The sequence below is a fragment of the Uloborus diversus genome, chromosome 6, assembly GCF_026930045.1.
Source record: "Uloborus diversus isolate 005 chromosome 6, Udiv.v.3.1, whole genome shotgun sequence".
In the NCBI taxonomy this organism is placed as follows: Eukaryota; Metazoa; Arthropoda; class Arachnida; order Araneae; family Uloboridae; genus Uloborus; species Uloborus diversus.
Genome location: NC_072736.1, coordinates 64,948,340 through 65,005,015, shown reverse-complemented (window position 1 = coordinate 65,005,015; position 56,676 = coordinate 64,948,340). Strand labels below are relative to the sequence as shown.

Below are 56,676 nucleotides of genomic sequence, written 5' to 3'. Positions count from 1 at the left end.
TCTCTCAATTTTGTCCTTATGTTTGTTCATTTGATTTTGATTTAACTCCCGCTTGCTTCAATAAATGTTGTGGCATTAAATGTTGGTTTTGATGCAATCTGTTATTACCGAATGGAAGAATTGAGTTTAGAATTAAACCTTTTATTTCAAAAACCAGTCAAGCGACCACTCTAAAATTTCGAAAAAGCACTTTTTACCTTCGTATTATAATTTTTCTATGATGATCACAATGTTTTAAACTAAAAGGAATACGTAATTTAGGTATATTTATTTCAATAAAAAATGTTGTAATTGTGAGAATGAAGGCTTTTACGGCCGGTGTCAATAATGCAAATACAAATACAAGTACAAAAGTGACGGCCAGCAACAGGCTCTGGGCCCAGCTAGACTGGTCCTAGTCAATTTACAATCCCCAGTGAAGATCAATGGCCCTCTTAAAACTGTCTACTCCTTTGCTCATTACCACCTCTTCCGGTAAGCTGTTCCAAGGTTCCACTACCCTGCTAAAATAATAATTTTTCCTAATATCCATGTCAGCCTGAGATTTAAATAGCTTAAAACAATGACCCCTTGTCCTGTTTTCAGTGCTAAACTTTAGCCCCGTAACATCTTTCGTTTTAATAAATTTAAACAGCTGAATCATGTCCCCTCGGTCTCTTCTTTGCTCAAGACTGTACATTTTTAGCCTTCTAAGCCTGGAATCATAATCTAAGTGGGAAAGTCCACTTATTAGCCTTGTAGCCCGCCTTTGAACCCTTTCCAATACATTGTCTTTCTTAAGATAAGGAGACCAAAACTGAACAGCATACTCCAAATGGGATCTTACCAAACTTCTATATAAGGGCAGAAGAACTTCTTTAGATTTATTTGAAATAGATCTATTGATAAACCCAAGCATCTTATTGGCTTTGTTGCTAGCAATGCTGCACTGTTGGCTAAACTTTAAATCCTGACTTATTAAGACCACCAGATCAGTAACTTTGTCTGCCTGACTAATGACTGAACCTTAAAATAATAACTTGTACACTTATTTCCATGCCCTAAATGTAGCACTTGACATTTCCCAACATTAACAGCGATACCCCATTTATCAGCCCACTCCGTAATATGATCTAAATCCTCTTGCAGCTGATTTGCTTGTTCTTCATTTTCTACAGTCCCCATAACTTTGACATTATCAGCAAAACAATTCATGTTCCCAGAAATATTTTTGTGAATATCGTTCATAAAGACAATGAACAAAACAGGCCCTAACACTGATCCTTGAGGAACCCCGCTTAAGACCTCACTCCAATTAGAATAATGTTGTAAGATTCCGGGCTGTTGTGCTGTGATTGTTGTTACTCCAAATGTTTCAGCCGCATCTGCGTGGCCGAAGCTTCCAGGGAAGCGACTTCCTAACAACTGATGCAGATATCGAAGTGTTGTCACTATTTATGCGGGAAGAGCTAGCTCTTCCTTCGTTCTGGGCCTGGATTGGAAGCTTCGACCACGCTAACACTGAAGATGGCTGCCGCAGATGCGGCCGAAACGTTTAGAGTAACAACATTCAGACCACGGCACAACAGACTGGAATCGTACAACATTAATGTTGTAATTATCATTGAATAATTTAATATGATGATACAGATGTTTTCTTAAAATTATCAATTTTGTCTCTTGACAGGTTTTTGAAATAGACGATTTAATTAAGTTTCCCGACAACAGACAAGTAGGTGTGATTTATTCATTTTTCTAGTCTCTCAAATAGAGCATTTGCTAGAGTTCAACATTCCGATTTTGGACAAATGTTCGGTAGGGCATTCATGCTCAGTTCTTTGGGAAAAGGTAGCCAAAGGCTCTTTACGAGTTTCCTGACCAACGGCTTTCCAGACCTCCCTGGCTGCCTCCCAGACTTTAGCTTTGAAATTAATACATAATTCATCTTCAAGGTCGTATCCAGAAATTTTTTTCGGAAGGGGACCGGATTCTCACATTGCCCTAACACACACATAGTTTTATATAGACACACATACACGCATAAAAATATTTAACATTGGAGATCGCTTTTTGTCTCGTTTTTTAATGCTTGTGTTTTAAACCTTCCACTGTTGTTATTTTTATTATTATTTCTTTCTTTTAACAATATTTTCCCCACCTTGTAGTGGTAAGGATAACAGGCGAGTGGCCCTTTAAGTGGGATGTAGAAAACCCATAATTTCAGGGGGTCCGGGGAAATTTTTTTAAAAATAGGTTCAAAAATCTGTATTTTAAGCCTTATATGAGATAATTGAGACAACAAAAATGTGAAGAAAAATAGCCAAACGAAACATTTTAAAAGTTATGCATTCTTTTGCAAATCAAGATCAATCAAATAAAAATTTATTGCTCGAGAAACCGTTAACATTAATCTACAGACAGGAAAAATGAGAGAGGAGAAACGAGATGCACATTGTCATTTGCTCAGATCGGCTTTTAGTGTAGTTTGTGATCATCTCCCCCCCCCCCCTTCATCAAATGCCCTACAGCAAAAATTGTACAAAATGGTTTAAAATAAATAATGTAGAAATTCAGAAAATAAGAACGAAAGAGTAGTATTCTGGCCATTTGGACAAGTCATACTTTATTTTCTTGATAAGAGTAAAAATTGAAGAACTTTTCAAGGAATTTCAAAAACTTAAATAATTTTCAAAGACTCTAGAACATTTGAAATCATTTAAAGCACTCATTTACCCTTTCCAGAAGTTGATTGCATATTCTTACAAAATGATTATAACTTTGTAAGACGCACCCCTTTTAGTTAAAAATAAATGTAACGAAATATTTCTCAAAACAAACAGTTTTTTTTTTCAATCACAAGAAGTGCAGAAAATGAAATAGAGTAGAGTAAGTGTTATATTTTTTCTCTGCTTAAGATACTAACAGTATGCATGTGAGACGTAAGATAAAAACAAGTAATAACAAAAGAACTTCGAAAATACTGAATTCGGTATTAAATATATGGCAAGACATATCAGTGACAAAAATTGATCTTGAAAAATATGCTACAAAAACGCAAAAATCATGATTTTTGCATTTGTTACGCAAGATGTGTCAAGATCAAGGAGCTGAATTAGGCACATCTTAGTAACCTAGTACTAGCCTAATCGGAAACTAGGGGCCGGCCCTTGGAGAGTCCCTGGCTCGAAATCGGTGCAGCGTAAGTTTTATCAGAGTTTTAGGGGAGGAGGGCAAGGCTACCAAACTGACAAGGGGGGGGGGGGCCTGCCTTGGCCCCTTGGACGGCGCCGAATCGAATTGGGAAAAAGAGAATGGAAGTCCTAATACGGGTTTAAGTTTCAAGTATGCTTTGCAGCTAATGAAAATTAGAATTGCTTTTTCTGTATTTCTTCAAATTTTAACTCGTTTAATTGTTACAAAATTAATAATAAAAAACTTAGTTATTTTCCTTTTCTGACATTCAAAAGTAAAAAAGGCAAAACAAAAATATATCTTTTGTTTTACGGTACAAAAATTTTAGGGTTTCGGGGGGGGGGGTGGCATTCCCCCCCCTCTGGATATGGCCCTGTTCACCTTAATACAATGACACAATCCTGCTCCATGCTAATCTCTTGATGAAGGATGGGATACTGTCTAGGGATCGGTACCTACCCTGAGCAAAGAGGTACGGGGAGATATCCCGTATCTCATGGTGAGCAAGGTTCACATATTAAGGGGTAAACTCGCAGCTGGGCTGACGCCCAGCACGGGGACCTTCCCCGGCGCAATAAGCACCAAGACCGTCCGTAGCCACCAGACGACTATCGACCGTCGCACCCGGAATCTAAGGCTTACAGCTAAGTGGTGGGGTGTGTGCGGAGAAAAGTACCTACCCAGAGAGACATACCTCTCAGGGCAGGTACTGCCCACAATACTTCCATGGAAGTTTACTTTGGTCCCTCTTTGTAGCCAGCATAGGTGGATTTAGGCCGAAATATTTGGGGGTGCAACAATAACAGGGATCTGAGGAGGGGGGGGGGGGGGTATTTCCGGAATAACAAGGCAGTGGCGAAATCAGAAAATAATTTTAGGGCGGGACAGACTTCTAAGTCTAAAAAACGCGATGTAAACCATATTTAGTAAGATTAGGGGATGGACAATTCTTAACATTTCAAACTGCAGAAAAAGTCTTAAACGAAAGTCGATATTAGAAGCATGGGTGAATCTATCTACTGGTTTGGAATGGGATTCACGCGCCAGAAAAAATTTAAAATAGTAGTTTTGAAAACGCAGTTTTAGAGTTCTTGGTGATATTTTAGAGGCAAGAAAGGTACGTATGGCTCCAAGGCTATTTTTAGAATTTTTAGTCTTATAAATATGATTATAGTCCATATTTATAGTTTGGGTTATGAATGAGACTCATAGACTGTCTCCAATCAATTTTTTGAAAAGCAGATAGAAATACGTAACCCCCTCCCCTCCCCCACGATACCTCTTTTACTTTTCATAATTGAAGTTCCAAAAATACTACGGAGGACAATTTTTGATGCTGTTACCGGACGGGGTGTTCTGGAGCTCTCCCCCTGGAAAATTTTCGAAATTGAAGTCCTAAAAATGAAGTTCTTCTGCAATAATCCATGGTATTAAAAAAAAAAAAAAAAAAGATTCCCCCACTTAAATATTTCGAAATAGTAGTTTTTAAAACCAAAATATTTACTCTCTTTGATGATAACAGAGAAAGTGGGGGTCAGAGGCCTTTGTTTGAATATTTTCCAAAATTAAAGTCTTAAAGACATGAGTGTAAGACCATATTTGGTAACGTTAGGGACACTGCAGTTTTTCAAAACTGAAGCTCCAAAAACTCAATTTTAAACGATTTTCGATGTATTTAGGTGATTAGAAGATCTTCCTTGGAAATTTTGCGAAAGTGAAGCCTAAGAAACGAAATTTGAGGTACTCTGTAATCACTTTAACTGGAGAAAGAGCTTTGGAGAAGAAACATTTTGAGGACTAATAGAAAAAATGAAAACGAAATAGAAAAAATCAAAAAAAAAAAAAAAAAAAAAAAAAAAAGGAGGGGGAGATATGAAAGAAAGAGGATTGTGCGAGAAGGCACACAATTCGCCGCCAATAATCTGAAGCTGTTGAAAAATTTATATGTCAATATTTCTTTTTGAAAGAGAAAATAAGATTTTTTCCCAACATTCTTTTTTTTTTCGTAAAATGACTGCGTTTTCCGAAAATGAGATCTTTTCTTCTCTTCAATAATAAAGAATATTTTTTTAAAAACATCTACTCAGCATTTTGTGGGGAGGGTCACCAGTCTTGCGCCCCTTCCCCCTGGATACACAACTGCAGCAAAATGTCCGGAAGTCCTCCTTCAAGAATTTTTGATTATTTACCTTAAAATTGTTGTGGTTTTCGATTGATTTCGGTGTAGATTTTATTGATAAAGTTTCCTGCAATAGCCATGTTTTTTTTTTTGACATTATTAGCCATTGTTGTTTCAAAATAGAGGAATTGGTATTGATATACGAATAAATACCCAATTGCAGAACATGCAATTATTCTATACACTAACACAGCACTGAACAATAAATTGTTTGAGAAGTTTCTTTATTTGAATGAAATTATTTATTAGTTTTTTTTTCCAAATGGATAAAATTACTTTAATTCTTAATATGAGCACAGTTATGTTTTCCTTGCACTAGTGACATGTGGTGATACAATGGATTCAAGTAAATTTACTAGTATAGCAGCGATTAATTTTTTTCCCCCAACTGCGTTTCTGAGTGAAATATACTAAACTAATTTTTTTTCAAAACCCAACCAAAAATTTTGGGGGTGCGGCGCACCCCCTGGCACCCCTGTAAATCCGCCTATGGTAGCCAGTAACTTGGATTTCTCGCTTCCGTCAATACCGACATATGGTGTAATCTATTCGAATACGATATGAATACCATTTACATTGAGGAACTTAATGTCTTGCTTTATAATCTTTAAATGCAGTGGAGCTTCGAATTTACGCTACCCGTTTTCAGGAACTGTTTAATACGTTTTTCTACAAACAGAAGATTTAAAAAAAAAAAAAATCATCTACAAAACACACGCAATCCTTTTGTTCTTAGATTTCTATTTTGTTCAAGACAATTTTCGGGGCAAAATGTCGGGACCTCTTTTCCTCCTTTCATAATTTCCCTCTTTTTTTCTAATTAATTTAAGTAATTAAATGGTTCAAGTTAATGCTTAAGTTACAAGCTGCGCGCAGACGGAATGGAATGAGTCTAGCGCTGCACCTGCCGCGCTAAAAATTGATACACTGTTCATTAATTAATGTACTGATGCAGGCGATGCGTTTTTTGATGCGATGATTATTTTTTCATCTTTTCCTTTGAAAGGAATGTAATTTATGTACCAGAGAAAAAAGTCAATTAAAGCACTTTCGCTAAGCGAAGCCCCGGCGAGGGCTAGGCCGGCGCCTTGGCACCTAGTTGAGTGTACAATAGGCGTACAAGGAAGCAAACAACGGCTCACATCAGATTTTTTTATTTCAGGTTTTATAGTCCAATAATTGTTTAATGAGTTCAATAATAATCCAATAATTCCAATTTTAATAGAGTTTTTTTTTTTTTGTCTTTTTTTTTGTTCCAAGTTTTAGCATTTATTGCCACTTGTTCGATCAAATACATCACGGATCTCTTGTCTGGATAATCTTTTTGATCCAATCGAGGTAATAGCCCACTTTTGTGTAGACTCCGGGGTGAGTCTTGCTTCCACACTCCGCTCCAAAAGATGTAATGCCAATCAAGGTTGAGATGCCATTTTGGTCTCTTTGGAATAACGGACCACCCGAATCACTCTAAGGAAACAGAGCAGCAGAATTATGAACGAGTTCAATGGAATGAAAGTCAATTTTGAAGAAATAGTAATCAATAAAATTTGTTTTAAAAGCCTTATATATTTTACAGTAAATGCGACAAACTGGTGATTGCTTATAATTACCAGTGATTATAAATAACCACCAATAAAAGTGGTAAATGAGATAAATTATTCCATATTTACGAAATTTAACGGTTTAAATATGATCTTCGACTCGTGATGGGGAATGTATTAAATTCGAAACATTATGTGAAGTCACGAGGGTTTAACTAAAAAAAATGAATATTCTCAATACAATATTTGTTAAAAATAACGTTGTAATATTAATAAAACTTATAAAACTATTTCAAAAAAAATTAAAAAAAAAAAGTGGGGTGATACTTTATTTTACTTTCATTGGGTTTCTCAGGACGAACAAACTAGATAACATCATACCGGATGATATCACCGGTTTTGAAATAGGCTCATTTAAGGCTGAGCGCCAACAATCCTGAGTTGCGCTAAATCCTATTTTCTCCCCAATCTGGACAAACATTGGTAACAAATTCCCATTTGGTAATCCTCCCTATCAACCTTCATTGTTGGAATATGCAAAGCTATTATACAGTTCTTTATACGACAACAAAATTGTTTTTTAGTATGTCATAAAACTATAGAATATTTTGAACTCCGACTTTTAATATCCACATATAAACTTTTCTAGTTTGTGTTTTAATTAAAATATAATACGATTTCATATCACGTCTTTTTTTTTTTCAAATTTTAATTTTATAATTCATAAAAAAACCCAAAATGACGTACTTAATTCTGCACTGGCTCAGATTTTGGTATAAAGAAACACTTTTTGTTGAACCCAAGGCAGTTTAGGTATTATATGAAAAAATATCAAAAAAACTCTTTAAGATTACCATACATTTTTACTCAATTACTTATGAAGGAACGCCTGGATCAAATTAAACAAAATTTGGTAAACAAAGTTAAATGACGATGCTGATTTCAAATGTGTGATAAAAAGTGGGGATTGTTGTGGAAAATTTTATAGCTGATGCTCAATTTATTATGAAGACGATCTGTTAACATCAAATAAATAACATAACTCATGTAGGGTACTTTTCTCCTGAAGAATTGACACTTTTATGTGTGCGTAGTGTAAATAGTCATCAAATACGAAAAATAGTATATTTTTCCCCCTTGACTGTGCATTCCTAATGCAACATAAGACAACCTCTTAAAGAGTTTAAAATTTTGTTGAGTTAGGGTGAAAATTTGGATAGAGCGAGAAAGTAATTTATAAACTTGAAAACTTACGAACACTATTTGTAAAACTTATTTTCACTGTATAAAAACATCCGAAACGTCACTGGTTATTTCCGTGGTACGTTTCGGTACTTCATAGCCTTTCATCACTTTCCTGTAAAAATCAAGTATCTTTGTCAAAACGTTACATTTTTTCCTACAAGTTGCACGAAGGCACAGTTCACACTGCAGGAAAAATATTTTAGCTTCCAGTTTAAATAATAACTGCATATTTATTAAGTGTATCGGCTTCAGTTCGATTACAGCTTGACCAGATTGACTACGCTTCCAATGATAGCGATTAAGGTATCCGACTAGGTTCGGAGCAGTTTTTTTTAAAAACACTATTATGAAATAATATTAATGTTTTTTTAGAAGCAGAATGATCTTAAAACATGTTTTTTGCTTAAAAAAAACAATAATATCAATAACTTTTTTTAAATGGGTGATTTTTTTTGGCAAAAATGACTGAAAATTACAAGTTAGGAGAAACACTGTATTTATAAAAATTAACTAGCTATAAATAATTTGCTTAGATTTTTTCACATGTATAAATATTACACATGAAACAGACCGCAGGTTAAGAAATATTTCAAGAATTTTAAGGTTTATGACAAATTACGTGACTTTATCCAGAAATTTCTCAAAAATTTCTCACCTTTTTTCGGTAAAAAAGCTATAAATCAAAAAATATTTCACCATTTACATAATCTGTGGTCTATTCCACTCACAAGTACTTACAAGACAGGCATGCCAAATTTCATGCTTGAATACTGAATAGAATTTGCAAAATCATGTTTTCCGTAGCCAGTATCGAGAAATAATTGCATTCTTCAAAAAACGTTAGTAAAGATTTGACTTAACACGCGTTATACTGCAGACGCTTAGTATTCAAATGCTTATAACGTGAGTTCTAATTCACGTAGATTATAAAACCAAAATGTTTCATAATCTTAAAGAATGGGGCTGTTGAATAAAACTATTTTGAGAAAAAGTGAATTTTGGTCGAAAATCGCCTTTTCAACGTAGGCAAGTGAGATTCTTGGTACTTACTTGCAATTCTGTCTCAGCATCGGCCTTGGATGCAATAATGCTTTTGGAGCTTTCCTGTTGAATCAGGAAGGTGCCAATCAATTATTTAAAACCTATTAAAGTTTTCTCTGAAGGTTCCAGAGACATGACTGGCTTTAACCGGGGAGATTTCTGAATTCATAAGAAAGATTCCAGGAAAATTTCAGGAAGGTTACTGAGTTTTTGCGGAAAGGGTTCCTGTTTTTGCAAGACATTTTACTGGCTTAAAATGTGCTCATTGGCTGCCCATTATTTTCCATTCTGAGTCGTTTTTACACTGTTGGGTGTTGACTTGGATGTTCTTGTTCCAAGGTAAACACATAGTATGTTAAATATTTACTATTCCATTTTCTGGAAGAAATCCCAGTAGCGGACTTTTTCTTTTTAGTCCCGGCTGGTTCGGTTAATCTGGATCAAAATTTCCTGTGTAAAAGAGCTTTTAAGAAAGTGTTAGGCATGAAACTTCATGCGTTTTCTTACCGAACAGGTGTCTTTATTTTCTTCTCCAGCACAAATCATATTTGGCAAAATGGCATCATATGCGTCATAAGGATTTTGGTCGTAGGCGTTGTTGCAGGTTTTCCGATCCACTAAAGGAAGCCTTACATATTTCAAAATGTCAGTCATTTCACCGTCTGTAAAAGTTTCATTAAAATAAATGATATTTATTCATTAACGGTTATACTTACATAGCACAATTAAGATTACTAAGCATGCTTCCTGTTTAAAAGAATGAATAGTCAGTTGTTAAAAGTTTGTAGTAAAGTAAGTTAGATGAACAGGTAGATATAGTCCAGCTGTCTTTAATTGGGCCTTGTCTCCACCTATTTTCAAAAGCGTCCATCTTTATGAAGGGGAAATACGCAGAGGAAAACGGAATTCGCAATGTGGTATTGATTCTAGAGCTTGAAACTTTTCCTTTAATTTGAGAAATGAGCCAAAGAGGTACAACATTTCAATGTTGTAAGGTCAAGACAGATGTCTCATTGAACAGGTCATATTTCAAGTTAGTGGGTGGGTCTTGGTTTTACTTATTTCAGCAGCTATTGGTCAGCGACAACAATGCCTCCTATAATTGATTTCAATTTAAAATTGGCGAGAGTAAGGTTGCAGTAAAGAATGCAAAGCTTGTCATTTTTCCTTTTTCGCTAACTGAATGCAATTATTGCTGCAACTTAAACAATTCAGACCTAAATAATGACGTAACGAAAATATACTAGGAATACAATTTTTTTTCATATCGCCAAAATTTCGTTAAACTCACTTCGTTAAACATTTCTTTCTTTTTTTTTAAAATTATTTTTGCATTGTGTCGACACATACAAATCAGTTGGCTTTAATTTGTTTCTTATTTACTCCGTACTGTTCTACTTATTATTTTTAAATGGCTGGTATTCGTAAAAAACAACAAACATCATTTGAAATTTGATTTTTTTTTCAGTAGAGTAATGGTAAATCGGTTCGAAATATCACTAAATTAGTTAAAAGATACTATTCTATAATGCAGTGCGTGATAAAAGGCTTTAAAGAAAAACACTGAATCGAAAACAAGGTAAGAAATGCTCAACCGGCAAAGTTAAGAAAGCGTGTTCAGAGATTCACAATTAGAAAATTTATGAAAAATCCACGTTTGAGTGCTGTAAAAGTTTCTGTAGAGTTTAATGAAAACTTATGCGTTTTAACTTCACTTGAATCTTCCCTTACGTTCACCTGTTCTCTCTATAACTGTGTTTCACTGTTAAATTTAAAACAGTCAAAATCGGTTATAGCAGGGGTGCCCGCAGGGAGGGATTATGGCGCAAGTTGTGATCAATTTTTTTTTTTGGGGGGGGGGAGATTTTTTAAATTGTTTTGTTTATTTATTTAAATTTGTTCATTGATTTATTTTTAATTTAAGTTATTTTATTTTATTCTGTTTATATTTTATTTCATTTATTTATTTACTTTGTGTGTGTGTATGTGTGTCATTGGCGTAGGACAAAGTTTTTCTAATAAAATAATAATAATAATGATAATAATAATTAAAAATAAATAAACAAATAAATAAAAAATATTTGAAAAATAAATAAGTAAAACATATTTAAAAAAAAAGATGAAATAAAGAGAGCTAGAAAATAGAAACAAAAAAAAGAAGAATTGAGAAACTTTTTTTTGGGTGTGGATTTGCGCCAATGAACTTGGGGGGGGGGGGGGGATGGGCACTCCTGGGTTATAGAGAGAACACAGGGAGAACTCGGTGCTGCCAAAATACTTACTGTGCCATTCAAAACCCCAGCCTGTAGCAGTGGCCTGTCCTGTTGGATCTCTGCTGTTTTGAGGCAAGCATATTCCATTGATGTACCCTCCCGAGCCGGCAATATCGATCTTTTTCAAAGTTCGAACCAGAGCGATGTCATTTGAAAGAGAAACTCCTTTCTGATACCCAGGGTGAACATAAATATCAGATACCTAGAAAGTCATAAGATAATTAGAAAGGATGATGAATAACAGTGATTAAACATTTTTTGTACTAAAATTTGTATCAAGCGAGAAATCAACTTCAGCAGGGGTGCGTACCCTCTAAGAGCAATTGTGCACCCGCCTAAATGTCGCGCAGAATATAAAAAAAAGCAAGAGCTCCCCCCCAAAGGAAAAAAACACCCCTTAAAACAACCTCCTCTGAAAATTTTAATGGCACAGTCTGCGCCATGATCCCCCCCCCCCCCCCCCAAGTAGACAGCCGGATTTAAGAAAAGCAGGAGTGGTCATTTCCCCAAGAGATGCACTCCCCTTCTCATGTGACGGATCACCCCAAGAACGAGATCCCCCTCCTCAAGAAAACTTTGAAAACGACACTATAAAACACCACCCTAAAAATTTCAATTTTGCAGTTTGCGCCATGATCCCTGGGGGTGGCTCAAGAAGTCTTGAGTACTGAAAGTACTTGTAAGTGCTAAAAAGTTTGCGAATACTATTCAATAATTTTTTGCACGCAATTGAAATGAGTTCATTAACAACTTTACTGTTGTGCGTCGAGCGTTTCTATACTGACTTTCGTTTACTTAAAACACTTTGTAAGAAAAAGCTTTTGATGAAGAACATGCGTAGAAAATATCTTTTTCATTAGAACAATTTTCCGTTCAATTTTGAACAATTCAAATCCCTAAACATAGCGTCTACGGGGAAACGTCAATATAGATTCCGAACTTAAAGACGAATTTACTTCAAACAAATTTTGTTGGAAATAGCTCTTGACGAACAACTCCCGACTCCGACTCCGAGAATTTTGGTGCACCAGACCCCGACTCCTACTCCTGTGCCCAAAAATTAGTCGGACTCCGGCTCTCTGACTTCGCAGATTTGACAAAAATTGATACACGGAGAAAACTGTCTGACTCCGACTCTTGAAAATTCGACTCCAAATCCGACTCCTTTATCCTAAAACTAGTCCAACTCCACGCCGCAAACATTAGCAGAGTTGCGGACTTTGAGAGAAAGTGATTGCAGCTGCGAGTGCTTGAATTAAAAATCTTCGACTCTGACTCCTTAACCTCAAAATGAGATGGATTCCGATTCCGACTCCGCAACCATGGTCTTTACTGTGAAATAATTATTGTCGATATAATTTGTTTTTATTTTCATTCTGAAGTTTTAATTTATATATTCAGTGTTTAGAGGGGAAATTCGTTGTTCCTTACATGTTTCTACATAAAGATATGCGCAAAGGTTTTCTTTTCCCCGACCCTGAAAATTATTTCTTTTACAGTTGACATTTTTTTTGTTTTTATTTATTTTTGAAAGTACCTAGCATTAATTCATTTTTAAAACTATTTTTTTGGCAACAGGGGGAACACAAAATATTTTTTTGCCATTATGTTTTTATTTTAATGAGTTTATTAATTTTAATTCTTTTTTTTCTTTCTTGATGCGGTTAAAAGATTTTTTTTAATGGAAAAAAATGCATTAGCTGCTTGTTTAAAAAGTGCTGCTACTTTATTTTTTCATTTATTTATTTTTAACGGATCTAATTCTTTAGCTGAGCAAGACATATTTTATTTCTAAAAATCAGCTTAAAATACTGGTTTATGTTTGAAATAATTTGTGATTTTAGCTAATTTTGAGAATATTGATCAGATAATAGAAAGTCATTGTTGGTATACGGGAAAGTAGGCTCGTTCAGTTCTGGACGGAACTTTTTGTTAAATTTCAGTTATCCTTCCAATTTCAATATAGACTAGGAGTAGAGGCTTTCGTCTATGATATCATTTTTATCGTTGACTTACACTCGATTGTTTTTAAATACAGTAAAATTACTTGATCGATAACTTTATGGGCCTCACAAGCCTTTAAATATCACGATGACATATGAAAATGATAATACTTGAAAAATGTTGGTACTTGCAAAGTTTTGGGCGCACATCGCAGAAATTTAATGTGAGCGACATTGGTCACACAGTGCACTTCTGAAGGCCTAGTATGTTACACTGTTTAATCCAACCTTTATTTTATTTACGAATTGTCCCCCCCCCCCTTTTGCAGCAGTAGCAGGAATAGTGTTACATGACATCGAGCATTGCACATGATTTTCAGAGAAATGTTATCAACTCCTTCCTCCCGTCTCCGAAAATTGATTTGATTTGAACAAATTTTACTTAAATTTTGAAAATTAAAAAAATAGTTAGCCTATAACGCTTACCGGGATATTGAAAACAAATTTGGATCCCGAACTTAAAGGCGGATTTGCTTTAAACAAACTTTGTTGGAAAAACCTCTTGACGAAGAAAATTGTCAAAATAAAACGTTCAAAATTATCAATTCAAACTATATTTAATGGTAACGCGTACGGGAGAATCTCGAATTTTCATATCTAAACACTCAAATTACTTTTCAGTTCCAAATAAATAAACAAATAAATAAATGAAATAAATAAGAACAGTGTGTAAAGTCTAAATATATTTTAAATTTTGGTTTCAAGTAGTAGGAAAAAAATCATTAATAAAAATTGAAATATCACCTTTCGTAGATTTACATTGACCGAAAAAAGCCCGTTCGCCTCCAACGTTCCATATGTGCGACGCAACGATTCTGCCTCCATGGGCCCAGCGTCCCTTCCGTATGACACGTTTTTTAAGATCCCAACGCCGCATATGTTAACTTAATTTTCTTAATGCTTCTAGATGGCTATGGTTTACGCAACATTTGGGTCATATGGTATTTGACCTTCCTGTACAGGAATCAGTTTCAATTTTGTGCTTTAAAATTGGATAGATTTATGAAAGTAAACAGACTGGGAATCACTGTTCTACGCATGGCATTTAAAATGACTGATTTGTTCTTGTTACTGCATTTTGTTACACTGCGAAAAAAATCCGAATTGTTGCTGATTGATTATTTCCGTGAAACGTTGCGGGATTTTACGGGTTTTCCCCCGTTTCCCCGTAAAATCAAGTGTCTTTGCAAAAAAGTTTCCTGAATTGCTTCAAGTTGCACGAATGAAGACTCCTCACTGTTGTGAAAAACATTTTTAGCCACCAGTTTAAAGATTAACTGAGTGTATTTAGTAAGTGTATTGTCTTTAGCTCGGTTACAGTCCTTCCAGACTGACTAAGTTCCCAATGAGAGCGAACAAGTCTCTGGATAGCAGCAGCTTCGCAAGGCAAGAATTGTACGCATAGAAGATGCTAGGTGCTTACTTGCAATTCTGCCTCAGCTCTTGGCCATGGTTCCATTGATGCTTCTGGAACTTTTTTAGTAATTCTGTAAGGTTCTAATCAATTGTATTAAGCCTACGGAATTTCCTTTCGAAACTCCAGACTGGTTTTAACCAGTAAGATGTCTATATTCTTCAGAAAGATTCAAGGATAATTTCAGGAATGTAACTGATATTTAGCTAAAAACGCTCCTTGTTTTTACAAAATATGTTACTGTTAGAAATTGGGCAGATCAGCTGCCCATTATTTTCGAGAAACGTTTCTGAATCGTTTTCACAGTGCAATAATTATGGAAAGATAATTCTACCTGACAATAATACATCTACCTGACTAATGTATGAGGGTTGAGAGAGGGTGAAATATTTCTGGCTGTGTTTTCCAGAGGATTGGAATTCCGGGTTCAATAAAAGTACACGTGTGACTTAAAAAGGCATTGCAGTTCGTGATTATTTTGTTTCCATTCTTGTACTTCTTTTTTATTAATTCTTTTTCATTTGGAGACTTTGGAAAACTACAATATAGTAAGTGCAAGGAGTAAGGATGAAATGTTTCTGAGTGTGTCATGAAGACGTTTTCAGGCTTGTCGTGCTTAAATATATTTAGTTTAGATTCGTTGGCCTAATTTTTTTTCATTAAAGTTACATATATGCAGATTATTTTTGCTTGATTTCCTTCTTTTTTTTTTTAAATTTCACATGCTTGATATTTGTAACTTCGTTTTTGTGTGCGTAGTTAAAATTTTACTGTTTTGCCTATTTCACTCGCTACTAACGAGTAAAGTCATATTTTTTACATACATAAATATTAATTATATGTACAATATTTACGCAACTTAGAAATTTGGATTCATTATAATTATTTAGATGCTCTTTTGTATGGGCGGTAGCGACTTCTAATTTTGGAATATTCAGTATCGTGGCTTCTCTTCGTTTTCCACGCGATAGTCTCCATTAGAGTTTTCTTGACTGAATCAAAGTTAGATACAAGCCAAATGATATTATTGAGGGAAAAAAATGATTGTTGACATCCTTCCCCCCATCGTTTATCTTTACTGTGAAGATGAAGCAAAAGTTTGAGCAAAGTACATTCATGAACCAAGCACCAAGTTTTTTTTTAACAGTTCAAGACAAAAAGACACAAGATGAAAGTTTGGAAACTTCCTAAAATGATAAAACAAAATATCTGTAAATTTTGTAAAATTTTTAATATCTGTAAAATTATTTTTCATCTGTAAATTTTGTAAAATTTTTAATATCTGTAAAATTATTTTTCATCTGTAAATTTTGTGAGGATATTAAAACTTACCAACCCTGTATTCCTGTACCGTTGCATGGTAACTTTCAGACAATTTGTGAATACCAGCATGAATTTTGTACTTCTCAGGCGATCTACCGCTGTAAAAATACAGACATATAAGTCCTCTGAAATGCACGATGAAATTCTTCTTACTAGGAAACCATACGCTGGTGTAATGATGAAAAATATCAATAAGTAGCAATTGAAAGAGTATAGTAAAATATGTTTATTGAAGTATAAATCATTTGCCGTTGTAACCCTATTATCGAAATAATAAGTCTGAAATTTGGGTGACTCAAAAAAAGTCGCCAAATTTAGCTATAAGTGGACGCTTTAAAAAAAACGTTATAGTTTTGTGAACATTCAAAGCATTGAGAAGAGATAAAAAGGATCTCTTAATATAGAGAATAATAAAGAGATAAAAATAAGATGATTTACTAATTTCTGCTCTAATACTGAAAGATACCGAAATTCTGATAGCTGATTTCAGGAAATTCAACTTCTCATCAAATTTGGCAACTTTTTTAAAAAATGTCACTTGACTTTAAAACCATATATTTCGATAACGGAGATACGAGGGCAAATAGTTTATCTGTCAAAAACATGTTTCACAATGCTTTTTCAATTGCTACTTATTTAATTTTTTTCATTATTACACTATTCGTGCAGTCGCCTGGTTAAATAGATAATATTTAATATAGTTACCCATCGAAGCAATGTGCTGCTGTTATCACCCAATGCTCGTTTAGAACGCTGGCTCCACAATCAAAGGCCCAATAGGCGTATTTAATGTGCAAAGATGCCTGCGAAATGAATAAAACATTTAAACATATTTAAGCACAGAAGCAGTTTCATTTGATGAGACAATGTTCAGTAGTTAATTTTTTCTAATAAAAAAATTAAATAAAAACAAACAAAAATAAATAAGTAAATAAATAAAATAAATTAAATAAAAAAATAAAAATTAAATAAAATATGATATAAAATACAATGAAAATAAAATATAAAACAGAATAAAAGAGCTGTAAAACTAAACGTTCCAGTAGTGGGATGCATTCAATAGCTTTTCTCTGTTATTCTTATTGTCTTATTCTTCGATGAATCTAAAAGTTTTATGCAATTAATTAAAGGAATAAATTCTGGCACTTACTCGGAATTTCTCTATAGTTGAAAAAGACATGGCACAGGTTAAAACTCCTTAATTGTTTCAGAATATATTTTTGTTTCTTATGTCATTGGTAATAATCTTAGAATGTGGTAGGAAAAAGGTCAGTTCCAAAAATTATTCCAGTTGAACCTTAAATGCAAAATGCAATACATTGTTGAAGTTCTTTTAAGTGTCACCGCGGTAAGATAATGTGACTGACAGCTAATATTTAATAGTCACGATCGCAACCATTATACGTAGTTAAATCTATTTCATAAGCAAATATTTTAAATTTTTAACTAGGGACAGAAACCACTCAATATGAGTGTGTTGGATTGCTTTTTTTAGAGATAACGTTTTGGCCCTATCAATTCAAAATTTTAGAAAAAATGCTTCAAGGTACACTCTACCATGATGCGAAGTAATATCGTTCCTAGAGGCTACTCTAACCGCATTTGAAAACAACATTATCCTCTTTGTCTTTTAAAGGTAAAAAAAAAATTCTTCTGAATTAAGGTGCCACTAAATAAGGTATGACTAAATAAATTTTAAATTGAATTGTATTTTACCATCCAAGGATACATTCCAGGTTGTGCAAAACCTCCTCCGACAATACGATCGGAAGCATCTGGGTACAGAAAGCTTTTGCCACAATTTTCGACCGTTAGCGGTATAGCTAAAAGGGAAAAAAAATGTATGTATATACTAGCATGAAAGCATATTATAATCTAAAAAAAAAAACCTTTTTTTTTGCGCTTTATGACTTAAAATCTTTCACAGGCTATGCAAGAAGAAGTTTATTTCAGTGCAAGTCACCTAGTGGAAGTACATTTTGGGAGGACTTATTAAGTAGCTGTCCAGCATTTGCACATAGAATAGGAAGAAATAAGAAAGACTCCTATCAGGTAACTGGTTGTGAATAAGAAAAACTTCTATCCGGTATAGTGACGGCTAGAATAGGAGGACATAAGAAAAACTTCTACACAAGTAACTGGGGGAGGGCTCTTATTAGGTATCTGGACGATGACTGAGTAGGAGGAAATAAGAAAGCCTCCTACACATGTAACTGGGTGAGGAGTATACAGTAGGGTGGGTCGATTTTGACTTTTTTTTTGAAATCGAAAACACCTGTGGTGGGAAAAGTTGTGCACTCTCAGAAATGGACTTTCAAATTTGACGAAATTTTCTTCGTTTTTGACGAAACCACTTCCAGGGATATGCTCCGAGCGAACATTTCGTCAAATTGAAGAAACTGCTTTTGTTAGTGGTTTGAGGATGCGAATTTCGTCAAATGTAACGAAATATTTCTTGATTCTAGTTTCGTCAAATTAACAATCATTTTCGTAGTTTTGAGAGCATTAGTTTCGTCAAATTAATTTCGTCATATATAAGGATATTAATTTCGTAAATTTTTAAGAAAATTTATTTCCTTTTTTTTTTCTTTGAGCACATTAGTTTTTTTTTATTTTTTAGAATGCAGTCGAACCTCGTTAATTCGAACACGTTTAAAACAAATAACTGCTGAAATGAACTTTTTTGCAATCCTTGTCTTATAGTTTATTGTTTTTTGGATAAAGCGAACCACGTTTTATAATAATCGATTTTAATGCTCCCTTTAAGTTCGTTATAACGAGGTTCGACTGTATTTTATAAGATTTGTATGCGTGTGATCAAATTCTAACTTCAGAATCTTACCACCGTAGTTTTCCACTTTATTGCGTATAGTCACTTTCACAGGCCCGTTATTTACGGGGTCAGGGGGTCAATTGACCCCCCCCCTCCCGTCTTGATTTTTGAACATTCATGTTTTTACACTTGACTGTCCGTTGTTTTAGTTGGTTTTCTGTAAAAATTTTATTGAGTACAGGCTCTTTGTCATATTTGGGAAAAAAATGAAACAACGGGCCTGCAGCCCCCCCCCCCCCCCATCAAAAAAAAAGACAAGTAATTGTTAAAAAAAGAGGCACATAAAATATGTCAAGCAAATTTTTATTTATGTAAAAATGCAAACAAACAACTTCTTTAAAAAGGTAAAACAAATCATTGCAGATTAAACTCCCCATGGTATCTAATTAAACCCCCCATAATGGGGGTTTTCCTTCAAAAAATCTAATTTTTGTCGGATATTTTCCAAATTAGGCACAGAGGTTCGTTATTGGAGGCTCGGGAATTCACACAAGGTCGTTTATGTCCCTCTATGTGGGGGGCGGGGGGGGGGGGGACAGACAACCTCGCATTGGGGGTTCTCCGTATTAAAAAAAAGTTTTTGTCCGATCTTTTTTAAATTTGCCATAGAGGTTCTTAGATGCTCAAGAATCACGCAAGGTAGTTTTCATCACTTTATAAAAGGAGGGGGAGGGGGGGGGGGGTTCCTTGAAAAAATTCAATTTTTGTCGGATCTTTCCAAAATTTGGCACATAGGTTCTTTGATGCACAGGGATTCACGCAGGGTAGTTTTCGACCCTCTATGGGGGGGGGGGGGCAACCCCTATGGTAGTTTTCCTACAAAAAATCCAGTTTTTGTTGGATCTTTCCGAATTTGGCACAGAGTTTCGTTATTTGATGCTCAGGAATTCTCATAGGGTGGTTTTCTTTCCGCTATGGGGGGAAACCCCCATACGGGAGGGGGGTTCTTATAAAAAATCAGTTTTTATCATATCTTTTCCAAATTTCGAACAGAAGTCCTCTGATGCTCGGGAATTCACACATGGTAGTTTTCAACCCTCCATGATGGGGGGGAGGGAGCAACCCCGCATTGGGGGTTCTCCTTATATAAAAAAAAGTTTTTGTCCGATCTTTTCTAAATTTGCCATAGAGGTTCTTTAATGCTCAGGAATTCAAGGAGGTTAGCTTTCGTCAATGTTGGGTGGGGGGGGGGGGCAAAACCGATAGGGGTTTTCCTTGAAAAAAATTCATTTTTTGTCGGATCTTTCCAAAATTGTCACAGATGTCCTTTGACGCTCGGGAATTCCCGTTTTCGTCCCGCTATGGAGTGGGAAACCACGTGTGTGTGTGTGGGGGGGGTCGTATAAGAACCCAGTTTTTGTCTGATCTGTTCCAAATTTGGTACATTTGTCTTTTGATGCTTGGGAATTCTCATAGTGTAGTTTTCGTCCCGCTATGTGTGGCAAACCCCATAGGAGTTCTCCTTATAAAAATCCAGTTTTCGTCGGATCTTTTCCAAATTCGGCCTAGATGTCCTTCGATGCTGGAAATCCACATAGGATAGTTTCCCATGGGGTAGTATTCATATGGGGTTCTACCCCATGTGATTAAAGAACCTATGTGCCAAATTAGAAAAAGATCTGACAAAAGTCTGGATTTTTGAAAAGGAAAACTCCCCTAACGGGGGAGGGGGAGAGCTGCCCCTAAAGCGGAAAGAATATTTCAAACTGTTTGAACTATATCGCTACGTGGCGATGTAAGGTGGCGATGCATCACGATGTAGAAATTCCAACATCGCCCTACCCTACTGGGAATATAAAAGTGCTACTTCTTTAGCAGTCATTGGGTTCTGGAAAAATAAATCATGTGCCACTTTTATGCACGTTAGATCGATATATGCTAGAGAGAAAATTGCTGAGAAGTTTCTTCTTCATTGCATCGCATGAAAAAATTCCAGAAAAAAAAAAGATTTTTATACAACTTATACCACAAATTTCAAAGAAAAAGTACAATAAAATGGGCAACTTTTAGTTAGTATATATTTGTTCTAAAATTGGATACAGAAAATAAAATTAGATAATCTTAAGAAAAGCTTACCTTTTTCTTTTTCGAATCAATTATTTGTTTTATTAATTTTGCTTGTATGTAGAATATTTATTTGGCCAAATTTATGTTTAATACAGGAACTTTATTATTGCATGCATTTCATACTTCATACTTTGAAAACAATTCTCTGCCAAAATTGCATAAGGTATTTGAAAATATATATCTTAAAAAAATGCAGATGCGAAATAAATCTTTTGGTAAAATTAATTTAGTGTAATGTTTGTTAAATAATTATAAAAATATACCTTTGCTATTTACCCGTAAGTTTTTATTTTTATTTCCAAACATGTGTAACATGAAATCAATGTATAATATACGAACATTTAGAATATAGTTATAATTATGAAAAAGTCTTCGTCTGTCCTTGTTCTGATTATCTCCGTGATGTTGGATCCATCCTAAAAAAGTTTAAAAAAGAGAATATATACATAATAAGTAAAGGTTTAAGTCCATGGGTGTATGCCCTCATGCACATGGATCTTTTTTCTATTTCGAGGAAAGTTTTACGATTAAATTCAGCAGTTTATTTCTGAAATAAAACATGTTTTCACGATTTCTTTCAAAATCTAAGGGTTTTTTTCTTAAGTTAAAAAGCTACGATTCGCTTGTGACTTTGAAAAGCATCTGATTTAATTCTTATATTTTTCAAAATATATGATTATTTCGATGGTGACAGCTTTTTTTCAAGCAGATTGCAAGAATGAGTTATTTTTACAGCGGATGAACAAAATATTTATTTAGGCAGCTAGACCCTCATTTAGTTTCTGAAATTCATTTCTGAATAATATTCTATAATTAGAGTTTCTTCAATTTATCGAGAATCAGCATTATTTAGCCATTAAACGAGTTAATTAGTTTGCACATCAAGTCGTGAATTTTCATTTTTTTTTTTTTTTTTTTTTTTTTGAGCTATAAAAAAAATCAAGGGTGCGAAAATTGTTGATCTGTGATTTTTTTTTAAGTTTATTTTTTGTTTTAACCAATAGCCAAAATACGCCGTTTTTTTTTTTCGATTTTCGTGTTCCGTTTTCTTCACGAATGTTTTCTGAAGTACTCCCCCCCTACCCAAATTAGTTCCAATAAAGTATTTATGAATTGAGTAGTACTGAAACTGGTGATTATGATTTTATTTGCACATTTTTCTGAGATTTTATTGTGCTATGTTATCAATAAACAACATTTACTTACCGAGCTTTACCTCCTTAAACCACTATCAAATTCGAGTCAAAAACCCAGGGCTCCAACACTCGAAGCCGCACTCCATTTCATAAGTTAACTAGTAATTACATAAAGCTATCTTCTAGCTGATGGATAGGGATTTAGTAGAAAAAAATCTGATTTTTCTGCTATACTGGGGGTAGAGTACTTAAAAAATGGGGCGTAGCTTAAGGGCGTGTGTACTTTGGATTTTTTTAACTCAGCTGGTAATGATTTTAAGAGGGAATGCTGGCCAAGTAAAGTTGATAATTGATAGTATACTACCTTGAAATCTTTAAAAAATATTCGAACAAAATCATAAAATCATCAGAATCAATCACTAGTACAAAAAATATTCAAACGTAGCTCTACTAGTTTGGGACGGAGACGAAGGGAGTATCACCTTTTAACTAAGCATATTCGATTTTTAAAATATGCAATTTTCACGCAGTAAATAAAAAAACGGCAAGGGAGAAGAGTTGCCAAAGATAGGGGAAACCCAATAACAAAATGCATTTTGTTGTTTGTTTGTGTCTTGAGAACTAATTGACTGATATCAATGGATTTTTTTTCAAAGGTATATAATGAAAATAGGGACTAGTGTGATGAGCAAAGCTTGTTACTTATATAAAGCTTATCATATATTTTCATTATCCTTTTAATTTTTCATATATTTTCCTTATCCTTTTAATTTTTCATACATTTTCCTTATCCTTTCAATTTTTCAATTGATGTTTGGTTAAATTTTCAGACATTTTACTTTATATCCAGCAAAATCACAACTCCAACTAAAAGATTTGGATTTATTGGAAGTTCATCTATAAAATGCTTCTTAGTCTGATTTAATGTAGACCGGAATTTCTCACTTTTTGTTGACAATATCTCTAGGCGGCAAATATGGCAATAAAATTAATGCTGCATTTATTTTAGTTGTAGAAACTATGTATAATGGAAAAATTCATAATTATGACAAATCATGTAACACAAATTGACATAGAAAAACTTATAAATTTAGTGCATGAAGTAGGAAAATAAACAACAAAAAATGCTTATTATTGTTATTACAATTTTCAAACATGCTATACTATCTTTTCTTTTTATCTTTTTAAATCCAGGTTAAACATTAAAAGTTCACTTCAATAATTTATTTTAATTTGCGGAAAAATTGAAAAAATATTGAAAATATTCTGCTGAAATATCAAGCACAAAGATAGAGTTCTTTATGGAAATTAATATTTTCTCTATCTTAAAATGATTTTATCAAATTCATATTTACTTTACTTTATGTTTTATGCAAGTAAAAAAAAAGGCTGCACAAATAACAAACATAAGCACTTATTGCTAGAAACATCTGCCGCAGGGAAAGAGATTATATAAACAACATGGGGTAAGCTGGTAAGCATATTGGGGGATCGGTATATAGTATTTGTTTAAGAAAATAAAAATGCAGAATGAAACAAATTTGAACTATTAAACTAAAAAATACACTTCGTTTAACAGAATTATTTTTGTAAAATTCATAGCGAAGAATGAAAACACATAACCATGTAATATATTCCATGTTGAAATTAAAAGCTTCAAAGTTCTATGCCTTTCATAAAAGCGCTGTATTTATCATCTGTGTTAGTTAAGATACGGTGTAGGGTTTTTTTTTTTTTTGTAAGTTTAAATTCGTACAAACTCTTTAGTCATGTTTAATTTTTTTAACGAAATAAAGGAAGTACGCTTTTGGAAACAAATGTCAACGAACCAACATTTTCTTTTACAAATAAAAAAAAAACAAGCTAGCTAAGCCTAACGTGGAGGTAACTCAAAGTTATCACACACAGAATTCTAAACCTAATCGAACCGTTCGTTTTCAATTTTAATGTGTTTTAAATAGAACTATAAACACAACACTAAACAAAAATGTAACAATACATAAAAGAAGGCACATTGCACATACAAATTTCAATAAATACTAACCTTTTTTATGAATCCTTTAGAATAATTGAGGTAAGAATTTAACGAGCAGGTACAAGATTGTAACGAAAACTCCCAGAATGCACTGCAATGTGACGAAATCGGGACGAAATAATTTCGTGAAAAATTTGAGATTTCTGGTTTCGTCAAATATCACGTGATTCGGTGACGAAAGGATCGTCGAAAATAACGAAATAGTGCTCGAGGATTGCCGAATCGTCAAAATTGAGCGTTTCATTTTTGACAGTGTGTATTGGCATCAAACGCTCGCATAAAAAATTTTTTGGAAATCAAAATATATTTAAATCCCCCGCCAGCCCCTTAAAGTTTGGCCAAATATGTAAAAATTGACATTTTTTAATTTTTTTTAAAAAAACCTTATGTGTATAATATTTTTAATCGCCTGTGGTGGGAAAAGTTGTGTATTGACATCTAATGCTCATATAAATTTTTTTTTGGTAATCAAAATATATTTAGATCCCTCACCAGTCCCTTGAAATTTCACCAAATATGGAAAAATTGACATTTATTTGTTATTTTTTAAATTTCTCATGTTTGATTTTTTTAATCACCCGTAGTGAAAATGATTGCCTGGTAAGATTCTTCACTCATAAGTAATAATAATAATAATATTCAAGCTACGCTCAACCGGTGAAATTTGGAATATTTTCATAATTTTTAAAATCTTGACGTTTTAAAGCAAAAATTTGATCCAACACTTTTTTAAAAAAAATTTAAGCATTTTTTATACTTTATTTTTCTATAATAACACTATAGAATTCTTTAGGATTAAAACATAGGTATAAAAGATTGAAGTACCAGAAGTCCGTCGTCGCAGTTTTACAGCAGATCTTCGCTCATTTCCCCGAAGTATTAGGGAAAAATGACTAAGAATTCACCTCGGAGTTTTTTGTAATAAAGAATTTTTACATCTTATACATTGTTCTCAAATTTTGGCATTAATTTTCGGGAAGTCAATGTTGTATGTATAAAGCCATCATGGCGTGTTGCTCCACAAACAGATAAAAGATGCTTCTGTCACCAACCTAACTGCTCTTTCTATACCGCTTGTGTATGACATGGTAAATTCCACAACTCACTTTCAATAACGTCACCCATTTCAGCTACTTTATCAAGTTCCGCATTGGGTATATGTTTGGTAAGTCGAGGGTCTTGTAAGGACACAATTTTGCCAATTTATCAATTCTGTATAGTTTTTTGCTTGAAAATTTAGAGGTGGAATGACAAAATCACGAACAGTTTCATTAGTAAGAGTTCGGGCCTTCAGGATTGTTCTGTAGCCTAATTTCCTTACTGAGGATCGCGTGCCGTTGATCATGGCTATCAGCAGGTTTTCTAGATAACCAAAAAAAAAAAAAAAATTCGTTGTATAACAGGGGTCAACTAACTGATTTCAGATCATCGCTAGATATCTTGAGTAGTGGATAACTTCCCAAAGATGCTGTGCACTGGCTGTGCATGAAGGCTCCGTTTTAATCAAAAAACAAACTTTTGCATACACTTTTATAATGTATTCTATAATAGTCCCTATTTCCAGCGATGACTCTTTTGTACCAACATACAAACGAAGTACTCTGTTTGCTGTTGTAAGCCATCACCTAGCATGAGATAGCTTTCCTGGTGATTTGGTGGACAGTGATGTTGAACCATTTCCTGAACATATTGCTTAACATAATTGATACAAGTATTTTTGGTCAGTGCTAAGTCCGTCTGTATCAACTGTTGGCAAATCAAAAGCGATTTTTTTAAAGTTGACAATTGGGAAGCTGCTCACATGTGCCAAGAAGCTTCCGTGTACAACCATTATATGTAATATGTATTGCTTCCATCAAGATGCCGTAACAGATAGCGTAAAGGTAGCTCATTGGCGTGCACTTCACATGAGCCACTGCAACGGCCTCTTTAAATGCAGTTCAAACAGTCTTATTACACCACCTTTCACACCAGTATTGACTGCTGTTCCATCTGATCCTACTGCAATTAAACCCACATTAGATACTTGGATTGTTTTTAAATAGTCTAATATGCTTGATAACACTTCATTCGCTGTACCAATTCTTCTGCTCTGAGTTTTTTGTTATGATTTCTATTTGGTTTACATATGCTTGGCTAAGTGCCAAGAACAGGCCAATTTGTCAGACTGGGGGTGGGTGATTTAAATAGTTTCATTATATATCACAGAGAAGAAGAAAAATAAACATTCGGAGGAATCACACCATCTATCTCTTTGACAGTTAAAACTAAGCAGAAGGAGCAAAGAAAAAAGACAAAACGCGCAATATCAGATTCCCGGCAAGGGTTGTATATGTTATATGATATGATAATTATTTTGTTCACAAACAAAGGGTCTTATTATTTACTATTTACACCACAGATGATTAAAAAAATACATAAGAAATGAAGAAAAAAGTTTAAAAAAAAAGTCAATTTTTACATATTTAGCGAAACTTTAGGGACCTGGCAGAAAGTGAAAATATATTATAATTACTAAAAAGTTTTTTAAATAAACATTACATGTCAATACACAACTTTTCCCACCACAGGCGATTAAAAGTATTATACATAAGATTTAAAATTTTTTTTTTTAAAAATGTCAATTTTTACATATTTGGCCAAATTTTAAGGGACTGGCGGGGAATCTAAATATATTTTGATTTCCAAAAAATTTTTTATGCGAGCATTTGATGCCAATACACAACTTTTCCCAAAACAAGCGTTTTCGATTTCAAAAAAAAAGTCAAAATCGACCCACCCTAGTATACAGGGTCCATTATGAAAGTAATGAGCATAATGTTATTGTGACGCAACGATGGATGGCAGCACGGTAAAACCGGGTGGGAAATGTGGTGCGGGATATGCCCTTTCAATGCATCCAGTGGTCAGTTGCTTTCGAGAAGTGTGAGCGGAGATAAGTGCCTCCGCTTGAAGTATGTTTTCAACTTTTGTAACATAACGCAATGGAGCGTTCGCTTGAACAATGATACGCCATAAAGTTTTGCGTGAGGTTTAGAAAAAATGCAAACGAAACATTCCAGATGCTGCAAGAAGCCTTCAAGGACGGTTGCATTTCAAGATCACAGTCTGAGAAGTGGCGCAAGGCATTCAAAGAGAGCCAGGAGGAGGTCGCCGACGAACCCCGTTATGGATGTCCCCCCCCCCCCCCCGGTGATCCCTCACCACCTCACAGTCCCTACTTAGCTTCATGTGACTTCTTTTTGTTTCCGCGACTCAAGAGAGAGAGAGAGAGAGAAGAAAGGAAAACATTGGGGAACCTTGGGAAACATCCAACGCCATGTTACAACGTTCCTGAGAGGCATTCCCTTGGAAGAGTTTCAGGGTGCCTTTCAGGCGTAGCAAACACGTCTCCGCAAGTGTATTGATGCAGGAGGAATGTATTTTGAAGAATATTGAACATTTGTACAAATTACGATCATTAAATATATTTTGCCAGTAAATGCTCATTACTTTCATAATGGACCCTGTAGTAAGAGGAAATGCCCTGTTAGGTAATTGGGTGTGAATAGAACAAACTCCTTTTAGGGAACTGGGTGACGATTAAAATAAGAGGAAATGAGAAAAACTCCTAAACAGGTAACTGGGTGAGAATAAGAAAAACTTCTATCAGGTAAACTGGGAGACGGAAAATATGAAGGGGCCGTGGTAGCCTGATCGGTAAGGCATTGGACTCGGGACCGGAGGGCCTCGGGTTCGATCCTTGCTGGTCGAAGACCCACCGTCGTCATTAAAGGGGACTGGGCGACGTTAAATATGCTCGTGGTCTCAATGTCCTCCAAGTGAAACGATACCTCTGGGGGTGCTAGTACCAGGTAGCTATTAGCTCTTGGACTAGTTATAAATTCTCATTAACTGCTCGATCCGGTGATGGTGCTGCCATCTATCGGTATATAAAAATATAATGGAGGTAAGGCACTCAGTATGCAGACCTCGACATAAATGCAGTTGAAGTCAGTTGTGACTCTGAATCGAATCGAAAATATGAGAGGAAATAAGAAAAACTCCTACAGAGGTAATTGGACGAGGGGCAGATTAGGAGGAAATAAGAAAACTTCTCTCAGGAAGGTAAAGGGTAAAATAGGAAGAAATGAGAAAATTCCTATCAGGAATCTGGACAAGAGGACAAAGTTGAAGGCTATTTGTACTGCTTTCTTTACCTCTTCCTGTTACACTCAACAGCAAATGCGATGCCAAGATCCAAGCGTTATCGCCGGGAAATGAATTGAGAAACGATAACTATTACACATTTGGAATCTAATACGAAGTATAGAATATGGGGATGCTCAAACCAAAATACCGTTTGGATTTTAAGCAAATACCAATCGGCTAGTCCAGAAACTACATTTTCGCCCTTGTAGAGGATCGTCAGTCTGGAACAGCCTCAAGGATCATCAGTCTGGAGAAGCTACAATGCAGTCTGAAGCAATAAACCTCGCATAGAAGATAGTACCTTCATACTGTTAGCAAACATTTTTTATCGCACTAATAAGGGGACATCAAATATGGTACGGCTCTACCCTGTATGCCACCACATTGGATTGCATCAGAACCGTCATTTAGGGGGTCAAGGGACCGATTTCCTCCCCTGATTTTGAAAAATCAATATATTTACTTTTTAGTGAGAGTGGTTTTTGTTGTTTTTTGGTGTAATTTTCGTTGAGTTGCCCCTTTGCTCCTCTCTGGAAAAATTCAAAATGACGCCCAGGGTTGCATATTTTAGAATATATGAAACAAAAGAAAAAGAAAGTTGAACATTATTCATTGAATACTTGGTGCGTTCAAGCTCTAATGTCTTTGTTTCCTTGTGGAGAATTACTCATACAAACCTTATATGTAGTGGATATCACAAAATCTTTCTCATGTTTGTTCAAAGTTGCGTACTTTCTTAAAACTATCATTGTTATTAATCAAAAACGTGAGTGCAGTTCATTTTAGTGATTTCAGTACATGTATGTTAAAAGTCAAAGGACATTTTCGTGAGATTACAAGTCCGTACTCCTAGACGATTCGATCCTCCTCGGTCAGATAGCTAAACAGCGGGTGAAATCCTTCTTCAACCAAGGGGCTGTCCGCACACACACACACACACACACACACACACACACACACACACACACACACAAATGACATCATACATTTTTTAAAGTTTTGATCCTCTCCTCCCTTTGTCACAAAGTGCACACTTCACCTTACCTTCTCCCCTTTTCGTCGTATGTCGCGTTATTTTTTATAAAAATATTCTTCTAAAAAATGCGTGATGTCACACTTTTTGTTAAACTTCTTGTTTAAGTCCTTCCCCAAGAAGCGGATACAGAGGCAGAATTTGGAGGGGGCACTGGACAATAAAAAGTGTCACCCCCCCCCGCCCACACAATGTTTATGTTTGTGTGTGTGTGTTTTAAATAAATTTGAAAGTTTTTTATTTATGCTATAAAGAAATAAATTTGAAAATATTTAATGAGGATACTTTTGATTTATTTTATCCCTTTGGAGGTGCCCGGGCCTCATGTTCCCCCCCCCCCCTTCTCTCCTAAAATTCCATTGCCACAAACTCACATTTTCACGAACGAGGGGGTTGATTGCGACGGATGGTTTTTATTTTCAGAAAAAGCTTACAACACGTAAACTTTAGTATGTTTTCTTACTCTAACATATTTTTTTCTCGAATAATTGATTATTACTGGAATTTTTGTATAATTAAAATTTATTTCAGTATCCAATATCCCTAGAACATAATTAGTACAGTGCAATTAGACATAAACCTCAACATCCAAAGTAAAAGTTTCCTGCCAATTTTAAATTGTTGTATACTGTCTACATATTGTTTGGTAAAAAGTTACACCGTTTTCAGCGTCGGGTTTTGGTAGGAGGGGGGGGGGAGAAGTTGATAAATTAGTAGTTTTTATCAGTTTTTCGGAAATATTTAGAAAACTATGGTTTTAGCGCAAAAAGTGCAATATACAAAATAATCTACATTAAATTACGAACAAAATGGTCTCAAGCATTATTGTTTTACGTGAACGGTTCCATAGTTACGGCGGGTATAAAAGTAGAAAAGTTTTGCATTTTTAAGGTTTTTTGGAAAAATGAAATTTTAACTACTACGTAAACAGAAATAGCGAAACAATTTTATTAAAAAGTAATATTGTACAGTCGTATTGCAGTCTAAAAGAAGCTAAGAGGCACCACATGGGATCCCACTAGGCTTTACCTACCCTCATCGAGTTTTCTAAAATTGTTACCATATAGGAAGCGTAAAAGTTGTGAATAAAACGTGAAAATAAGAATTTTTCTACCTCTTTCACGTGAACTAATCAGGGTTGCCAGGGGTAGAAAAATGCCTAAAACTGAATAATTTACATTCATCGAGTTTCCGAAAATCGTTACCATAAATGAAGAGCAAAAGATGGAAATAAAACGCTAAAATAAGGTTGCCTACCTTTTTCGGCTACCTAATCAAGGATTGTCAGGGGATAAAAGTTTTCAATGAGGGAGATAATTCACCCCTCATCGAGTTTCCGGAAAGTGTTGTCATAAATGAGGAGTAAAAGCTGTAAATAAAACACTAAAGTAAGGTTGTCTACCTTTTCCCGGTCCGTAAGTAGGGTTACCAGAGGTTAAAAAGCACCCAAAAATGAATAATTTGCAATTATCGAATTCCCAAAAAATTGTTGTCATAAATGAAGAGTAAAAGCTGTAAATAAAACGTTGAAGTAAGGTTGACTACCTGTTGCGTGTGAACTAATCAGGGTTGCCAGGGGCTAAAAGGTACATAAAAATGAGTAATTTATTCTCATCGAGTTTCCATATAAGTTATATAAAAAATGTAGCTAAAAATATTACAAAACCGATGATATAGGTTTGCCTAAGCAAAAGTGCTCTAATCATAGAGTTGCCGCTATTCAAAGTTTCAATATTGAAATTTCGACTCAGTCAAACAATTGACTCAATCGATGTAACTATCAACCAAAGTGAATTTCTAGCTAACGCTAAGGTCAAAATTGGCCTTATTTCTCTCCTTACAATGCACTTGCAAAGAGGCGGTTGCACAGTTCATCAAGCGTCGGGTGACGCTGACTTATTAATAGTTTTACCACCGATTGGTAAAGCTAAGAATGGAGTTGAAGCTTGTGTGATTGGTGATGACACGGATTTACTAGTCTTGTTGACTGTTCACACACCATCAGAAAGCAAGCTGAAAATGGTGGTACCAAAGAAAGGATATCAGCAGGAAAAGGTGTACACTATTTCGGACATTCAGCGAAGTATTGGAGATATAAAAGGTGTACTCTTAAAGGTGTACTAGCAATATACGCCTTCACAGGATGTGACACTGTATCATTTATCTACAAGAAGGGAAACATTTCACCGTATAGAAAAGTACAAGCCAACAGCGCTCTTTGTACGAAGCTTCTAGTCTTTAACGATCCCAAAGCTGACCCCAGTGCAGTGGCTGACGGATTGAGAAGAGATAAAATGGAGGGAGTGAAGACTTTCAACCATGAAACCAAAACCCTAAATCACTTGATAGATTTTAAAGAAAAGTATATTGTGGAAAATATCAGGTTTCTTTCGCTTGTTTCACGCAAAACGTGCCAACCATTCGTCGTTGTTCAGTCACGTAACTTCGGGTCAGCTTTTACTAAGCCAATGATTGAACTTGCTCCTTCCATTTCAATTACTGCTCTAAGGGCTGACGCAGAAAAGCATTTCTTTCTTGCGAATTGCGATGTTTGGAGCCAAGAATACTGAAGATCTAGATAGCTTTCGCTACCAGTGTTACTTGCAGGCTATCGCAAAGCAGTCCATATATTCATTGTTCAAGTTGACTGCACTACCTCCCTTTTTCAGCAGCATTCATATAGAATCTACCACAAGGTCCAACAGTGGCTGGGTGAGAAAAAGAATCCGCTCCAGTGAGGGTGTAAGAAGAAATGGTGAACAACTGAGACTAATTACAACAATGCGTTCTGCAGCTCCCCAGGAATTACTTTCCCTCATAGTGTACATTTGCAAAGATGAATTCGTCCGTAACTACGAGTGCAGAAATAGTGGTCTAATTTGCTCAAGCATGTGCAGCAATTGCTCAGGTCTAGGATGTATTAACAGGGACACTAATATCAGAGAAGAAGATCTAGAAGAGGACGGTGCTATGGTTGAAGAGTACTGAATACTGGTGAATATCTTTCATCACACACAGTATGTCGCATGTAAAACTCTACATTTTTATTAAATACAGTGAAGCACCGTTTATACGTTTCTCTTTTATACGTTTTTATTGAATATACGTTTTTAAATTGGTCCTTGCGAATCTAATACACATTAACCTATACCTATTATACGTTTTTTCATTTGTACGCTTTTTTTCTAAGTCCCTTCAAAAACGTATAAACGGTGCTTCACTGTATTAGTATTGCACTCAGTTTATGAACTTCAAAAAGTTTGATAAAATATGGTTGCAATATACAGGCAAATATGTCTATTTTCTAAAGAAAAAACTTCAAAAGCTGCACCTATAAAAATGTTATCATTAAAAATGCTATAATTATAAATCATAATTGTTACACATTTTTACACTTTAAAATAATCTATGTTAAAAATATATTCATTCTTATTGCGGCATTGTCTAGAGAAAGATCGGGTTTCTCCATGCCGTAGATTTATATAGTCACGGCTCGTGAAAACCTCTTTTCCCTTAAAAGTAGAGTCCCTTGAGTAGGTTGTGCGTTGTGAGGTTGTCGTTATTTTAAGGGCTTATCACAAACATACCACTGCCCCCTAAAATCGTAATTTGCTTTTACAAAACACAATTCATACAACAAATTAGTTTCCTTAGTGATAATGAATATTTTTTCCGAAAAATCTAAAAAATATCAAAATTTTCTATTTTTACACCCTTTGTAACTCTGGAACCGTTCCACTTAACAAATTAGTGCTTAGTACCATTTTGTTCGTAATTTAATGTAGATTATTTTGTATATTGCTTTTTCCACGCTAAACGCCATAGTTTTCTAAATATTTCCGAAAAACTGATAAAAACTACTAATTTACCAACTTCTCCCCCCCCACACTGTCAAAAATGAAACGCTCAATTTTGACGATTCGGCAATCCTCGAGCACTATTTCGTTATTTTCGACGATCATTTCGTCACCGAATCACGTGATATTTGACGAAACCAGAAATCTCAAATTTTTCACGAAATTATATCTTCCCGATTTCGTCACATTGCAGTGCATTCTGGGAGTTTTCGTTTCAATCTTGTACTTGCTCGTTAAATTATCTTGCCTCAATTATTCTAAAGGATTCATAAAAAAAGGTTAGTATTTATTGAAATTTGTAAGTGCAATGTGCCTTCTTTTATGTATTGTTACATTTTTGTTTAGTGTTGTGTTTATAGTTGTATTTAAAACACATTAAAATTAAAAACGAACGGTTCGATTAGGTTTAGAAGTCTGTGTGTGTTAACTTTGAGTCACCTCCACGTTAGGCTTAGCTAGCGTTGTTTTTTTTATTTGCAAAAGAAAATGTTGGTTCGTTGACATTTGTTTCCAAAAGCGTACTTCCTTTATTTCGTTACAAAAATTACAAACATGACTAAAGAGTTTGTATGAATTTAAACTTACAAAAAAAAAAAAAAAAAAACCTCCACCGTAGCTTAACTAACACAGATGATAAATACAGCGCTTTTATGAAAGGCATAGAACTTTGAAGCTTTTAATTTCAACGTGGAATAAATTACATGGTTATGTGTTTTCATTCTTCTCCATGAATTTTACAAAAATAATTCTGTTAAACGAAGTGTATTTTTTAGTTTAATAGTTCAAATTTGTTTCATTCTGCATTTTTATTTTCTTAAACAAATACTATACACCAATCCCCCAATATGCTTACCAGCTTACCCCGTGTTGTTTACATAATCTCTTTCCCTGCGGGAGATGTTTCTAGCAATAAGTGCATATGTTCATTATTTGTGCAGCCTTTTTTTTTTTTTTTTTACTTGCATAAAACATGAAGTAAAGTAAATATCAATTTGATAAAATCATTTTAAGATGGAGAAAATATTAATTTCCATAAAGAACTCTATATTTGTGCTATATATTTCAGCCGAATATGTTTAATATTTTTTCAAATTTTCCGCAAATTAAAATAAATTATTGAAGTGAAGTTTTAATGTTTAACCTCGATTTAAAAAGAAAAGATAGTATAGCATGTTTGAAAATTGTAATAACAATAATAAGCATTTTTTGTTTTTTATTTTCCAACTTCATGCACTAAATTTATAAGTTTTTTTACGTCAATTTGTGTTACATGATTTGTCATAATTATGAATTTTTCCATTATACATAGTTTCTTCAGCTAAAATAAATGCAGCATTAATTTTATTGCCATATTTGCCGCCTCAAGATATTGTCAACAAAAAGTGAGAAATCCCGGTCTGCATTAAATCAGACTAAGAAGCATTTTATAGATGAACTTCCAATAAATCCAAATCTTTTAGTTGGAGTTGTGATTTTACTGGATGTAAAGTAAAATGTCTGAAAATTTAACCGAACTTCAATTGAAAAATTGAAAGGATAATGAAAATATATGAAAAATCAAAAGGCTAATGAAAATATATGATAAGCTTTATATATGTAACAAGCTTTGCTCACCACACTAGTCCCTATTTTCATTATATACCTTTGAAAAAAATCTATTGATATCAGTCAATTAGTTCTCAAGACACAAACAAACAAGAAAATACACTTTGTTATTGGGTTTCCCCTATCTTTGGCAACTCTTCTTCTTTGGCGTTTTTTTTTTATTTACTGCGTGAAAATTGCATATTTTAAAAATCAAATATGCTTAGTTAAAAGGTGATACTCCCTTCGTCTCCGTCCCAAACTAGTAGAGGTACGTTTGAATATTTTTGTACTAGTGATTGATTCTGATGATTTTATGATTTTGTTCGAATATTTTTTAAAGATTTCAAGGTACTATACTATCAACTAGCAACTTTACTTGGCAAGCATTCCCTCTTAAAATCATTACCAGCTGAGTTAAAAAAATCCGAAGTACACACGCCCTTAAGCTACGCCCCATTTTGTAAGTACTCTACACCCAGTATAGCAGAAAAATCAGTTTTTTTCCTACTAAATCTCTAACTATCAGTTAGAAGATAGCTTTAATTACTAGTTAACTTATGAAATGGAGCGTGGCTTCGAGTGTTGGAGCCCTGGGTTTTTGACTCTAATTTGATAGTGGTTTAAAGAGGTAAAGCTCGGTAAGTAAATGTTGTTTATTGATAACATAGCACAATAAAATCTCTGAAAAAAGTGCGAATAAAATCATAATCACCAGTTTCAGTACTACTTAATTCATAAGTACTAATTTGGGTAGGGGGGGGGGGAGTACTTCCGAAAACATTCGTGAAGAAAACGGAACACGAAAATCGGAAAAAAACGGTGCATTTTGGCTATCGGTTAAAATAAAAAATAAATTTAAAAAAAATTACAGATCAACAATTTTCGCACCCTTGATTTTTTTTATAGCTCAAAAAAATGAAAATTCACGACGATGTGCAAAAGAATTAACTCGTTTAATGGCTAAATAATGCTGATTCTCGATAAATTGAAGAAACTCTAATTCTAGAATATTATTCAGAAATTAATTTCAGAAACTAACTGAGAGTCTAGCTGCCTAAATAAAAATTTTGTTCATCCGCTGTAAAAATAACTCATTCTTGCAATCTGCTAGAAAAAAAGCTGTCAGCCTCGAAATAATCATATATTTTGAAAAATATGAAAATTAAATCAGATGCTTTTCAAATTCACAAGCGAATCGCAGCTTTTTAACTTATGAAAAAAAAAAAAAAAAAAACTCGGATTTTGAAAGAAATCGTAAAAACATGTTTTATTTCAGAAATAAACTGCTGAATTTAATCGTAACTTTCCTCGAAATAGAAAAAAGATCCATGTGCATGAGGGCATACACCCATGGATTTAAACCTTTACTTGTTATGTATATATTCTCTTTTTAAAACTTTTTTAGGATGGATCCAATATCACGGAGATAATCAGAACAAGGACAGATGAAGACTTTTTCATAATTATAACAATATTCTAAATGTTCGTATATTATACATTGATTTCATGTTACACATGTTTGGAAATAAAAATAAAAACTTAGGGGTAAAAAGCAAAGGTATATTTTATAATTATTTAACAAACATTGCACTAAATTAATTTTACCAAAAGATTTATTTCACATTCGCATTTTTTTAAGATTTATATTTTCAAATACCTTTTGCAATTTTGGCAGAGAATTGTTTTCAAACTATGAAGTATGAAATGCATGCAATATAAAGTTCCTGTATTAAACATAAATTTGGCCAAATAAACATTCTACATACAAGCAAAATTAATTAAACAAATAATTGATTGGAAAAAGAAAAAGGTAAGCTTTTTCTTAAGATTATCTAATTTTATTTTCTGTATATAATTTTAGAACAAATATATACTAACTTAAAGTTGTCCATTTTGTTGTACTTTTTCTTTGAAATTTGTGGTATAAGTTGGATAAAAGTCTTTTTTTTTTCTGGAATTTTTTCATTCGATGCAATAAATAAGACACTTCTCAGCAATTTTCTCCCGAGCATATATCGATCTAACTGTGCATAAAAGTGGCACATGATTTATTTTTACAGAACCCAATGTCTGCTGAGGAATTAGCACTTTTATATTCCCAGTAGAGCAGGGCGATGTAGGAATTTCTACATCGTGATGCATCGCCATCCTTACATCGCGATGTAGTTCAAACAGGTTGACATATTCTTTCCGCTTTAGGGACACCCCTCCCGCCATTAGGAGAGTTTTCCTTACAAAAATCCAGGCTTTTGTCAGATCTTTTTCTAATTTGGCACATAGGTTCTTTAATCACATGAGGTAGTACCCCATATGAATACTACCCCATGGGAAACTACCCTATGTGGATTTCGAGCATCAAAGGACATCTGAGCTGAATCTGGAAAAGATCCGATGAAAACTGGATTTTTATAAGGAAAACTCCTATGGGGTTTGCCACACATAGCGGGAGAAAAATTACACTATGAGAATTCCCAAGCATCAAAAGACAAATGTACCAAATTTGGAACAGATCAGACAAAAACTGGGTTCTTATAAGACCCCCCCCCCCCACACACACGTGGTTTCCCACTCCATAGCGGGACGAAAACGGGAATTCCCGAGCGTCAAAGGACATCTGTGACAATTTTGGAAAAGACATGATAAAACTGTTTTTTTTTTTTTTGTAATAAAACCCCTCATTTGGTGGTTGTCCCCCATAGCGGGGCGAAAACTACCCTATGAGAATTCCTGAGCATCAATGAACGAACCTCTATGCCAAATTTTGGAAAGATCCGACAAAAAATGAATTTTTTTCAAGGAAAACCCCCCATCGGGGTTGCCCTTCCCCACCCATACATCGACGAAAGCTAGCTTCCGTGAATTCCTGAACATCAAAGAACCTCTATGGCAAATTTAGAAAATATCGGACAAAAACTTTTTTTTATATAAGGAGAACCCCCAATGCGGGGTCGCTCCCCCCCCCCCCATCATGGAGGGTTGAAAACTACCATGTGTGAATTCCCGAGCATCAGAGGACCTCTTTCCAAATATGGAAAAGATATGATAAAAAACTGGTTTTTTATAAGAACCCCCCGGATGGGGGTTGCCCCCCATAGCGGAAAGAAAACCACCCTATGAGAATTCCTGAGCATCAAATAACGAAACTCTGTGCCAAATTCGGAAAGATCCAACAAAAACTGGATTTTTTGTCGGGAAAACTACCATAGGGGTTGCCCCCCCCCCCATGGAGGGCCAAAAACTACCCTGCGTGATTCCCCGTGCATCAAAGAACCTATGTGCAAAATTTTGGAAAGATCCGACAAAAATTGGATTTTTTCAAGGAACCCCCCCCTCCCCCCTCCCTTTATAAAGTAATGAAAACTACCCTGCGTGATTTTTGAGCATCTAAGAACCTCTGTGGCAAATTAAAAAAAGATCGGACAAAAAATTTTTTTTAATACGGAGAACCCCCAATGCGGGGTTGTCTGTCCCCCCCCCCTCCTCCCACATAGAGGGACATAAACGACCTTGTGTGAATTCCCGAGCCTCCAATAACGAACCTCTGTGCCAAATTTGGAAAATATCCGAGAAAAATTAGATTTTTTTGAAGGAAAACCCCCATTATGGGGGGTTTAATTAGATACCATGGGGAGTTTAATCTGCAATGATTTGTTTTACCTTTTTTAAGAAATAGTTTGTTTGCATTTTTACATAAATAAAAATTTGCTTGACATATTTTATGTGCCTCTTTTTTTTAACAATTACTTGTCTTTTTTTTGATGGGGGGGGGGGGGGCTGCAGGTCCGTTGTTTCAATTTTTTCCCAAATATGACAGAGTCTGTACTCAATAAAAATTTTACAGAAAACCAACTAAAACAACGGCCAGTCATGTGTAAAAACATGAATGTTCAAAAATCAAGACGGGAGGGGGGGTTCAATTGACCCCCTGACCCCGTAAATGACTGGCCTGTGAAAGTGGCTATACGCAATAAAGTGGGAAACTACGGTGGTAAGATTCTGAAGTTAGAATTTGATCACACGCACACAAATCTTATAAAATACAGTCGAACCTCGTTATAACGAACTTAAAGGGACCATTAAAATCGATTATTATAAAACGTGGTTCGCTTTATCCAAAAAAGAATAAACAATAAGACAAGGATTGAAAAAAGCTCATTTGAGCAGTTATTTGTTTTAAGCGTGTTCGAATTAACGAGGTTCAACTGTATTCTCAAAAATTAAAAAAAAAAACTAATGTGCTCAAAGAAAAAAAAGGAAATAAATTTTCTTAAAAATTTACGAAATTAATATCCTCATATATGACGAAATTAATTTGACGAAACTAATGCTCTCAAAACTACGAAAATGATTGTTAATTTGACGAAACTAGAATGAAGAAATATTTCGTTACATTTGACGAAATTCGCATCCTCAAACCACTAATAAAAGCAGTTTCTTCAATTTGACGAAATGTTCGCTCGGAGCATATCCCTGGAAGTGGTTTCGTCAAAAACTAAGAAAATTTCGTCAAATTTGAAAGTCCATTTCTGAGAGTGCACTTCCCCCAAAACCCGACGCTGAAAACGGTGTAACTTTTTATTAAACAATATGTGGACTGTATAGAACAATTTGGAGTTGGCGGGAAACTTTTACTTTGGATGTTGAGGTTAGGCCTTTTTTTGGTCTATTTGCACCGTACTAAATATTCAGGGGTGAATTTCACCCCGTTAAAAGAGTTTATTACCGGTAAAAATAAATACGGCTTTAATAATTTTAAGGTGTTTTAACAATGTGTAAATTTTTATTCCAATTGGTAAGTTACACTTGGGTTGGATTACTTGTTAGAGGGCTTCACTTTACATTTAAGGTCTATTTGGCGTTTAAACATCTATATCAGCTAAATACAGGGTTATGTCAAACTGATAATTCTTTTTATTCTGGAAATTTTTCCGTTGTTTAGATTGATGTGTTCCGAGTTGACTCATCATGTATTGTATTCCTCACTTGGAACGCTTTATCACTACCACCTGAAGGGTTCTCATTGGTTTTCATTGATAACGAGTCAAATTTTGTGAAAGAGCTCCAACGACTATAGGACACTTATTAGCATGCATTTTGTTTCGGCGGTGCTACATCAAGGCAAATTTGGTGCAATATCTATTCTGTTATCCAAGGGCACCCCGAATTAAGACTTTTGAGATGGGGTGGGGGATTCTAGTTTTTTGAATAAAACGCCGAATTTTACTGAATGAAAAAAATATGAACATCGAATCATTCTGAGTTTTTTTTTTTTTTTTTTTTTGGAAAATTTGTTTTGCTCTCTCCAACCGTCAGAAATTTTTTTTTGCCGAATTAAGGAAATTTTTGGGAGATCACAGTAACCTCCCAAACCCCTTAACCACAATATCTAACATTTAATTCACAAAAACAAAATGCATAATCTGACTTTTAAATCGAAAGACTATTTCTATCAGCTTGGTCGAACTAAAAAGTATGAAATAAAAAAAGTATGTGATTTTTTTGATTACAACACCCAAAAATGGCAGTTAATCTAAAAATCTTTATGGATAATGTTTTCTAAAGCAACCAACAAAATTTAAATTAAAAATTAGAGAGAAGTATAGAAGCAGTATAGTAAAATCTATTCAGACAAAGCTGTATACCGCCTATTTCTTCTCTCAAATTTTAAATTTGTCTTAGGAATAGATACTCTGCTCCAAATAGCTCAAAGGATTCCAGAAATGACATCTTCACCTTCAATTTATGCTTGAAAGAAAATTGAAGACCTCGGTGGAAGTAGAGGACAGCTCCCCCTTTTGATAACTTTAAGGAATCGCAAAATGTTTTTAAAAATTAATTTTCAAAGATTTTGTCTTTGTATTTAATACTAGGTTAGAATTTGCCTCAATGAAAGTAGTTCCAATGATATTTTTCATAAAATATGTTACAAATTAGGCAGTGAGAAGCAAAGGGATGTAAGTGGACATTTGCAAGTTTTGAGTAAAACGCATTTAAAGATAACGTCCTAGGTGGGCTTTCATTGATTTTTTATCATGCTGTACAGCAGCACCTACCAGGACTACTAGTACTATCTCTCGCCCCAAGACAGAGGAGAGGTTCCTCTACTATCTGTACTGGTTATCTTCAAATTTTTAATTTTGCCACTTATATCCTTTTGCTTCTCACTGCCTCAAATGTATAATGTTAGGCATTGGAGTGTTGTCTTCTTTAATGAAAAGTTTTGAAATTTGTAGTCGTTAATGTGAAATGTTTTTGAATTATTCGAAATTTCTCTTAAAATAGCCATATCAAAAACATTCCCTTTGTGAATGTACTTCCTCACAAGCTTTTTCCAACAAAAACCGCGTGACGAGTTTGATTGAAACAAATTCGTCTTTACGTTTGGGATCTATATTTGCCTTAAATTTTTCCGTAATCGCTATTATTAAATTTTCCTGAACTGCTTAAAACCAGACAAAAAATGGTTAAACTAAAAAAGGAACTGTAGAGAGAGAGGAAAGAGGTTGGGGGGGGGGGGGGGGGGAAGGGGTCCTTGCCGAAATGTTTCAGAAAAAAAAAGTTTGTTTCCATTCGAATTTCAAAAGTTATCGGGAGCCCGGGGGGGGGGGGGGTGGGGAGACAGACGAACCGACAGACGCATTTTCCCCCGTCTCAAATCCTTGCCAATTTTATATTTTCTAATATGAATTGAATTATTTATTTCATTTTTGACTTTTTTTATTGATGTTTTTAAGGAGCTTCTTTTTTTTATGCTTTTTTCTTCTTCATTTTTTACTTTTGTGGAAATATATAAAATAATTAATACTGAAAAACTAAAAATTTTAAAGTAAGGTTTTGAGATGAGGAAAATGTGTTTTTTGGTCTGGCGGTTAAAACATAAAATTTATTCATTTTTATGTTTTCATTTTTTTTGTCCTTTTTTCTCTTTGCAAATTAGTCTTTGTTTTATATCAGATAACGTATTTCAAAGGAACTGCTACTTTATTTTTTTAAATTTATTTTTTAGTTATTCAGATTGAAAATATTGTGTTGGGATAGTATTTTTTTTAACTTGGTTCTTCAATTTTCCTCTCGTGACGGATTAACAGTTGAAATTTATTGAAAGTAAATTGTAGCATGTGGTAAACTGAGTTTGAATAAATCCTGTGTCATCTAAGTTCTTCTTCATCAGATAGGCATATTTTGCTTTAAAATAGCTTTAAATGCTAGAAAGGTATGTTGACATAATTTGCAATCTTAGCTAATCAAGAGAATTATAATCTGGAACTAGATAACCGATGTTCGTGCACAGGAAAGTAGTCTTGTTTAGTTCCAGACAGAACTTCCTGTTTGCTGTGTATAAGTAAACAACAATTAAGTCTTTTAGAATTCCTCAATATACACAAAACAATTAAAATTCATATAAAAAAAATCAAAGTAAAAAAAAAAAATTCTTACCATTGACTAATTCAAGTATGCATAGTATTCCAACTAGCAAAAAAAGCCTGAAATTAAAAGAAAAGAAATATGCACCATATAAGAATAGTTTTAATAAAACTTTTAAAATTTCATTTAAATTATCTTGAGCGCCTGCTAACATCCTACTGAAAGTTAATCCATATCATTGTTATAGTAGTGATTAAACTTTTCCTGACAACTTTTGAATTCATTTCATTTTACCTAATACAATGGGGTCGTTTCCAAAATTTTGAAAGTATTTTTTTCTGAAAGAGCATGCTAAAAAACATAGGATCTGACCATTTTTTAAATAATTTGTTTAAGTTTAATATTTTAAAAACATTACTGAAATCTGTGAGGTTTCATTGTTTACGCTTCTGTCGTGTGACATCACAAATGATGAAATGTCATTCTGTGTTGCCAATCACAGAGCAAAATATTTAATTCACATCTTTACTCAAGTGTATTGGCAACGATATGGTTGATAGCAAGCGTAGAGCGCAATTTTAATTTGCTTGTTGATTATCATAACGTGGAAATGCGGTAGAAAGATGTGCCATAGTGCATCATTTGTGACGTCATCAAGACCAGGCCTTGTTTGAAAAATCGGACATTTTAAAAAATTAATTAAAAAATAGCTGTTGGGAAAATAAAAGTATTTTTTGGATCCATGTTATTTTTTTTTTTACTCATTCTTTCAATTTCAGTGACTAAAGGTACTTTTGACTGAAGGAAACCACCCCATTGTTGAGAAAATTCCATGGCATTCTATCCTACCGCATGTGTTCCGTTTAGGATTTGGTAGGGCGCTAAGTGGTCCTCACACATTAACCACACGAATAGAGTAATTAGGAAAACAGTTTAAATTGGTAGCAATAGAAAAAGCATCTTGAGACATATTTTTGATGTAAAACTATTGATTTGCCGTAGTTCGCCCGTTATCGAGACACAAGATCTTAAAGTCTCCGAAATTTTAAGAAAAGCGCCGAATTAAAGGCTTGGCGAGGAATTGGTCACGCAATTTCACCGCCTGCATCCATCTACAGAGGCGGATCCAGAAATTTTTGTAAGGGGGTCAAGTTTGAATGGTCAGCGTCAAAAACGAACAGGAAAGCAGGAGTGTCCTCCCCCAAGGGTGATGGCGCGCCCCCTCGTATGTTACGGAGATCCCCTTCCTAATCAGAGGAAAACCCTTTAAAATCCCACCTCCAGAGCCTGATTACCGCAGAGGCATGCGGGGCACAGGCCCCTCCTCTTAGATTTCAGGGGGCCCAAAATCCCCTTAATTTATCATGCTAATTAAAAATAAATAATTATTTCATGCAGAATCTACACTGGAAAAAAAATCCGGAAACGTTTCTGAGTATATCGTGCAGCTGTGGTTCATGAAAGTTTCAAAAACGTTTCTGAGTATTTCGGAATCCTCTTTCTGTAATGTCCAGAAACGTGTCTGAGTATTTCGGAATCCTCTTTCTGTAATTTTCAGAAACGTTTCTGAGTATTTCGGAATCCTCTTTCCGTAATTTCCAGAAATGTTTCTGAGTATTCTGTGCAGCTGTGGTTCATGAAAGTTTCGAAAACGTTTCCGAGTATTTCGGAATTCTCCAAACAATTTTCAAAAACGTTTCCGAGAATTTCGGAATCCTTTTTCCGTGATTTATTCTAAAATATAATTCTTTATTATAGTATTGCATACCATATCAGTTTCAATTCTTTCATATCTAAGAGCAATAATACAAGCAATTTTAGAATCATTCGTGGATTTTTTTTTTGGAATTTCTAATGACAAATAGCATGGTTAACAGCATAACATATGCACAGTTATAAATTTTTGAAAAATTGTGAAATAATCTAGTAGTTTCATTCCTAATCACAAAATCGTCGGGGAATTGGAGTGGGGGTACCTTCTGAAAAGTGGGGATTGTTTGTTAAACAATCTTAAACTTCAGTTTTTCTCTCAATATTTTCAAGACAAAACTATCAACATATTGTATTTTTAATGCAGAACGTAAAAACATATCTTGTATCAAACTTGATAGCTTTTATCTTCGGATAAAATTTGACAGGACTTACCTACCCTTCGCGTTCCTAAATTCGTTCACCTCAAGTCAATTTCTCTGACGAACAAAGTGTACCGAAAAGTACCAACAGAGAAATTGATGAATTTAAATATGACACCAAGTCCCCCTGCTGGAACCATTCGGGTTGATTCTTCTGTTCTTGCCCTTTTCCAGCTCATCACAAATATAAATACTTATTCAAAATAGGTTACTGATTTTATTTTTACAGTGTGCGCAAAATGCATTATATATTTTATTTATTAAAACATTGAACTCTACTACATGATTATTCCATTTCATATATACGAGAATACCCCCCCCCCCACCATAAGAGCGATGGTGCACCCATAAAATGCTATGAAGCGCCCCCCCCCCCCCTTGAAAAAGCAACATCATATACATTATAAATCAAAGTATCATATACATTATAAATCAAAGTATCATATAAATTATAAGTCAAATACTTTAATATGGTGTAAAAATACAAAATTATTTCATTAAGTCTTTTTTTTTTTTTTTTTGCTTTTGGTAAAATTGAGGCTCGTAAAACGAAAAAAATGAAGACACTTTTAAATACATATATGTATCTATTTGTTAAAAAAAATTAATACACATTTAACTAATTTAAAGCATTTCGCTAATGCAAATATTTAAAGAGATATCGTCATTTAGATAATACTGAAGCACTATGTTCCTAATTACAATAGAGATAGTTTTTTTTTTACTTCATACAATCTAGCTACACTGTTTACAAGAGAATGAAAACATGCAACCTTAAAGACGCACTATCAAACCTGACAATTTGCATATTATAACATTTAATTCATAATGCTTGATACATAAATGTTCAGCCAAATATTAACTGAGATTGACACATAAAAACAAAGTACACAATAACACTTATTTAAATTTTTTTATAATCTTCAATTCATAAATTTTACAGAATAAAACTAGACACACTTGCACTTTAAATGTGTTCTATGTAATGTAAAATATTTTCAAATTGCAATAGTTCACAACGAAAAAATGATACTGAAGAAAATAGTTTTTTTTAACGAGATTTATATGAACTAAATCTCTTTAAAGTAATAGAGTTGCAAAGCGACTTACCTATTCGTCGGTGGTGGTCTTTTGCAGGCTTTGGTCACCAAAAAGGTGATTTTTATGACAGAATAAAATTCTGCCAACAAAAATTACCCATTTGGTATAGAAAGAAGAAAAGTATCCAAGAAAAAAGTAAATTACCTACACAAGTTATGCGACGCAATGAATTTAGATGGCGTCCTCTCGGCAGTTATTTGGTTTTTAATTTCAGTTTGTATTCCTTCCGCGAGCATGCGTCGAGAATTTGCACTTCGTACTTAAAAATAAGTGACATAGCTTCAAATTCAATCTCATGACGATACATATGCAAGAAAATATAAGACTTAAAAATTATCTTCAGTGAATTCATGCGAGGAACAAAACTTCTACTAATCCTCTTGATGAGTGTTACTTCGCATACATGAGTCAGTACTTGTTTTCATTGCGTGCTTTCGAAAGTTTCAGTTTAGATTTACTGCTGGACTATAAAATTGCCGTGTGAGCTGCGCATGCGCCGACTCTTACTTTCTTGCTAAACGGGAAACGTTTTTGATTATAGCAGAAAACTGCGGAGGGCGTACGAATCTGTGTATTACGGAAAACTTTTTTGTATATTCAGAGAGTTTTCCGAGATTTTTTACAGTGTAGAGTACAATGATGTCATCGATATTTTTGCAAATGTCAAGACAAGGAAAAAGTCTCTTGTCTGTTGAAAAAAATTCCTCTTAAAAATTTAATCTCTTTGCAAATCTCAATACCACTCCAAGTTTAGTCTGTATTTACTATTGAAAGTTATATCATAAATAACTTTGGTATTTACGTTAAACTGGCAAACTTTAACCACATCTTATATAATTATCATATACTACATCTCTTCTACTTTTTGTGATATTAGGTACCATCAAATTTAGCACTGTTGTGTTAATACGCAAGTATTGAAATATTTTATAGCTACAGAAAAAGCGGGAATAATGGGGGGGGGGGGCAACAAAATAAATTTCATGCCCAGTGCCTTCAAAAATCTTACGGGGGGGGGGCTGAAACAAAAATGTGCCCCATGTCCAATATCAGAATGATCGGGCTCTGCCCCCCTCTCTAATTGCCGCAACTTGCGCCATGGATTATATTCCCTCAAATTTTAACAAAAGTCATGTTTCTTTAGGCAGGATCACGTTACCGTCAGCTTTGAAGATAGGAGATTACAGCTATAAAATAGCTAGAAAAAGCATATACAGCACACACACACACACACATGTGGTTTGAGGTGGAAGAGTGCTCTGAAAATGCGTTAAACTCATTAGAGATGGAAATAAAACAAAAAACTCAAAATAGCAATAGCCCAGGAAAGTAACTTAATCAATCCTTTGAATTATGACGATCTAAGAACCTTACACAGGGTTGCCAACCTTGGAGGAGCAATTTGAGGAGCATCTGTGATGATTTTGAGGAGAAATTTGAAATTTTGCGGAGCAGTTCGGTATTTTGTAGGGTCTGGTGGGGGAAAGTGGTCAATGGGGTAAAGTGGCCATACGTCAAATAAATGGCTATAGCTTGGAAATAAATGTTCGAATGAATGTGAAAATTTTATTTTACGATAAGGCAGTTAAAAACTACATTTTGAATACAAAATTTCATAACTGGCAAAATTTTATTTGGTAAAATAAAATATTTTGTGTGAATATGAAAAATTTCAAAATCTAAACACCTCTTTTAACTTCCTTGGAAAATTTTGTTTGTTAGAATTATGAACAGATTGACTGCACAGGAAGCTTCCTACATGTCTCAAGAACTCTTACTCGTTAGCAGTTAGCTGAATCTATTTTGGTTAATTTTTTAGAACAATTTAAGTAAGATGGGGAAAGTGGTCATAAAATTAGGCTTAACGAATATTGTCCTTTTAACGTCACTTAAACTTTAAGTATGAGGCAGACATAAATGAAATATTAATTTCACTTAATATGTATTGTTTTTACAGTAAACAGGGTTAAATATACGAGTATAGGCTTATGCATACTCATATACTCGTGTAGGCACGTATATATACGTATTAACATAAATGCACCAATAAACGCGTAGTATATGGGTAACTGTAAGTATTTTTTGTCTATGAAGATACATTCGACTATCGATACACGTATATACCCGCTTATACTCGTACATATACGAACACTTATATACTCAGGTAGACACGTATATACGCGTACGTACTCGAAATTCGAGCAGACACTTACAAGCACATGATATACATGTATAAAGAATGAGTTTAAACTCTTGAGCAAATTCTTAAAAGATTAAGAAGGGAGTAGAAGAAGCAAGAATCATAAGAAACATATATTCACAAACACAACGCTGACGCGCTACATGCACGCAAAATCAGAACCTAAAGGATGCAAAACAGGTCACAAATTTATTACACAAGGAGAATTTTACACAACATTTTAGGTCTTAAGAAAGTGTTAAAGTGATTGATGAAATTTGTGGCCGGCTGCTGTAATACATGCGTCGCAATCATAAAGCACTCTCTGTTGCAATAATGAGACTATTGAAAAACTTTCAACAGTCGCTGTGTCTTTGTTGCGATGCGTGTATTAGAGCTACTACAGGCCGTAACTTTAACATCTGCTCTAAATAATTCTTAAAAACTAAAATGTTGGTTAAAATCATCTTTTTTCCCCCAATGGGGCTGTATAAGAGTCCTACCTGAAGAGGCATCTGGGCCATAACCAGACCTAGTGCGCTCCCCTACAATGCATCAGTCTTTCATGTGTCACCATTAAGGCACTGATGTATGACACAGTTTTTTTGACGCCCAGTTTCCACCAGGGGGAGGCACCTGGGCTCTCTTTGATGAGAAATTGTGGAAGGAATTTGATTTTGCCTAAGAAATTCTAATCAAAACGAATACCATAGTGATCTTTTACATGCCGCATAATCATACGACATGGGCGCTGATGAGTTTCTGCGTCTCGAAAATCCACCGACCGGCATCCCCAGGTCAGAACCCGATTCCACAGACGTACAAGGCCAGCGCGTAACCATCACGCCACCAGCTGGTCAGGTAAAATCATCTTTGTGTAACAAATTTGTGACCTGTTTTGCATCCACCAGTTTCTGGCTTAGTGTGCATGTAGCGCGTCAGCGACCATAAGTTCATTATGATTCTTTGCTTCGTATCCTCCCTTCTCATACCCCTTTGATCTTTGCCCCAGAGCTTGGATTCACTCTGTAAGCATACATGTGTATTAGGGGGTATACTCGTGTCTACATACATGTACTGATATACACGTAAATGTACGTATATACGTCTATACTGGTACGTAATCGTGTTTACACGTAAACATACGTGTAATACTCGTTGCTTCCATATGTATGTACGTGAGTAGGCATGTACAAACACACACTGGATGTATCCTGGAAAAAACTCGTGTATACCTGTATATGTATGTATGTATACCTATATATGCGTGTATATGTCTAATATACACGCATATACTCAGATATGCATGTATATACTCGAGATACAAGTGCATACACGCATATGATGTTCGTTTATACGCGTATATACTCTTGTAGACACGTAAACTGTAGGTAATCACGCATACATTCTTATGTATACCCGCATATACTTGTAACTATAAAAATAACCGAAATATACAAATATTACGGTTATTTGTAACGGTTTTGCATCTATTTTTAACTATGACCACTTTACCCCATGCTATGACCACTTTCCCCCATCCCATGGGGTAAAGTGGTCATAAATACATAGGGAAATGAAACTATTATAAAACTACTTAAACCAATATTTTTTTCCCTGAAATTCTATGTATTGTGTTCTTTAATAATGCAATGTAAATTAACAACATAAAAAGTTTAAGTGTTTAAAGAATTGATTTTATTTAATATCCACTTAAGTTGAAAACCTACGATTTTATGACCACTTTACCCCACCAGACCCTATAAAAATCAATAAAATTAACTAAAACCACATTACTAAAATTGTTTTTGAGCTTTAATAATCACTTTAAGCACTAAACAGCTTTAAACAGTGTTTCAATCTTTGAGTATAAGCATCTTTAATTTCCCATATTTACATGTTTGACAGGATAATAGCAAAATATAAGCCCAGAAACATTCGGCCACGAAATGCGGAGCAAAATAACTTTTTTGTGGAACCGCGGAGTTTCGCCATTTTTGCGGAGAAACTCTGCAAAATGCGAAGCAATTGGCAACCCTGCCTTACAGAACCAAGCAAAAAAAAAAGGTTAACATTGATTTCATGTATTATTTTTTCGGATCTATATAAAGATTTGAAGTTTAAAAGTAAGCATAATAAAATTACTGTCACAGGAGGTCAGTTGACCCTTTGACCCTCCCCTGAAGTCGCCCGTGTCCATCTACAAATCGTGTGAAAGATGTCTTCCATTTCGGACTGAAAGTCGCTAATTTTGGACACTTTTCTTAAAATTTCGGCAGACTTGAAGACTTCAAATTTCGATAAGGGGAACACAAAGACAAACAACTAATGCGTCCAGAAATGTGTTTTACAACGCTCTTTCGATTGATACTTATTTATTATTATTATTATTATTATTATTATTATTATTATTATTATTATTATTATTATTATTTTTATTATTATTATTTTGTGATTTCCTGGTCAATAGTGATACGGTTGAGAATCACTTATCTAGAGTAAAAAAACTCTAAGTAATAAAGGTGACATTTTCAATTATCTGTGCACGACTGGTTATGTGGCGCTCTTTGGGATAGGAAGTTCGCCGCATAGAGGTAAATTTCCGTCACTAACAATAAATTTTATTTTATTTTCACGGTATCATTTTAACAGAATCTAAAACCACGCCAATAGTTTATGAAACAACATTTTTCAATAATTACAAATATAATTTGATAACCACAACGATATTAACCAGGAACGTTTTACTTCTGGTGTAACTTACTTCATTTCTGATCCTTTAACGAGCTGCAGAGATTTCTCTAAAATGTATTTTATCTATAAACACGAGGTTTTAAATTGAAATCAGCTTGAATCATTATCACCAAGCGGATAAAAAGTACAGCTGTTCGAATTGTGGTACATATTTGTGGGAGAAAAAGTAAGATGTTGGAATTTCATTTTTCCAGAAAAGGATATTTTTTTGTAGAAAAACTATTTTACTTGAACATGTTCCTCACTCTCTGTCCATTAAAGTATAATTGGAATAAATTTTTCATCGGTACTTTGAGACATTCTATGAATTACGCATAAGCATGAAAAGTGATATATCAGTTCTTAAAGTTCACTTATGTCACATCTAAACGTTATAGTGCGGCACTAGTTATTTGAGCCATAACCTTAACAGTGTTGACCTGGTTTTGACTTTAGTGTTTTTGGTTCAGTGAAAAAGAAACTTTTTATTGGTTGAGTTAGAATGTTCATTTAAGAACTACAGCGAAAGTACCCCAACTCAACTCAGTGTCAATTACCCTCCACTATTTTTCGAAATAAAGGTAAACATTGTCAAAATCGTAGCTCAATTTATCAGAGTCACACAATATATATTATCGTTTGTGTCTGTGGTCCTTGGCAGCATGGAGCTTGTTGAAAATATAGGTCATCTTATTTTCATGTCCTCGTTGCATAATACGAATGTGGTTTATACATACCATTTTTATTGAGTTAAAAACTTTTCAGAACCAAATTTAACAAGACAATAAAAGTAAGATTTCTATTCGTTATTCTAAAATGACTTTTATTGAAGTCTAATGTACCAAAATGTTATTCTCTTACCTGCCCCACTATTACCAAACTAAGTTAGTAAATAAAATAAGCAAAAGTTACTTATAGCAACAAAGGATATGGTCAAATTTTTGTGCTTTTCATTTCAAGATATTGAGCAATGTAATGCACATAAAGTTCAATTTGTATGAACTGTAAGAACATTTCGAAACATCACTCATTAGTTTCGGCAACGTTTCGGGATTTCATTGGTTTTCCTAAATTTTCTGTGAAAATCAAGTATTTTTTGTTAAACAGTTTCCTAAATTGCTGCACTACAAGTAGCACGAGTGCAACTACTCACTATTGTGAAAAACATTTTAAACTAAAAGTTTAAAAATTAATTGAGCGTATTTATTAAGTGTCTTCAGTTATTAAGTGCTTTATTAAAGCCTTCAGTTCGTTTATGGCACGTCTAGATTGACTGAGCTCCCCATGACAGCTTAATCTCTAGATTCCGTAGTCTTGCAAGAAACGCAGGCAAGTAAGAGGCTTGGTACTTACTTGCAATTGTGTCTTATGTTAGCTTTATCCATGATTACAACAATGCTTTAGGAGCTTTCCTGGTAAATCCCGAAAGTTCAGAGCTGCTATTTTATGCCCACTTAAGTTTTTACCCGACTGCGCGTGCGCGCCGCAAAGGAGGGTAATTGTTTATCAGTCTATGTATGCATTTCTGTATTGTATCTGTTTCTATGTGGCGTTTTACAGGCTAAACGTCTTGGCCAATTTTGGTAATTGTTACGTCAATCGATTTGTCTTAACCTTGGGAGTGTCACTAAACACATGACAGTAATCAAAAGTACCATTTCAAAAACCAGTTGCCATTTTTGTCAGTTTGAGATCAGCGCATGCTGGTTGTGCACGCTACCTGCGTGCGACAAATGCAGGTAGTTTTCACTGTCTGAATTTTTTTGTTTACTAAGCCTACTAATTGGGGTCTCAGTGGCCGAGTGGTCTAAGCGATTGCTTCTCTCACTTGAGGCGGTGGGTCAAGACACATTGGCTCCGGATGTACTTTCCCCTCTTTCTGATGTAAATTCTTTCATGTGTAATTTATATGAATTCTGTACTGTAATAAAAAATAATCCCCTTTTTTATCACACATTTGAAATCAGCATCGTCATTTAACTTTGTTTACCAAATTTTGTTTAATTTGATTCAGCCGTTCCTTCACAAGTAATTGAGTATGTATGGTAAGCTTAAAGAGTTTTTTTTGGTATTTTTTACCCGACTGCGCGTGCGCGACGCAAAGGAGGGTAATGTGTTTATAAGTCTATGTATATTTGTTCCTGTGTGGCGTTCTACAGGCTAAACGCCTAGGCCGATTTTGGAAATTCTTACGTCAATCGATTTGTTTTAACCTAGGGAGTGTCACTAAACACATGACAGTAATCAAAATTCACCATATCAACAACCAGTTGCCATATTTTGTCAGTTCTGGATCGGTGCACATTGAGTGTTGCACACTGTGTCACACGCTACCTGCATGCGACAAATGCAGGTAGTTTTCGGTGGCTCAATTTTTTTTTGTTTACCAAGTCTACTAATTAGGGTCTTGATGGTCGAGTGGTCTAAATGATTGCTTCTCCCACCTGAGGCGGTGGGTCAAGACACCTTCGCTCCGGATGTACTTCTCCTCTTTCTGATGTAAATTCTTTCATGTGTTCTTTATATGTATTCTGTAGTGTAATAAAAATATATTACACGTAACGAAGGCAGGACACTCGGATTGTAGTCCTCATCAAAATAAACCCGTGCAATAAGCACCAAATGAAAGAAAGTACTTATTCAATTTTCATCTCTAAACATGTTGCAATTGTTTTTGCCTTGATACAAGGGACGGAGTTTCGCGACGTGTATTTTCTTGACAGGCTTTTTTAGTTTTGCGAGAAAGATTTGACTGACGGAGGGGGGGGGGGGGGCTCAGTGGCCGAGCGGTCTGAGTGACTGCTTGACATTGGTACACTTGAGGCGGTGGGTTACCTTAAAAGGTTTTCCAAATCTAGCTCAGTCACTCCTATGCCGCGCTGATGAGTGCTAATAAGCACGAAATTGCAGTCCTCGGCTGGAATTGACTAAACTGGCGGTGTATTTCATGAACCTATCTCAATGAAATGATAAGATTGCAAAATATACCGTCTCATAATCATAATAACTGAGTCAATGAAAATAAACTAAAAAGTGTAAAATAAAAAAATATTAAATAAAAACAAAAAACCCGACTGCGTAAAAACCAAAAAAACGAAAAAGAAAAATGTATAAGCCCAGTAATTTAGAATGTTATTAAATACTACTGAATAACTACACCGTTGAAATAATTTTATAACCGTACACAGATAAGGCAAATCATAAATTTAAAAGCAGAATAGAAGGATCAACAGACGGGGCCCATTCAAATTTTACGGGATTCCTTGAATCAGAAAGGAGTGGGCCCTGATCCTTCTATTCTGCTTTTGAATCTATGATTTGTCTTATCTGTGTACGGTTATAAAAGTATTTCAACGGTGTAGTTATTCAGTAGTACTTAATAACATTCTAAATAACTGGACTTATACATTTTTCTTTTTAGTTTTTTTGGTTTTTACGCAGTCGGGGTTTTTTGTTTTTATTTAATTTTTTTTTTCTGAAAGTTTTTGATTTGCTCCAGAGGCATGATTGGTTTTTACCGGGAAAATTTCTGAATTCTTTAAAACGATCCCAGGATAAGTTTAAGAAGGTTACTGACTTTAAGCGGAAAACGTTCCAGTTTTTTGCAAGATATGTTACTGGCAGAAGTTGGGCACATTAACTGACTATTTTTTCCAGGAACGTTACAGAATTGTTTTTACTATGTTTTCCCGGACGGAAAAATATGTTTGTTATCAACCGCTACCCGCTAACTTTTGTAAAGCATATAGCAAATTATATTATTTTGGTGTACAAGTTCATTTATTGAAGTCACAATATTTTCCTCAATACACAAAGGGAGAGAATAGCATGCAAATAAAACTTGAGATAGAATTGTGCTATTTATTGGTTATCGAAAATTGGAATTTTGATGAGATAAATAAATTTTGGACATTTATCGTTTTGTTCTATTAATATCCGTTTGGCTGATATATATTATTTCTTAGTATTATGCATTGAAAACTTTGACGTCAGTAGGGGAAATTGCCTAGGATCCCAGTTGTCGAAACATGAAACTTGTCATTGCTTCCGGTAAGCAGAAACTCGTGATCTGTGACGCTTATAAGGAGTTGAATTTCATTAGCTGCATCTAAAACATCATTTGATTTTTATATTAGATATTGTAAGACACATATCAATGTATCTATAGCTATCTACTTATCTATGTATGCAGAGTAAACGGTATTTTACGGTCAGATCTTTTAAGAAACTCAGTGGCGCAACTACCCGTGGGGGAAAAAACCTACTGTAAAAAAATTCCGAAACGTTACTGAGTACTTCTGTGTAACGTTTCAGGATTTCAATGATTTTATCCAATTCCTGGAAAAATCAAGTATCATTGTGAAAAAGTTTCCTGAATTGTTACAAGTTGCACGTTTTATCTCCCAGTTTGAAGATTAACTGAGCGTATTTATAAAGTGTATCGGCTTCAGCTCCATCACGACCCATCCAGACTGATTATATTCTCCAACTAGTGATACCCGCATGGCTTTGCCCGTAATAGAAAAATTAAAAGGTCTTTTGGTTCGCCTGTATATTAACAAATAATGTATGGTGAATTTTCTCGCCAGTTGGCTTGTACCCATCTTACGGTTCCACGTTATGATAATTTCGTATCTCGCCAATTGGCTTGTGCCCATGTTACGGTTCCGCGTTATGATAATTTCGTAATTTACTCGTCCATCTTATGATATTTTTTTCTTAAAATTGGAATAGAAAAAGAACCATATCGAATTTTCAAAAAATTGCTTCGAGGTGCACACCCCCATGCTACATACTAACTTTGTGCCAAATTTCATGAAAATCGGCCGAACGGTTTAGGCGCTATGCGCGTCACAGACATCCAGACATTTTCCGGACAGAGAGACTTTCAGCTTTATTATTAGTAACTAGTGATATCCGCACGGCTTTGCCCGTAATAGAAAAAATCAAAAGGTCTTTTGGTTCGCCTGTATATTTACAAATAATGTATGGTGAATTTTCTTGCCAGTTGGATTGTCCCCATCTTACGGTTCCACGTTATGATAATTTCGTATGTTGCCAATTGGGTTGTGCCCATGTTACGGTTCCACGTTATGATAATTTCGTAATTTACTCGTAAATCTTATGATATTTTTTTTTCTTAAAATTGGAATAGAAATAGAACCACATCGAATTTTCGAAAAATCGCTTCGAGGTGCACACCCCCATGCTACATATTTTGTGCCAAATTTCATGAAAATCGGCCGAACGGTTTAGGCGCTATGCGCGTCACAGACATCCTACACACATCCTACAGACATCCAGACATCCTCCGGACAGAGAGACTTTCAGCTTTATTATTAGTAAAGATAATGTATGGTGAATTTTCTTGCCAGTTGGATTGTCCCCATCTTACGGTTCCACGTTATGATAATTTCGTATGTCGCCAATTGGGTTGTGCCCATGTTACGGTTCCACGTTATGATAATTTCGTAATTTACTCGTAAATCTTATATTTTTTTTTCTTAAAATTGGAATAGAAATAGAACCACATCGAATTTTCGAAAAATCGCTTCGAGGTGCACACCCCCATGCTACATATTAACTTTGTGCCAAATTTCATGAAAATCGGCCGAACGGTTTAGGCGCTATGCGCGTCACAGACATCCTACAGACATCCTACAGACATCTAGACAACCAGACATCCTCCGGACAGAGAGACTTTCAGTTTTATTATTAGTAACTAGTGGCACCCGCACGGCTTTGCCCGTAGTAGAAAAGTAAAAGGTCATTGGTTCGCCTGTATATTAACAAATAATGGAGGATGAATTTCTCGCCAATCGGCTATGTTAAATGACTCGCCCATGGCTCATAACGGTCTCACGTTATGATGATTTCGTAATTTATTATTCCACGTTGTGATCATTTGCTCGGAAAAAGTTTCTTAAAATTAGAATATAAAAAGAACAAAATCGAATTTTCGAAAAATCGCTTCGAGGTGCACACCCCCATGCTACAAACTAACTTTGTGCCAAATTTCATGAAAATCGGCCGAACGGTCTAGGCGCTATGCGCGTCACAGACATCCTACAGACATCCAGACACATCCTACAGACATCCAGACACATCCTACAGACATCCAGACATCCTCCGGACAGAGAGACTTTCAGCTTTATTATTAGTAATAATAATAAAGATAAAGATAATGGAGGATGAATTTCTCGCCAATTGGCTATGTTAAATGACTCGCCCATGTCT

At 34.7% G+C, this 56,676-nt stretch overlaps 1 protein-coding gene across 1 annotated transcript; it reads right to left on the bottom strand.

Annotated features, from left to right (window-relative positions):
- Positions 1–6,539: 6,539 nt before the first annotated feature.
- On the bottom strand, positions 6,540–50,492 carry LOC129224689 (venom peptide isomerase heavy chain-like). Its single transcript, XM_054859234.1, has 8 exons — positions 50,471–50,492; positions 42,367–42,413; positions 17,907–18,013; positions 16,896–16,993; positions 16,204–16,288; positions 11,460–11,652; positions 9,685–9,839; positions 6,540–6,817 (listed from the first exon to the last, which is right to left on the bottom strand). The coding sequence occupies exons 1-8, from the start codon at positions 50,473–50,475 to the stop codon at positions 6,647–6,649; spliced, it is 861 nt and encodes a 286-aa protein (XP_054715209.1). The 5' UTR covers positions 50,476–50,492; the 3' UTR covers positions 6,540–6,646.
- Between the last annotated feature and the right edge of the window lie 6,184 nt (positions 50,493–56,676).

What these genes read in the sequence shown, in the direction of transcription:
- LOC129224689 (XM_054859234.1), bottom strand. An exon ending in CTGGGGTTTTGAATGGCACA is followed by an intron (nt 9,840 to 11,459) that starts GTAAGTATTTTG and finishes AAACTTTTACAG; the next exon opens with ACGGTGAAATGACTGACATT. An exon ending in AAAATAAAGACACCTGTTCG is followed by an intron (nt 6,818 to 9,684) that starts GTAAGAAAACGC and finishes CTGTTTCCTTAG; the next exon opens with AGTGATTCGGGTGGTCCGTT.